Genomic DNA, 70280 nt, shown 5'->3' on the forward strand with positions numbered 1-70280 from the left:
TTTTTTAATGAAATAAATTCAAACGATTACTGTCCATTTGAGATCTAATGGCTAGGATTTACCGTTTTCAAGTTTCCAGTGAATAGATGTTTTCACCTTATACGTTGCCTTGTATGAATAAAACAATACCGACAAACAGGTACAAAGCGGAAAAATAAATGCTTGAAACGGTGGAAGCTATGGTTAGCATAAGGTGAAATTTGAACTAATGGGGACGAAACCTTACGTTCTTTTGTCTAGTGGCTTATTGACCACCATAGCTGTAACAGTGTAACTTAAAACGGCGGACACATGCGTAAACATCACTACATTTTATTCTAATCTCTCACTGAGATATGTTCTCTCTGTTACATATTATAAGACAAATTTGAGCGAGGACAAGGATCGACGAGGTTATAGGGTATGTTTGGTTCTTGCCCATCTATGCCATACCAATTTTTACCAAGCATTGGCTAGCCAAAAAATTGTCAAGGATTTGTTGGCCCATGGTTGGCCAAAACATTAGCAAGATTCCACTGGCAACCAAAATTTTGGCAATCAACCAAGCAAAGACCAAAGTAGTATAGGCTGCCAAAATTTTGGGTAAGGTGAATTCATTAAGAACTAAACATACCATAAAACCAATGAAATAAGGGGCTGTTTGGATCGTGGCCAAATTGTGCCCTACCAAAAAAAATTCATGACCAAACAGTTGGTCTTTGTTTGGATGGTTGCCAATTTTATGCATGCCAATGCTTCTTTTGGCACTCTAGTTCATTTTTTCTTGCCAACGTTGGCCAAATCTTGGGCAAGCAAAACCATATGACTAAAAAATTGGCTAGCCAACTTTTGGTACGGCAAACCTAGGCTAAATTCAACACACCCTTGAACAGAAAATGGCCATCTATCCTTACTTAATACATTGGAACTATGGAAATACATGTAACAAGTGCAGGAGAAAGATGTAATAAATGTGGGCAAATAAGGAAAAACGTCAACACATTTGCACGGAAGCCTTATATTACGAAAATTAATTAGACGGAGAAAATAAATGTGCTAGGTAGCACTTGGTTATGTCATGCTGAGTTCAGCTTGATGAGGATTTGAGCCCAAGTCTAGTCTCGAGCTCGGGTCAATTGGGCTCAAATAGCTCGTTGAGCTCAAGCCTTTTTTAAATCCCTACTTGTATAGGACCCACAGAATCATCTAAATAATCATACTTGGAAAAACGACAAGTGTTCTAACTTGTGAGGTATCCTTTAGCACGAAGTAAAGATGCTCACCAGTGCACCTCCGTAGCTACCATCATAAGAAGTTTGCCCAACAGAATGACGGCTAGATGAAACACCATCATCCTGAGCAAAATTAGGGTTGTACAAAGCACCTCCTGCATATAAAAAATGTCTCATTGTAACCCAAAACGTTGCAACTACAAACAGTAGGCTTCTATTATATATCAATCTAAGCAGTAATAAAATGAAATAAACAGATAATGGCGTACCACTTTTGTCAACATTAGCTGTCTTTGCTAACTCAGAACGAAGCTTCTCTAACTCTGTAACCATGGAGTCGTAATTTTTCTTCATTACCTGCAGTGACTCGGCATGGTCCATCTTGAGTTTCCTTTCATACTCATATGTGGCCCTATGGTTTGGGGCATACAAAGTTGAGGTCAGTCGTATATTTAAGAGAAAGACGTGCTAGAGAACAACTGCAGCGCACATCAACACACCTGAGGTGCTGATATTCCTGCCTAGCAGCATCGCGCTCAGCCACAAGCGCCGGAAGCTGCTGTGCCTCAGCAAAGTTCCTTTGCAGATCCTTGCTCAGCTTCTGTGCATCTGCCACTAGATGCTGCCTCGCCGCCACAAGGTTCTGCGCCTCAGTGTGCGCCTGCTGCAGTTCTGCCTTCAGAGACTCGGAAGACTTCAGATCAGCCTCCATCTTCGCAGCCTTCTCGAGGAGTCCCCTCATCTCCTGCTCCTCCGCGGCCTTCGCCGCCTCCCCCTGTGCCTGCAACCTCTGCAGCTCCTGCTGCGCAGCGGCAAGATCCTTCCTCAGTGGCGCATGGCTCGTGGCGAGCCGTTCGTTCTCCACCGCCAGCTTCTGCATCTCCCCACACTGTGCGGCGAGCTTCTGCTCGAGGATCTCCGGCGGCGGCAGCATGTCGAATGGGAATGACCCCGGCCCTGGCGGCGGATGCATGCCCGGGCCGTACGGGTCACGAAGCATCATCCCGTGTGCCGGGCCCGGGCCGTGGCCCGGGAGCGGCCGGTGGTGGTGGTGGTAAGGAGGCATGCGCCCCTTGCTCTCCATGGCGAATCGCAGCTACAGCAACCGCCAATCTGCGATTAGCGATCAGCACATACGTACGAGACCCTAATTTGGGGCACTAAATCCTAGAAGGGTAAGGATACGGAACGGATTGTTAGGTACAAATCGAAGCAGCGAAAGTCAGGCGTCAGGGCGAGGAAGAGGAGAAGCACACCTCGCGGTGGTCGGCGGCGGCGGAGGCGCGTCGAGAGGAGGCGGGCCTGTTGTTTCACGACTCCTTTTTTCTAGGGTTTGGGAGAATGGGATTGGTTCATCCTCTTCGTTGCCAAGGGCGGCCGGTCAGGGGTCCGGTGACGACGGAGGGCTGAAGCTGGAACAACGGAATAATTTTGCAGGTTGCCCCTCCGGGCTTTCGGTGTTTCTACGCTCAGTTATTTCACTAATAACCTCTCTGGAAACATCTCAGATGCAAGTTAATACGAGGCTGTTTGGTTCATGTTAATTCTTGTCCTATCCTAACAATTCTTGCCAACAACTGGCCAGTCAAAATATTGGTTAGGAATTATTTGGACCAAAGTTGACCAAATATTTGGCAAAAGTTGTGAAAGGATTGTGGGATAGGCGGGCAAGATTTCTTTGGCTACTAATTTAATGGCAACAAACCAAATGAACTAAATGAAACCCCGCGCGTTGCTGCGGAAATATTTAAGATATTTGTGCAAATTGCTAGTTATTGAGTAAAAAGGTCTATGAGTTGTGTTGGGTCCAAATAAAAACCTTGCAAAATTAGAGATATATACAGTGGATTCTATGTTTTATGCTTGAAACCAATTCCATAGCATTGGCACAGGTGCAAGGAAGAATGCCACGATCTAAAATATGAAAAAAGAAATACTGATCTAAAATACGCCGATCTTAGAACAAAGTTTCCTTTCATTACCTAGATGCAGTACTTGATGACCTCTCGGTGTCTAATATATAACTGGCTATCCATATTCACCTTAGCCGGCATGCGTCTATTTTTTTATTTTATTTTGGGAATGGCTGCGTCTAATTAAGATGAGTATTGTAGCTCATCGTATTGACAACATGAAACTAAACACATTATGCCTTGATACATGGCTTAGTAGCATAGTCCAACACATGTAAGGGTAATTACTGCAAGGTCACTGCTAACGGTACATACAATGCAGAATTTATACAACATACATTAAGAATAATGCCGAGAGAACCTTAGGTTGCTGCTAATAGTACATACAATTTCATAACAACAATTATATCAAATTTTCAAATAAACTCAATGTTGTTCTGAGCAAATGTAAAACTCAGATTTTAATCTACACTAGCAGAGTGTTCGTGTGTTGCTACGGAATAATTTTTCTCGTGCGGGAGATCCGTTTCGTGTGGGGGCTGAGGAGGACGGGAGCTTGCACTCGTGTCGTGCGGGAGATCGATAGGAGGGGGCTTGCGCTGAGGATGGACGAAGACGAATGGCTTCAGGACCTGTTAGGTGGCATATTGGACGTAATTTTAGTGACGTGACGGCTTCAGGACCTGTTAGGTAGCATATTGGACGTAATTTCGGTGACGTGACGTACCGCGACGCCCGTACCATCACCACAAACTCCATTAATATATTGGTATAGATTTTAACTTTTCAATTGGTTCAGTTCAGCACACCGTTCTGGGGTTCTCCCTCTCGTATTCTCCCCGTTACCCAATTTCCCATACTCGTGGCTTACTTGAAACTCCATGGCTCCCGCTGACCGTTGGTTCCTCCTCAAGTGGTCACCTCCTCCTCCTTTCCCGCAGACCCGCCACCGCTGCCTCCTGCTGTGGCCCACGGCGCCGCTGCCGTCTGCAGTGATCGCTGCCGCAGACTGCTGCTCTTCCCATGGACGTCGTCGCCACCGTTGACTCCTCTTCTAGTAATGTTTGGTTCTGAGACGCATCGGTATTTTTTGGCAGGCTAGCTAGCAACGGCCTGCTCGTCGTGCTCGGGACGCGAGACGGGAGGAGGCGGACAGGGGCGTAACGGGAGGGGCACTAGAAGGAGGGCCGCAGGAGGGAGCGCCGCCGCAGTGGGAAGGGGTGGGATGGGGATGTCGCGATGTAGAGAAGTCGTTGGCGTTGTGCCGCGGGGACCAGGAAGCTCATCCGCGCCGCCGTGTGAGGAGGGGTCGATGGGCATGTCGCGTTGCAGGAAACTAAGGAAAGTCGTCGGCGCTGTGCCGCAGGGAGCTCGTCCGCGCCGTCGCGTGGGAAGGGATGGGCATGTCGCGTTGCAGGGAGCCAGGGACGTCGCCGGCGCTGTGCCACGGGGAGCTCGTCAGCGCGACTGGGAGAGACGCTGCCGCAGGGGTGCCGCGGACGGTTTGGATGCGGGAGGCTTTCTTTTTGCAGGGATTGACAACAACTAGCGAAACATTTTTTTTCTCGTGCAGGAGTGACATATCCCTCGTAATTTTGATGATAGACCTACCGCGACATCCGTACCATCACCACCAATATATTGGTATAGATATATTGGGTCACAACTCAAAACAGAGCAAAATCTGGAACAGAACTCCAAGCAAAGATGCAAAGCCATCATACATCACTAACTATTCGGTCACACCAATCAAAAACCTGAACAAAATTAAAGGCTTGAACCATTGGTAGAAAATAATAATTAAGATTTGAGTTCCTCTTGCAAGAAACATTCTTACCAAATCATAACTGCATTAACTCCTAGAATTGTACATGAGATCAGTAGCCTACAACATAGGCCTGCCAAAGAACGGCAATCAAGTACGGATAAATAGTGTAAAACTGTCCCTCGATGCATGGAATTGTAAGAGCCAAACTAATGCTATTTCTGTTTTACCGTGAATGGAGAAAAAGAACATGACCTCCCATCGTCCCTTAGGAAAGAAGGGATGGGAAACAGTAAGAGGCATAACCAAGCATCCCCCGTTTGGCCAGTCTGCTGCTGCTTTGAGAGACAGCATCGAGGATGCTCCTTGCAAAGAAAAAATAAATCCACACTGAGGAGATAGATCAGATGGGGCACATGCATATACGTAGAACTGGGAGGGGAAGAGTCTGGGAAAGCTACGAAAAGAGGAATTGGATGCGCCAATGCAACCTCAATCTTCTGGAAGTTCTTCACTATGGAGATGATGCGATCGGCGACCTCGTCCTAGTCGATGAACGGGTATGTTTCCCACCGCCACTGCCATTGCTGACTTGCAGGTGGTGCACCTGCCGCTGGCCGGCGAGACAGCTACGGCGAGAAGAGGTTGGACAGGGTCACAGGACAAATTCGGCGACCTTTGTCCTTGAGGCTTGAGCTCGCCCTTGCTGCCCACGCCATCACCCTTCTCCCACGGCAGTGCTCCAGTCCCGTATGCGGCTTTCTTCTCATATACCTCACTCGATCTGCATGAAAGTGTCGTGGGAAATTGTTGAGTCAGAATTGAGAAAGATAGAGGCAGAGGAAGTGAAACGTCCGGACGTTTATTGCTTGATTAGTTGCACAGTTTCCATTCCTTAATTAGTGGGACGGTTTCCATTCATTAATTAATTGACAATTAATTGGCTGCGTTCAGTATTGCTGCACAGGCCACAACGGTCGATGATGTTTTCTTCCCTGTTTGTGGGCTTCGAAGTCAGCCCAGGCAAAGCCCGTAGCGACGCGTTGAGCGCGATTTGCAGGAATTAGAAGATGAGATGCTAACGTGGATAGGCTGCATGTGCGGCTTGCTAAATTAATTGTACTTAGTGGGTTTCAACTTTATAGAATTTATAGATACCAAGTTTTGCATTGGCTGCCAAAATTTTGGCAAGGCAAGTTTGGACACAAACCAAACATGCCCTATCTCTTTTCTCTAAAGGCGGAGGATTGATGTCCTTTCCATGCCTCAACGTGTCCCTATCTCTACTGTTGGTGGGCCCTCATCTCTAATGTTCGATAGTTCTTTCTTCTTTCTCGATCCGCTGCGCCTGCTCCTGACCGAGCCTTCCCCCAGATATGTACGAGCTGTCCTCTCCCTCTCCTCCCTCCCCACCTCACCCGGCGCTTCTCTCTCCCCACTTCTCTCCGCCGTGGACGACCTCCCATAATGGCGAACTCGCCTGGCCGCACCCAGCCGGAGACATGAACGAGCTCCCCTGGGCTGCACCCGCCAGATCTGGGTTCCCCCGGCCGTTATGCCGCTAGAGCCATGGACGAGCTTCCCGGGCCGCACCCTGCTGGATTCGGGCTCCCCCGGCCGCACCCCGCCGGATCTGGGCTCCCCCCGCCGCGACCCGTAGAGTTAGCCCCCCTAGAGTCCTAACGTGATCTCTCGTCTCTTGTTGAGTTGCTTCTGATGATTGTTGTCAGGTAATAGAGCCAAGCATCCCCCGTTTGGTATGTGTATTGCAGGTAAAAAAGTAATAGGAGTAGCAATGTGCATTCCCTAAACTGACTGGATCAATCTCTTAAGTTTTGTCCTGATTTGAGTTGACGCTCTCTTTTGGTGACCATGGGGCAAGTTGGTTATGTTTCCCTCTTGTTCATACCATTTTCCATTTCTAATGTGACAGATACCAGGCTTGCCTGAGTTGTGTAAGCTCCAAGGTCGACATCTAAAATGTTACCATCGAGTATCTTTAATTTCTCAAGCAGTGTGTGTTGCTGTTGAATGAGGAATTTAAATTCGAGTCAACAAAAACGATTTATTTACATGTTTTTGCACTTTCCTAAAGTTGTCGTAGACAGCTTGTAGAAGAGGATGGAAAGATGCATCCGGCATTCAAATATACCTCTCTGATTAAACAACTAAGATATTAGTTCTTGAGTTGAATCTCCATGTGCAATGCTCCATTTTTTTCCTGGTTCTGGTTGTATACATATGATCATTTTGTTTTTGCTAGGATTGCTTGGTTAATTACTCCCTCCGATCCTAAATTTAACAGTGATTTCGTTCATTGCAAAATAGACAGTTTGGTCTGTACAAGGAGAGGAAAAGAGCGATTCAACTGCCTGGGGGCTGAAAACAAGTCAAAGAATTGCAGCAGGGCAGCGACACGCCGAGGGCCGAAGCGGAGGCATTGGCTTGGCGGGGAAGGAGTTGAGGATGGTGGGTGACGGCGGTGACCGTACCCTACAGCATGACGAAGGAGATGGGAGAGAGAGATGCATACGGTGAAGGTGAGTCGCGATGGTTCGAGATGGATGGCGGTATTTCAACTGTAAAATATGGAGTAAACAAAAAAATCGATTTTTTCAAAGAGGGGAAGGGGTGCGAGAAGTTCGTACTCTTTAGATTGTAGAATTATTAGGTTGTAAAATATGGAGTAAACAAAAACCTGACGACCAAGCCCGAAAACCCGAGCGAGCCTAGGCTTGCCCCTTGGGTCAGGCTTGGGCTTTGATTTTTGACGTGAAAATACTATCTTGTGTAAATTGACGCTTTTCCGTCCCAAATCCCAACCCTCGTTGCCATATGTAGTATATGTTTCATCATCAAATTTGTCCTAGCGAGTTAATTGCACCCTAAAGTCAAATTTGGTATAATTTTCATCCTAATCTTGTCAAAATTAGGTTGATCTTTCCATATGTCATCGCTTGGTATATTTTTATTGGGAGGTACGAGTATTTAGTTCAATTTTCCCTAAAGTTAAACTAAATATCACAACATTCTAAGCAAGCCCTAAGTTAATGGGGATGATGAGATGGCATCACGCATAGGACCCTAATCCAATACTCCCTCCATTTCACAAAGGTTGTCGTATTTGGTTTCGTTAAGACAAGATTTTGACCAAGAATTACTCTATTAATATGTAACTTTTATGATGCAGAATCATGATTATTAGCAAGAACTTTTAAAGACAAATCTATTGATATAAATTTGCATGTATGAAAAACACATATTAATAGAGTTATCGTTGGTCAAGCTCTTGTCTTAACAAAACAAAATACGTCAACCTTTGTGAAAATGAGGGAGTAGTTGTGGCTATACCAAAGTGGATCCTCACGAAGATGCACACTGCCGCTCAAAGCGGGAGTGAGAACCTGCACTAGGTTACTTCCCAGGCGATAGAGTATGGATAATGAGCTAAGTAATACTCTCCGTGTCTCATATTAAGTGATTCAAATTTATCTAACTATGAACTTATCTATATACTAAAATACGTCTAGATAAATGTAATATTTCGGCACGTAATATGGGACGGAAAGAGTAGATTGTTAGGCTGCTCTAATAAGATAAATAAGAGAATAAAGCTGATGAAGAGGAAAAACAAACAGTATTTTGTACCACATAAAAAAAGGTTTGATCAGTTTGTTACGAGACGCAAAGATAGGGAAGCTTATTAGTATTATGTTGCACAAGTAGAGGTTTGTTTTGTGGAAAAAATAAATGAGCAAAGAATATAATGGGAAAAAAGTACCTGTTTGCCGAAAGAGAAAATGAAGAACTGTTTGTGGAGCATTGAGAAACAAATAATAGAGAAATCCTAGAAATTTTAGGTTACTGTCGAGCGTCAACTTAGAAGAAGAGATCCTTTTTAGCCCTGGAAAGCCCTATTAGACAAGTTGGCCTATAAGAACTCACTAGTACAGTGGCCGTGCGCTGCCACAACCTCTAAATTCCTTTCATTTTCACATTGAACATAGGATATGCGAAAATTCATCCGTATTAAAAAGACAACATAATCTTATAATCCAAGTCTCGTTATCATGGAATACATGGATCTGTGCCAAACTACTAATTTTCACAAGAAGATCAAATCGAATATATTGAGAGAAATTGTGCTTGACAAATAAATGAACGATGCCAATGGTTTTCTCCTAGCGGTTTGTTGCATGGTTCGCGAATCGGGCATCGAATTCAGTAGAGAAAAATCTTGATCAATTACCCTACCTTTACCATACAAATGGGTAGGATAATGGGTAAGATTTTTATGCCCAGAAGTAAATGGGAAGGGTAATGGGCTAACTCATCAAAACGAACCAATCAATGGTTAATCCCCAATTTTCCCATCAAATTCTTCTGGAAACCTATAGAGAAATCCCGTCCAGGTCTTGCTGGATGCCTGGACCTTGATGAGGGCGCTACTACATGATGGAAATCTAGAAGCAATTCCCCGTCAAATTGCTCAAGTAGCCCGCCCTCCACCTGCTCCGGCTCCGAGGAGGACAGCATGGCCACCCGTGTCACCTCGTCGGTGGCTCCGCTGCCTGCGTCCAGGAGTCGGTCCTCGGTGGGGGCCTTGCCATCCACGACGAGGTAGCCACAGGATGCGTCGGCGCATCGGTCAGCGGATGGTCTGGACGCTCGCGGTGAGGACCTGGAGACGGTTGCGGAACCACGCGGCGGCGGGCGCGGCGGTCCATGGTGGCCAGACACGCGTGGAGGTGGCGGGCGGAGGTCGAGCGGGCCGAGCGTAGCGAATAGGAGAGACAGTAAAATTGCGGGAAAAACCTAGCGTTTTGCACGAAAACCAGTTTTGTTTGTAATTTGGACTGCACGTTGAGTTTTTGAAAAACAGAAGGGGCAAAATGCAAATATAACCGTCGTCCTACCGTCAAGAAAACATTGCTCTCTTTTTTTATTAGGGATAGAAGTGTAATTATCGCCACTTACGGGGCCGTCGGGGCGGCGCCTGCTCGATCCCCTTCCCCTCTCTCTCGTTTTTTTCCTGGTCGCCCCGAACACCTCTCTTCTCCCAAAGTCTGGATCCCCTTCCTCTCCCTGGGCTCTTCCTCTCCCTCTTCCTCTCCCTCTCCGAGCCGTCAGCACCGCCAGAGGCGGAGGACCGAACCACCTGTAGCTGCGCGGCCACAGCCTGCACCGGACTGAGCCAGGCTTCTCCCTTCATCCCTCTCCCTGCCATCAGCACCGCCGCCTCAGCCAGTAGGGGACTGAGCCGCCAGTGCCTCCGCAGCCTGCAAGGTACCGAGCCAAATCTCTCCTTCCATCCCTCTCCATACATGTTGTAGTCCTGGCCGTACACGACCACGGCCGGCGCGGCCAACGGCGCGAGAAGACGCAGCTCCAGCGGCTGGCCTTCACGGCAAGCGAACCCAGCGGCAGGCCTTCACGGCAAGCGAGTAGGCAACGGAGAGAACGGGAGAAACAGCGGCTGCGCAGTGGGCAGAAATCGTCTCTCCCCCACGGCTGCCTTCTGTGAATGGACTTGCAGAAATTCCCAATCAATTTTCCTTCTATTTGCTATGCGTATCAGGTGTTTGTCATAATTTCTCTAGGAGCTATGTCTCATTTGTTAATTTGTCAAGGTTAGCAAGCATATTTTTTATGTGCTGTGATGATGCATTCGACACAGCTATTTAGCGTATGCTCTTGTGCTTTATAAGTACATATACATGGAAGCCAGCACTTTGAGCTGGATCTTTCGAAGAAAAAAAACCGTACATGTGCTTTATAAGATGCGACAATTACATTTCATCAGAACCGCTAGTTTGCACAATGTTGTCAATCTCAAAGAATGCTTAACATGTTTGAGACAACAAAATGCTTTGTACTATGTCTTGCTAAACCGGCAAATAGGCACAGTGAACCTGGCAGATAGGTACACTAAACCGCTCAATTGTCATGTTGTTTTACCACCACTCAATTGCCATATTATTTAATCCTAGTGACCAGATTATTTTATCAGATTTGCCATGTTTTACCGCTGCCCAATTGCCATGTCCTTTATGCCTAGTTGCCAGATTATTTGATCATAATGGGCATGTTGTTTTATCACCGCTCAATAGCCACATTCTTTAACCATAGTGACCAGATTATTTGATCGTAGTTGCCATGTTTTTTAACACCGCTCATTTGAGCATAATTGCCATGCTGTTTAACCACCGCTCAATTGCCATATTATTTAACCCCAGTGACCAGATTATTTGATCATAGTTGCCATTTTTTTTACACCGCTTAATTGGCATGGTTTTTTACCCCTAGATGCCAGATTATTTGAGCATAATTGCCATGTTATTTTACCACTGTTCAATTGCCATATTATTTTACCTTACTGACCAGATTATTTAATCATAGTTGCCATATTTTTTTAACACCACTTAGTTGCCATGTTTTTTACCCCTAGTTGCCAGATTATTTGAGCATAATTGCCATGTTATTTTACCACTGCTCAATTGCCATATTATTTTACCTTACTGACCAGATTATTTAATCATAGTTGCCATATTTTTTAACACCACTTAGTTGCCATGTTTTTTACCCCTAGTTGCCAGATTATTTGAGCATAATTGCCATGTTATTTTACCACTGCTCAATTGCCATATTATTTAACCTCAGTGACCAGATTATTTAATCATAGTTGCCATATTTTTTTAACACCGCTTAGTTGCCATGTTTTTTACCCCTAGTTGCCAGATTATTTGAGCATAATTGCCATGTTATTTTACCACTGCTCAATTGCCATATTATTTAACCTCAGTGACCAGATTATTTAATCATAGTTGCCATATTTTTTTAACACCGCTTAGTTGCCATGTTTTTTACCCCTAGTTGCCAGATTATTTGAGCATAATTGCCATGTTATTTTACCACTGCTCAATTGCCATATTATTTTACCTTACTGACCAGATTATTTAATCATACTGCCATGTTGTTTTAGCACCGCTCAATGGCCATATTATTTATCCCTAGTGACCAGATTATTTGATCATAGTTTTCATGTTGTCTTACCACTACTCAATTGCCATATTATTTATCCCTAGTGACCAGATTATTTGATCATAGTTGACATGTTGATTTATTGCCGCTCAATTGCCATATTTTCTATTTCTAGTGACCAGATTGTTTGAGCATAGTTGTCATGTTGTTTTTACCATTGCTCAATTGCCATATTTCGTACGCCTATTGACTGGATTATTTGACTAATTACCATGTTATTTTTACCATTGCTCAATTGCCGTACACTTAGCTTTGTGACTGTTTTAAGGATCTGGATTAAATTCTCCTGAGTGCATAAAAAATTAGTGGTGGCGGCATCAAGAGACGCTGAGAGATTGGGTTGTCGGTGGATATAGGAGGGTAGCAGTAGCAACCTCGGATGTGAATGTGTATCGGTATACATCGGTGTGTAATTAATAACTTGTCCTGATTCAATCTTTTAGTTTGTAATTTTTGTACATATTTCATCATATAGTGTATTTCTATATAGTGATTCTTTAGCAGTCCGCATGAGGCAATTTCTATCTAATTGAAAACAAATAAGAAGCTGATGTGCGAATACAAGTACCGTACGCTGCTGTAAGGCGAGCTACAGCATGCTGCACGTAGCTGGCCAGCACATGAGCGTACAAATACACGTGCGGAGGACATGGACGCTCGGGGCCGCAAGACGCGCCGCAAGGTACTGGGACGCCGCTGACTAACACTACGTGGGGCACGCCGCTGTCTACTTTTGTCCAATTATCTAGTCCAATTTCAGCCCACGGAAGGACAAGATTGTAATTCCTTCTTTGCAGAAGGACCTGATATTTTCCCCATCTGCTCATGACGGCACCAGCCCAAACTGAGGACCAGTCTCTGGCTCTCTGCACAAATTCCCAAACCCTAGCCAGACGGCCGGATCTTTGGTGCCCCCCACCGTGGCGCCCCGTCGGGGGTCGCCGGTAGCTCCGCTCCCGTCTTCCCGCTCCCTAGGTTAGCTGTTGTTTGCATAGTGCCGTGCCGGCGACCAGCGTGGTCTCGGAGCGTGCGGGACAGCAGGCTGCGGTGGGGCGCGGGCTGTTGGGGCGAACTGCAGTGCAGCGTCAAGCTCAAGCGAGCGGGCCAGCGGCAGTGGGAGAGGCGCTCAGTTTCAAGATTTGATAGCAGGATCAACTGATAAATCCCATTCTGTTTTTTATTCTTTTATCCTGGGGATGATCTTTACAACAATGTGAGTATTTCTCTAGAGCATAGTACTCCCTTCGTCCCATATTAAGTGCCGAAATATTACGTGTATCTAGACACACACACACACGCGCGTCCATTTTTAGACAAATTTGAGTCACTTAATATGGCAGGAGGGAACCCTCTCCCTGTGACAGCTTAATAGCTGATGGTTGGGGATCACTAGGGCATCCATAGATTTGGCGTAGATGTAGGCTCGATCGCTCGAGTAGGGAACTATAAGTATGGGGAATGTGTTGGAGCCAAATTTCAGGATAGGAAAGCATGTGGGGCACAAGTTGGGGTTGCTCTAAAAAGCTTAGAGCTATAGAAATTTAAATACTACGGAGTATGTTTCTTTGCCAATCATAAGTGTAAATTACAACGAAGTCATATCAGTTGAAACTAGCTAGGAGACTAGGAACGTTATATCTAAAAAGTTAAATTTGTCGGGGGTACTTTGCATTACCAGCACCAAAAATACCGTTATGTAGTTGGTAAATTTCTGCTGCATCGTACATGTGAAGCACTCTATAATTAATTTACACTAAATTAACCAACTGAGAGAAAACGATAGAAGTGATAACTCTTCTGGCCTCTGGATCTTAGATGCACACGGCTAACCAACTGAATTTACGATAATCTGTCTAAAGATTATTTTCCTTATTTGTTTTGATTGTTGAATTTTTTGGAAACTCTGTCAAAGCAATGCTCCATTTTATATGTCGTGTTGTACTTTACACATTGTCTACTTTAGTCCACACTGTTATTTTCTGTTATTTTTAGTTAGCTCTTTTAATGATGTCCTGCTATTTGTGTCACTTAAGTCTTAACAATCTGTGGTTTGAGTCTGAGGAACAAGTAATATTGCAGCATAATTATTTCTCGAACCGGAAGCCTTTTACTGTTCAAATAAGTACTGAGTGAGCAGTTAATATTTTTTACAAGTGATTTTCTGTGTAGGCTAACTTGTTTTGCATAAATCCTATGAATTCTGCAGATCATCTTTGGGATTTTTAGATTGGCTATAACATCTTAGGAAGGAATAAGTCATGGGGAGCAGACAAATTGTCGCTGTTCTTCAACTAGGTGGAGTATTCACAACTGATGATGATGGGGGTATGACCTATTCTGGTGGAGAGGCACACGCAATGCATGTGAAAAGTGGTTGGACATTTAAAGCATTTAAAAATGAGATATCTTCTACCCTCAATAACCTCAAACTTGATTCCTATGCGTTCAAGTACTTCCTTCCGAGAAATAACAAGACTTTGATTTCAATTTCCAATGACAAAGACCTTAAGCGCATGGTGGAATTCCATGCGGAGTCAGAGACCACATACATCTATGTCATTAAGAAGGTTGAAAACAGGTAGCCTTCTGACTGATATAAACATCCCTTTAAGTGGATTCCATAAATGACATGATATATCTTTGCAGGGTAAAGAGCTCCGTAGCAGACTCTGGCGCTCCTGCAGATTTGGCTGTGATAGCGACTACCCCAGATGGATCCAAGCGGCAAAAGATCTGTGCAAGTTGGGAGAATGCCATCACTGGAGCTGGCCAAGTGTTTGAAGGTCCAAAGGAATTTCGTGATGCATTACACAAGTATGCCATTGCACGTAGGTTTCATTACAGATTTATCAAGAATGACTCTACTCGTGTCACTGTGGAATGTACTGATGAAGGATGTCCATGGCGCATACATGCCTCCAAATCTCCTTCAAAGAAGGAGTTCATGATCAAGAAAGTTGTTGGAAGTCATACCTGTGCATCGGAGACAGTAAATAGTCATCGTCTAGCGTCTCAAAAATGGGTTGCTAGTGTTATTAAGGAAAAATTACGTGATAGTCCAAACTACAGGCCAAGAGATATTGCCAATGATCTCCAGCGTGAATACGGACTCTGCCTGAAGTACTCTCAAGCTTGGCGAGGCAAATTAATAGCCCGAAAAGAACTTTACAGCCCACATGAAGAGGCATGCAATCATTTACCTTGGTTTCGTGATAGAATTTTGGCAACAAACCCCGGGAGTCTGGCAACAGTAGTGACATTGGAAGATTCAAAATTTAGGTTCTTTGTTGCATTCCATGCATCCCTTCATGGTTTTGAGCATGGCTGCAGGCCTCTTATCTTTCTTGATGTGATATCTGTGAAACCAAATAAGCATTGGAAACTATTGGCTGCTACTTCCGTTGATGGTGAAGGTGATGTGTTCCCAGTTGCATTTTCTGTAGTGGATGATGAGTGTCAAGAAAATTGGCATTGGTTTCTTGAACAGCTCAAAGCTTCATTGCCTGTGCCCAGAGAAATAACATTCATATCAAATGGCAAAAGTGATTTGTGGGATGATGTTTCTCTAATATTTCCAGATAGTTATCATGGATACAATATCAACTCTTTCATTGAAGAATTCAAAACACAATTGGATGATGGTTGGAGTGAAGAAGTAAAAGATACAATGGTTGAGCATCTTAAGGAAGCAGTATATTCGTGCACAGTTGATGAATTCAATCATTATATTGAACTCATCAAGGCTGAATCTGATAAACTCGCTGAATGGCTTATGGAGACTAAACCTGAGCGCTGGTCAGATGCCTTCTTCAAGGGGTCACGACTTGGTCAGTACACGAGCAATATATCTGAGACAATTGTTGACTGGATGCCCAGCAGATATGAGCTCCCGGTAGTGCAGTTGCTTGATACAATCAGATGCAACCTGATGGAGATGATCTACACACGCAGGGAATCTTCAAATGCATGGTCCGAAGTATTAACACCGTCAGCCAATCAGAAGATCCAGGAAGAGATGAGCAAAGTTCTTTCACTCAGTGTGGTTTGCTCAACTGAAAATCACGGGAACAATAATGTGTTTGAGGTGTGTGATGGCTCGGTCTATATTGTCAACATTGATACATGGGAGTGCACCTGCCGAAAGTGGCATGTGTCTGGGATTCCTTGCTCACATGCACTTGCGGTATTTGAGCGAACTGAACAGAATCCACTAGACTACTGTGCCAAGTACTTCACAACAGAATGCTACCGCATGACTTACGCCATGTCAATCAATCCAATACCTGATGTTATGGTACCATCTGCATCAACTGACCCATCGCAGAGCGGGGGATTGGTACCATGCCCTATTCTAACCCGACGCCAAGTTGGCCGACCAAAGGAAAAGCCAGCTGATCCCCGTATTGCAATTAAAAGGGCAGTGCGCTGCAGCAGGTGTAAGGGCTATGGGCACAACAAAGCAACTTGCAAAGTCCCTATCACAGCATAAGTTGTGCCTGTTATAAGTTCTCAACTGTAAATTATGGTGATAGTTGCTTTTATGGTCCCTTGCGAACTGTAGTCCAACCTTTATTTCCTCGTTTCTTGGATGATCTGTGGGACATAACCTTTTTTGTTGACCATTCGCTGTACTGCTGCTGTCCATGGGCTTGACATTGTTGAATACTTAGAAGGAACATTTCCCCGTAAACAGAATGGTGGGAAATATTTTGGAAATTGGATGTACTGATGCACATTGTTATCCATGTCTTTTTGTGATTTATCTGTAACTCTTTCAGGAATTCGGCTTAACCATTACTGCCCTCTGTTTAGCAATATTTGGGGCAATGATTGAGTTATCCCATGATTCTTCGTTCTTTGGAGTTTGGAGACAGTGCATACTTTCCAGGCAAAAAATTGTGTTCTGTTCTGTTCCGCGCCATCCAGATGCACGCTCCCGTGGCTCGCGATATCCTTGAACCAGGGGATAGAGACTGGAGAGGGCCCACCGGCAGGCGCCATGCCAGCCGCGGCCGTCCACGCTGGCAACGGGATGGAGGCCCCCGCCCACGTCAGCAGATCGGTAGGGCCGATCTAAAGGCGGCTCTGCATGCCATCGAAACAACTACTGGCGAGAGAGACTCCTCCTATTCCCTCGTTCCCGCAGGCCGGCGCACACACGCGGCGGCGGCGGCGGCGGCGGCGGCAACAAGAAACGGGAGCCCGGCGGCCAGGGGGAAGGCACGCACATCGGCGGCAGGAATTGAAGGTACTGCCCTGTCCTCGCATTGCCGTCATATATGAATTGGATCGTCGTTGTTTGCTGCATATACTCCCTTGTATAGATTTTATTTTCTATACAATCCACGGCACTTGTTTCGAGATGGAAGAGTATTAATTGTCGATCATGAGGGCGTGATCAGGCTGGTTAATCAGTTTGATTTTATTGATCATGAACTAGTTCGATCGTTAATTACGACTTGGGTGAGGCCGGTCGAATCGTCGACGGCCAATGTTGACAGATTAATATAGGATTACTTAAAGTTTGGTCGACTGTAATGTAGTACTCGATAGGTACTACGTAGAAGATGCGAGCCGCATGTAACGTTGGACATCCGAGATCAATCCTCTGAGCGTTTGCCTTGCCTATTGATGTTCGAATAAATGGCAATGGGGGACTGGGTGTTCCGTGCAATAGTAGCATCTTCAATTCTTCATTTACAGAGATAAGTAGTACACCAATTCGTAAAGCACATGCTTGTAATGTAACACAGAGCTAATACCTTAGCTATCGTGTCATCAGTAATATTAGCAACCCCAAATCCAATTCTTATTAAATCGGTGCTTCAATATCCCTTTTTAGTTAAAAATCGCTGGAGTTCAAGTATCTGTACATATGCCCCGCTCTTTGCGGTTGTGCGCATCTTTCCAATGCAAAGGCTGGAAGACAAAAAAAAACTTTTTTTCCCAAGGGAAATGGATAGAGAACAGTCTGCTTGGTGAAAGAAACGATCGTCAGAAAATAGACTGGAGGCTGATGGTCAGGAGTTTTTTTTCGGGGAAGTTGATGATCCAAAGCTATTCCACATTTCTGGTGGTTTGGGCCCAGTATTGCAGCAAAGAAACATGGACTGGGGCACTGGGCTTTTCTCTTTTGTCAATGTTTTTTTTTTGCGGGGACTCTTTTGTTGAATTTGATTAGGCAGAAACGTGCAGCTTAAATAGGTTAGTTGGCTGGCTGGCGTCCTTAATTCATTACCGGACAAATTATAGCCGCTGTGTAGTCCTACGCAGCTACGCTGCAACAGCAAGATGTGCTTGTTGTTTTGCCCCGAGTTGGAACCGTACTTGCATCCCGAGATTACGATTAAAATGGTCCGATGCTACGATTCGTACAGCATCATTAGTTGCCCTTCTTGGCCACCATCTATTGCATTTCCACATTTACATTCAAATTGCTACCACGATCTTAGACGTGCTAATATGTTTATGCGGGCTAGACCGTAGACATGGCATGCGTACCTTTGCAATCTTGCTTATGATCATATTTAGTGCGTGTATTGTTCGTATGTTCTTAATTAAGCATGGTCTTGATTTATTTATACTAAAGTGCATCGTGTACTATATAGTCGTATATATGGAAAACCACATGTTTCTTGGATATTGGTATTCCAGCTTGATTTATTCACAAGATTCCACATAACCTTCGAATAATGTCAGAATATTTACCTACGCGAGAGGCTTGCCATAGAAGCAATTGGGTTATCTTTCTCTTTGTGCCCTTTAAATGAAGTAAACTCCTTGTGATGTACTCGATCCTTGCATATCTAAGACTCGCTGTTCTCCATGCGGTCAAAGTTTCAAGAATTTTTCTTGAAAAAAAAGTTTGAAGAATTTGACTGCTACGCGAAAGTATATAGATTAGACATGTAAGAATAATATCATTGTATTTGTCTAACAAAATAATTTTGTAACCACATTAATATGCAAAATACATATTGGTAACAAAATAAGCCAAAACTGAAGATATATGGTACAGTACATTCTTTAGAGATATTACACAAATACCAAACTAATTGTTTTTATCCTTGGTTCCAATTAATTATTTACTCAAAGATATATTCTAGTTAAAGGCAGGAATAAACCTTTACAACAACAATATCTCTTAATGACAGGTTGCTAAACCATTTAATGAGTTACACTATTTTTTATTTTTTATATAATTGACACAATATTTGAACACTGATTATACAAAATCTCCATACCATATATCAAGAAATGATTGTTAGATATACTCTACTGTGATAGTCCAATAACAAGCACTCCCTCCGTCCCTAATTAATTGGCGTCCGTTTTTTTTGCAAAAAAATCCTGTAAATTTCCGAAATAAACCCGCAATCCACGTTCTATTGGAACTTTTGCGAAAAACCTCCTGTAAAATTTTGAAATTAACGCGCAGTCCGCATTTAATTGAAGATGTGGACTGCAGATTTATTTCAAAATTTTACAGGATTTTTTTTGAAAAAAAACCGGTGCCAATTAATTAGGAACGGAGGGAGTAATCACGATTAGTCCGGTCTACAACCAGGTAGAGGAGGTTGAATTCACATGTAACGTCCACCGTGTTGCTTTAATTATGAGTTTCAGTGAATGTACTTAGTATAGGTGTTGTACAACTCGGCATCAACTTGGTGTACTAACTTCTCTAATCAACCCCCCAAAAAGGTACTCCTTTCCTTTGGAGTAGTACAACTTAATTCTGACCAACAAATAAAAACCAAATATAGGCACCATTTACTTGATTTATTTATATAGAACATGGAAATGTCTAACAATAAATTTTAGGATTGTTTCTAACTTACAATCTTTTTAGAAAAATATATTAGCACTAACTAATTAATAAATATAAAAATATAGGAAAAATTGTTTTCTTTTGCCATGGATTTTTTATAAAGAGTTGTTTCTGTATGTTCGGTGAACTTCTTGGATAGAACCGAAAACTTTTATTTATAGCTTGAATTAGAGTATAACTTAGATACAAATAATAGTTAATAAGAACAAAAAGGTTGTGTGCATGCCGTATTTGCTAATTTTATCGGCTAATCTACACGAAGACAAAATAATTTATATTTAATAACTCCTATTCATTACCGGCTCTGCTGAAATATTTGCAAGGCTCGTATTTAACATCAAATTAATTACCGGCTCTACTGAAATGCATCTTAGTTTTTGCTAATAAATGAGAACAACTATTGCAAGCATTCATTTGTATTTAATTTTGTGATATGACCGTTGATTTAGTCCTTTATGCGATATTTCACATTTAGCTCAGCGCAATAAAATCAAATCAATCATTCCTCTCCTCCATGCATTGGCTGGTCAAAAACGTGACAGGGTATGCATTGACTGGATTGAGGCCGGGAGTAGTAGGTTGTTGGGAGGTGGGGAAGATGATGTTGCTGTTGCATACTGAAATCCCAGGATTTTGAATTTTGAAAATAAACCATGTAGTACGCTGAAGCAGCAGCTGGAATAGTCCAGTGGAAACCGAAAACGTTCGTGTGCATTTTTGGCGTGGCTCGGTAGACGCAGCAATTTGAGCGGCGGCCCGGAGGACGGGCTCGCGGGCAAGGGCCGGCGCTCGCGTCACACGCTCCGCGTCCCACCGCGAGCCAGCGGCCAGCGCCCCACGACAACGGGCGCGACTCACTGACAGCCGGGCATGCATGCGTTTCCTCGCCGCACGGGTCACTGACATCCGTTACAGCCCCGGCCTCCGTCCACGTGTCCCTCCCGTCCCTTCCGTTTCTCTTTTGCTCCCGTGGGCGCTCGCTCCCTCCTCTCTTCTGGAATGAAATCCCTCCCTCTCTCTCTCTCTCTCCCCCCTTAACCCCAGCCTCGCTTTGCTCGTGGGAGCTTCTCTGCTTTCCCCTGCTGCTTGCTCTCTCCCTCCCTCCCCCGCTCGCCGCTACTCCTCTCCCTCGCTGCTGCCCCATCGCTATGCCCGGAATTCGAACCCTAGCCTGAACTCGAGCGCGAGCGCGAGCACGATCCCTTTGGTTGCCATGGATCGCCCGCCGCATCTCGACATCGACCTCAACGAGGAGCCCTCGCCGCCGCCCTCGCCGCCGCCGCCGCCGGTTCCCCTGCTGCCTCCCCCGCGCGAGGTTCCTCCCCCCATTTTTGCTCTCCCCCCTACCCCGCCGCCGCCGCCGCCACCCCCGCTCCCGCTATGGCCCGTGCCTGCCGCCATCGCCCAGGAACAGCTGCGGTTCATGCACGAGCGCGAGGCTCGTGAACTGGCGGTGATGTACCACCAGGCGGAATTGGCGAGGGCTGCTGCTGGTAGAGCCATTGCGGTGCCGCCGTTCCCTCACCCGGGGCCGGGGGAGGCCGGCTGGGGGAACCCCCCGGGGCCGTGCGCGGTCTGCGGCAAGCCCGAGACACCATGGGAAACCATTATCTGTGACGCCTGCGACCGTGCGTTCCACCAATCCTGCGTCCGCGTCTGGGGTCCGCCGGTCGGGACCCAGCCTCTGCCGCCGCCGCCGCCTGCAACCCCTGGCGTGCGTCGCCCCGCAGTGACAATGAACGAGGACTGGATGTGCCCACAGTGTGAGAGGAATGGCAAGCGCTCCGAACGCTGGAAGCTTGGACCCGTGCGGCTCGACATCAATGCTGCCCCACCTCCCTGGACGGAGGATGCTGCCCCAACTCACTGGACGGAGGGTCCTGTCCTCACCAGGCACTTATCTCAGATCCCTCTTTATATTCAACTTTGGTTTGCAACTAACTTGATCAGGGATCTTCCTTTGCTCTAAGGAGTAGAATGTTGTTTATGAATTCCTAGTGCTCGGCAAATGGTATTTTTGAGACGCACCGAGAGCGTGACATGATGCTTTGAACCTTGTTATATTGGCTGACACTGTATTTGGTTCGCAACTTGCTATAGTTACTTACATTCATTTGCTTTAGTCATGGCGTGTTAATCTAGTATTGTCTTTGGATTTTTATGCTCTGTTTGACTGTCTAGTATTAGATACTTAGTTCAAATGCTACAAGTAGCAACCAGTAGCGATGGTTCTCTAGAGCATTAGTAAGAGTGTGGCATGGCTTTGCATCTTCTTTTACCTTACTGTAGTGAGACTACTAAATTTAGCTGTCACACCTGGTATTTTGTGGTTGTTGCATGTTTCTCCCTTATTTAGTGTGAACAACATGATATACGAGATAATACAGCTGACTTGAAGTTTTAGCCTTTTTTATCAGGACAGAATTTTACTCTGTCTCTTTCTCAAAGAAGAATTTTACTCTGTTGTAGTTTTAGCACGATTAGTAACCACTCAAGCGTGCCTTGTGTTGTCAGTTAATTGAAGTAGGACACCTGGGTATCTGGTCATGAAGGTACATGCAGTTTGGGCCCTAGGAAATTTCCAATCACCTTGACTTGCAATCTCTAGGAGAGAAGCTTTTTAACTGTTTTTTTTTACTTTGTTTCGTTTACAGTCGCATGATACCTGCTGCCTGACCTTTCTTTTACTCTAGTATGGAATTTCCTTTTTTAAAATGTTTACCTTGTTTCTTCATTGGTGAAATTGAAATGTTTCGTTCATTATGGACTGGCTCATCTATTATCTCTCGTATGTTTATGCTTGTGGAAGGTAAGAAGGGAGACTGTAGGCTATATTTTCATCCAAAACCATATCCATGTCCATACCATGCCACATGCCTTAGGGGAACAATGCCACCTTGTGTGCATACCAATTGCAGCAGGCAGGCCATTCCCCTTGAGCCCCAAGCAGCAGTGCTTGCGTCCATAGGAACCCTACGAGGATGGAGGTGCTTGAGCCACAACCACAACACTGCTGCTTCTCTCTATCACCTTCTTCTGTTGCTTTGTGATCAGCCTCCCGCTGCGACGTGGGGGTGTCAAGGGAGATAGCAGCACCCAAATGGTGTGTCAAGGGAGTGGCACGCCACCTTCCTTGAGATTGAGGAAAGGAACGACGCCCCATAGTTGTCAGTCGCCTCTACATTCGCCAGTTGCAACACGTGAACCATCACCAAGTCAGCACATTCTTGCATGTCGTGGTGCGGCAACATCACCCTCTTGTGTCTTCATTCTAGTCCATGGGGCATCGTCGATTCCATCTTCAAACAAAGCGACACTTCACACCTTTGCAAGGCACACGACCAAGATTGACGTCACCATAGCAAATGGCAGCATGGCGCGATGCACGAGAGAGCAAGCACCAAAGAAGGTGGCCTGCCCTACGTTTATGACGGTGATGGGAATCCCTGAAACATCGGACCACACCGGTCCAAGCCGAGCCCAGCTGCATCCTCAATGCGCTCTGTCAGGCTGACAACACGTGCCGGCCATAACTTGATGGTTAATACCTCTTCACACAAAGTATGGATCACCTCAGCCAGAACTTCTTGGATTTGCTTGCGCAATGATAACAACTGAGTCGCAAGAGCTGCATCCAACATATGGTCTACCATTGCCTTGTTGGCCTTTACTAGATCGCCCAACGCTCGACGAGAACTCGTGCGGACACGGCAAACTAAATAGCTAGGTGGGGCTGGGAGGCGTCTCTGACATCATTGGTGCCATTGGTCTCACCATCGGCCAATGATATGGCAGTCCAAGTCCTACCTCTCATAGATAGTTTGCTCTATCTCACCTTGGAAGGTCAACTCGACATCCCTTACTAAGCTCACCAAAGAAGATAATCCTCATTTGAGTAGGGACAAAATTGTTCTCAGTGGTATTCAGGTCCACCCCTGAGATTCCCGGGGCTTGGGGCGAATTAGAACCCATTCCCTTAATATAAACATCAAAATAATAACTCATCTACTCGTTCCCTTTTTTCCTTTTCTCACCGCCCAATGCATACTTTTTAGATGGCATACTGGTGATGAAATTGTAAGGCAAAATTAGTAATTGCCTAATTGGATACTGACACAGCTACATATACTAGATCGGAATGAATAATTTTTTTACTGATTATTGTGACGACTCAGACACTTCCTCTCGTGTCGATTATTTAAGAGAGGGACATCGGTCAGCGGAGGATCGCTCGGTGAGACGGCAATGGGGCGGTGCAGACGCACCGGCTAGTCACTGACATCAACGTGAGATTGTGGCGAAATTTTACCGATTACCATGACAACTTGGGCACTCGTCTCGTGTCGATTTTGCAAGTGTGGGGTGGCGGTCGGCGGTGGAACAGCCGGTGAGGCAGTGATGGGGCGATGCAGACGACATCGGCTAGTCACTAGCGTCAACGCAAGACCATGCGAAGCGATTTGATCTGGCCTTTCGGCGTCTCAGGCTCTCGCGAGACGACGGCTTGTTTGTCTCATCAACTAGCGCCTGGCATGGTGTTTGTCGAATTGCTGATGTGGGACTGCATAATGCATATATCCGGTATGCCTGTCTACAAGTCCAATCGTTGTAGGTCGTACTCGGTTACCGATCGATTGATTCATAGGTTTATTTGTTGTACTCGGTCTCGCAGTATTGGTATATCGATCGATCCCGGATTTATATCGATTTGGCCAATATTGGGCTAGTCGGCCAAGCTCATGGCCTAGTACATAAAAGAGAAACCACAAGTTACAAAGTACACCGGCCTACTACATATACATACACCAGAGCGTCCCCTTGTCCCCCCCCCCCTCCAGCCTGGCCCAGTGTTGTGTGGCAAAGTGGACGAAAGATTGGTATTTGGGCAAGTTTCAAAGTCATAAGGCCATGTAGAAATGTGTGATGACAAGTGGCTAATCGTCCAACAAATAATTATCACTCATATGCAGAGAGGGAGGAGAGAGAGAGGAAGTAAATCCGACTCACAAGAAGATTCAACCTTTTTGAAGAGTTGAAGCTCTTGAGTCAAAGGCAGGACCTTTTTATACAATGGCGTTACTTCATGTTGACTCTTTTCGCGAAACTAGAAGAAGCTTTGCCTATAGCATCGATCTTTTTGCGCCAACTTGGCTACAACTCAAGCATAGCACCATCGACCATCATAGAGACGCACCTTGTCCCCAACTCACCTTACATGTGACCCCTTGGCACACGACTATGAACATCGTCTAATTGCCTAGCATAACTAAAATAAAAAATCTCAAGGAACCTAGAGACGACGGTCGGCACAACAAGTTCCGCGATGAAGAGTATCGTGGGCATGTCCACGCCGGCATTCATAGGCACCGGCTATAAACAATGACACACCTTGGAGTCATCTTACACTAACCACATGATTATATCCAAGAAATTCTTAAGCTTGCCACCGACATATATATCCTTAGACCCGTTTCCTCTGCGGTTGCGGTCATTGGAGAGGCAAAAGCAACAACAACGTCTGTACTTGGCCAATGCATGTTGGAGTATGCATGACGGTTTATTACAAACCTTCATTTATGTTGTCTCTTCTCACATGAACACGTTAAACACATACATTCAAATTGTTTATCACGTCCAATGTTCATCTAACACTAACAATTCTAACTATTGCATGCCTCCTTGAAAGTCAATTTCCTTCAGAGCGAAGTTGGCTAATGGGTATGTTTCCACCCCAGAACAACGGGAAATAACTAATACTTACCTTGGTGCTGGGTAGGGTGGGGGATCGAGCGGGGTGGCTGTCGTGGGCCCATGAAACCAAGGGGTCCCTAGGTATGTGGGCATGTGTACTTTGTAACTTGTGTTCTATCTCTTGTGGCCTAGGCTTGGCCGGCTGGCACAATGTTGGCCGATTCGGTACTCAAGATGAGAGCTTATCGAATTCAGGATTGATTGATATACTAGTACCGAGATACCAAGTACGACGAGTGGACCTATGAATCAATAGATCGGCAACTGAGTACGACATATGATGAGTGGACCTGTGGACATTGGCACATTGAATGCGCAATCACACATCGGCAATTCAGCAGACAAAACGCTAGACACCAGATGACGATCACCGAGAGCCCGAGATGCCTAGAGGCCAGACTAGATTGCTTCGTCACGGTCTCGCTTTGACGCTAGTGACTAGTCGGTGCGTGTGCGTCGCTCCATCATTGTCTCGCCGGCCGTTCCACCCCTGACCACCATCCCACGTTTGCAAAATCGACACGACACAAGTGTCCGGGACATCATGATAATAGGTAAAAATTTATTGAGTTTGATCTAGTATCTTGTAGCTGTGTGTTAGTTTCCAATTAGGCAGTTACTAATTGTTCCTTCAAATTTCAGCATCATCATGTCATCAAAAAAGTATGCATCCGGTAGTGAAAAAAGGGAAAAGAGGAGTAGATGAGTTGTTATTTTGATGTTTATATTAACGGCCTGGGTTCTAGTTTCTCCTCAGGCCCCTCAAATATTAGGACCGGGCATGAGCAGATACTACCTTCTCCGAATCTGAATTTGTATTTGGATGAAGTATCTGAATCCATCCTGGATTCTGACGGATATCGATTTGGCTTCCCGAATTGGTCACTACTGCATCCAACTCCGTTCTGAACCCTCTTTCCCTGTAATGTCGTAGGGGTGTAGTTGGGATCCGGTAATTGTGGTTCTCTACATGACTGGCTTGCTTTTCTTCTTTTAGTTCTTGTGGCAAGAGTATAACATAGTATCGATCTGAATTGCTACCTAAGATGGATTGGTGCCCACAAAAAACCTAACATGGATTGGTGCCCGTAAAAAAGCCTACAATGGGTTGGCCAACATCAATTGCATGGACCACACCACCTGGATCATGTATGCCTTTGGTTCAGCCTGATTGTTTTTCTCGATCCCATGTCTAACCATCATATTCTTTATAGCTGGCCGAATTTGAGTGGCGGCCTGGGCACCAAAGCACTATAATGTGGCTCCACCAGGGTTCACGATTTCAGAGTTTGTAAAGAACATGCCAGTTGGTTGCATAATACAAATATTAGCTTGGAAAATTCTTCTGTGTTTGTTATTAGCAGCATCTCCATTCTCAGTGGGAACTGTAGGTTTCGTGCCATGCTTGTTTATGCTGGGTTGCTGGGGTCTGGCTGTATGTATTTTGTAATCTTGGAAGGCTATCAGTATGTGCAGTATTTGGAAATAAAAGAGTAACCGATTAGCGAAAATAGACAGGCACGAAGTATATCAAACATTGTAGCACAGGTAGAAGAGGCATCCATTAACCAAGTTATGTATGAAACCGGTATATCATCTACTCTTCTTTAAGATGACAAGTCTCACATGGCAAATGGTGCCTTCCTTTATTAAACCGTTAGAATATCATATACAACATATGAATAATGTATTTTAATGTAAAATGTGCTGCTTTCCTTCTTTGGATGCTGGTTGTTGCCACTGTTATTGAATGATTTTCTGCTGCCAGACTCTAACTTAGATTTTCTGCTGACAAACTCAATATATGTTCTGCTGATGATCTCTTTTTTTTGGAAGATGCTGATAATCTCAATGTAGATCATAACTATCTATACTATGTGATTTTCGTGTGTAATTTTGTTGATATGCTTTGCTGAGCTAGATTCTGATGATCTCAATATAGGTTACAACACTTAAAAGACCCCCACCACCCGTGGGGGAAGGTACCTACATCTATACTATTTTTCAGTGTGACAACAATGAACTATGTTTAGTGGGAATAATTCGAGTCGGTTCCCCTACACTATGCTCAACTAGGTTTCTGTAGGTCACAATTGGTTTTTTTTAAAGCGGTCACAATTATTCAACCAGGTTCGGATATACTTGCTGGCAGTGACGTGGAATTTCATAAAACAAGGAATTTCTTAAAATTATATATTTCTGTTGTAATGATGGCACATTTTTCTTGCATTCCTTTATGAGTTGATTTACTGAGTCATATTCCATGGGCCTTGTCCTTTATAACCATTGGCCCAATAACCAATCTCCTTGATACAAAAAGGAGAATAGGAAGGGGAGACACATACAGAGAGAGAGAGAGAGAGAGAGAGAACCCTAAACTCTGCCCCCACCATTCTTCTACCAATCAGCGCTGAAATCTGAGTTCTGCTGACGGGTGACGGTGTGATGTTCAAATTGGTGCATCTTGAGGTATAGATCTAGGCTCTCTCTTGCCATTCTTCTGCCAATCAGCGCTGAAATCTGAGTTCTGTTGACGGGAGACGGTGTGATGTGCAAATTGGTGCATCTTGAGGTATAGATCCAGGTTCTCTCTCTCTCTCTGGTCGGTAGGGTTGGGACGTTTGGTGTGCGGCTCCGTCGAGCGTCTGTGGTTTCAAAATCTGCAGTTTCCTGGAGTTTTTGTGCTTGCGTCAGATTGTGCTTACTGGTGTTGCAGACACACATTAAACTTTACTGTCCTACTTTCTTTAGAAAGATTTCCTGTCAATGGTTGGGGGCTGTTCCCTCGCCTTTGTGTAAATCAGCACCAAAATGTCTCTTGAGTGGGTGGCAGATCAGATGATCCGCAAATTGGTGCATCTGTATAGATGTAGGTATCCATTCCCCCATGGGTGGTGGGCTAGCTGGAAGTGCTGCGCTGTGTATCTAGAGTTTCAAAATTTGCAATCTTGTGGTGTTTCTTTACTTGCATCAGATCATGCCTACTGATGTTCCAAACAAACATCAACCTTTGCATTATTGCTGTGTTCAGAGAGACTTCTTTGCCAGTGATTGGAGCTTCAAGCAATTTGCTTTGCTTGTTTTAGGGGATAAGTCTTGATTCACCATGAAGCTTAATACTGATCTGAAGATCCCAGGAAACTGGAAAATGAGATTTAGTGAGTCAAACCTAGGAGTTGGTTTCTGAGAACATGAACTATTTCTCAGTGGCCTATGTATGATCACATTATTACAGTGAAATAATGTAAATATTCCAAAAGAAATTGTGATGCCTAGGTTTAAAGGTACAACTAGTGTGGCAAATGGAACCAAACAATTTTTTTGCTCCCAAGTAGCTGGCCCTCTATTGAACTCTTCCTCTTCTTCTTTACCATGTGCTGGTTAGATCCCTTTATTAAACAATATTGTTGTAATATACAATCTGTAGTTCATATCTTAGCAGAATGTGTTCTCTGCCTCTCTGGTGCTATTGAACTTTATTCTTGGTTGTTAGTTTGGTAAATGCATAGAGCCATAGACGTACTAGTCAATAGCTCATCCACTGATGTTTGTGAGATCAGTGCAGCAGAGTATGTGATTGCAGTATAACTTCAAAACCAAACACAATTTCAAGCTAACCTCTCTTCTATTTTCAGCTCACCACTGTTTTGTACAGATTCGGTGATCTTGATAAATGGTGGTCTATCTTTAGTGACTGTTATTTTCTTGAATTCACTTTAGTGATTATTACGGAGTCAAATTTGCATTATAGAGTTTGCCTTTTGCATATCAATGTGTTAAGAAGCTTATAACCTTGACAGTTTAATGGGTGCTGCCCCAATAGTTCTCAGTAGTACTGTAGTACCACAAACTACAACGTTTAAACAATTGAACCACTATGTCCTTTGATTGTCATTGATCGCTTTTGTGTGCTGCCTTGAAGCGTATAAGCTTTGTTCATTATGTAACAGAGCAGTGCTGTCACCACCATGCATGGTGCTCTCGGTTTTATTGTCAAGGGGTCAATATTTTGACTTTCATTTACTTGAAATATCTTTTTGAAGGAAAAACTTCTGATTTTTGAGACTCTGTTTTTTGCAAAGCAAAGTGAAACTACAAGTGACTTGTGGCAGCTATTTAGCAACAGCATTTATAAGCTAGAGTGTTTTGGGGTGCTTTGAAATAATAAATAATAATGTCTGTGAAGTTGTGGAAGTTTCTGATGAAAATATTTTCTTTTGAATCATGCAGAGGAATTGATCCTGATGGAGCTCATTTGACTGAGTTGCCACATTTTGAGGGCCTTCACTTAAAGAATACAACTCTTTATGGTAAGGAAAGGACAGTAGATCAATCATATTTACTGTAGGAGAGACTTATGTGTTCTTTGTTGGAGATTTTCTGCACCTTTTACGTGCTGTAACTTTTTAGACAGCACTTCACTGTGTTAGCCATCAAGGTCAACTTCTGCTAGCCACTGTGTTCAGTGCATGTGTGCCCACTTAGGCATAGTATGTGTTTATCAGTGAAGGAAAATTTATATCTATTTCCAAAAGATTATGTGTCTTGCTAACATTTTGAAGCTAGAAGCCTGTAACTGCATATCTTAGGCATGTTGACCATCAATGGTGCAGCTTATAATAATCCCACTTCTGGCCATCATGTTGCAGACGCGAATCAGTTTATGCCAGCATTTGGTTTTAGCATGAGACAACCATTGGCTTCCACGGACCGAGACTTTGTTGCCGATGGAAATGTAGCACAAAGTTCAAATCATATACGCAGAAGGAGAAGAGATTTTCCACAAGCATCAACTTTTCCCATGTTTGCTGAGAAGCACGAGTTTGGAAGTGCTAACATTTTTATGGATCCATCGGTTTTTACTAAAGCAACCGAGCCGAGTCCTAGTGAAGACAGAAATGCACCAATGGCTCCAAAATTTCTATTGGAAAGTAATAACCGCCGATTAAATCATTGCACTGTGAGTGTCATTACCTGTTTCAGATTCTGACGTTATGTTCATTCAATGTCCATTTTATATGTTGTTTCTGCTGGTACAGATATTTCTTTATTGATAATGCAGGCTCCAAAATGTTCACTGTGACACTGATTTTGACAGCATTGATGTGTTGTAACTGTAGGTTGGCCTACCAGTTCAATATCAAGATTTCTTTATTACTAGCTTGGGGGAAATTGATAAACGGGCAAGCTACCACAATCAACACCAGATATGGCCAGTGGGTTTTACATCTTACTGGCATGATAGAGTTACTGGCTCACTGTTTGAGTGTGAGGTGCAAGATGGAGGGAGTTTTGGACCTTTGTTTAAGGTGAGAAGATTACCATGTTCGGTGTTCCCACTACCAGAAGCATCAACCATTCTATCTCAAAATGGTGCAAGAAAGGCCGATACATCTGAAACGAAGGAAAGTAGTAGTTTCATTGGAGATGCTGCTTACTATATGGATGATAATATATCAAGTCTCCTATCAGATCCCTCTGAGACCAATCAATATTACTTATCATTTCTAGCAAATGATATGGTGGGTAAAAGGACCTCTTTGAATTGCAATGATGGACATAGTTCAAATATGACGGCACCAATACTACCTTCACATTCTGATAATGTTAGTTTGGCACCAAGTAAAGAAGCCAATATTCATGACAGAATTGGTGACTTTACATTTGAGGGAACATCATCTTCCTCAGTATGGAGGATGATTTCTTGTGCTATGATGGAAGCTTGTGAAAAAATGTACAAGGAACATGGCCATTTGATGTTCTTGTGCTCACATAGCAGTGAAAATCATTCATTAAACAAAGGGAGTGGATGTCAGAACTTTGATGGTCCTTGCGCTCCCTTAACTAGATTTTGTTCATCCAATGGGCCCACTATACCACGACTTATAGAGAAGAAGAATGATGTGGAATCTTCTTGTACATTACTGAAAGAATGGTTATACCAAGACAGAATTGGGCTTGATCTGGATTTTGTGCAAGAAATTTTGGAATCTCTTCCTGGATCCTTGGCTTGTTTAAACTATCAGTTCTTATGTGATAGGGCTAAATCTGTCTCTTGTGTTACGGTTGCAAGTGGTTCACTTGTGGCTGTGCACAAGGATGGTCAAAGTAATGGAGATACCATGTCATATGGTAGACATGGATCTGCGGTGACTGGGCTACAGGATCATGTTCAGCCTAGTGGTTCTAGCATCCGTGAGCTACCTCCAGGACATCTTATTAGCTGTAAGCTTTCACCAGAGTTGGCGGGAGATGTTTTCCAGGTAGCTCTATACATATCTGTCGCTGCTTCTACTTTTAAAGAAATACATCTTTACATAGTTCTCCATTTCCTTATTGCAATCTTCTTTTAGATATGGGAATTCCTGGGGCGCTTCGCTGAAATAATTGGCCTCAAAGAAGTTCCTTCATATGAGCAATTAGAAGACGAACTTATTGACCCATGGCCAATTTGTGCAAATCAGAATGAATTATTGTCAAATGCTGAAACGGGTCTGACCAATAATGAAGAGATTGTGTCTGTATTTATTCCTGTTGAAACATCCTCTATGAAGGAAGCTGATCAAGATAAATTGGCAGCCCAAACACTTGGGAGATACAGTGGTGTAGTATTGCCTGGGGTCCACCTTACACTCTTTAAGGTTCTTTTTGGGGAGCTATTATCAAAGGTTGCGATTTTTGTAGACCCAAACATCGATCCCAAAGAATCAAAGCCCAGACGCGGAAGAAAGAGGGACACTGAGAGTCTCAATTCAGCAAAAGAATTAAACTTTGATATGCTGACTGCTAACAAGCTGACATGGCCAGAGTTGGCCAGAAGGTATCTATTAGCTGTTTCTTCCATAAGTGGATGCATGGATTTGTCTGATATTTCCAGCAGAGAAGGAGTGAAGTTGTTTCGCTGCCTACAAGGTGATGGTGGTATCCTGTGCGGAGCACTACCTGGGGTTGCTGGCATGGAGAAGGATGCCTCGGTAAGGATTTGCTTCTACAATCAGCCATGAGTCGTAGTCTTGAGCTTGCTTTATTTATATATGATGTTATCGTTATTTGCTTTCCTTTTTAAAATTTCTTCAACTTTTTGTTTCCTATTTAATTATATTTAGTTTGATTTCAGCGCCTGTACAATTACTTTATTCACAAACTATTTTTAAGAGGGACTCCACTTCCATACTCCTGGGTGTATGTACTCCTATATGGCTTAATGGGTTGCTGGTTATTGGGTTCCATCGTTAGTTTACCAGAAGGCTAGAAAATTGATTTTTTGTTGCATGCGCGAACAACCTCCGAATTAATCTTCAGTAATCCGTTGCATGCATGCAGAAAACTAAAATGATTTGCCTTCTTAAGGATGGTAGTACACCTTATTTTTAATGTGCACATGGTCATGTATTACTTAGAGTATATACCTTTTTTTTTAGTGAGTATATATTTTTTATTGCTAAAAGGGTATATACTACTTTTTTGAGTGAGTACATAATTTCTTGTAACTATATACTACATCTTGCTAAGAGGTATGTACTACTTTTTGTGACTATATACTCCCTCCGTCCTGAAATAAGTGACGTGGATTTGCATAAATTCTTACACAAATCCACGTCAGTTATTTCAGAACGGAGGGAGTACTTCTTTTTTGAGTGAGTATATAATTTTTTGTAACTATATACTACATCTTGCTAAGAGGGTATATACTAATTGTTGTGAGTATATACTTGTTTTTTGAGTGAGTATATAATTTTTTGTAACTATATACTACATCTTGCTAAGAGGGTATATACTACTTTTCGTGAGTATATACTTGTTTCTTGAGGGAGTATATAATTTTTTAAACTATATACTACATCTTGCTAAAAGGGTATATACTATTTTTCGTGAGTATATACTTCTTTCTTGAGTGAGTACACTCAACTTTTTATGAGTGAGTATATACTACTTTTAAATTGGGGTATATACAACTTTTCAAATTGGCATATATAAACTTCATTTTAATTGGGGTATATACTACTAAAAAAGGATATATATGACGAGAATCACGTAGTCAAGAATATCTTTTTTTTATGTCTTGCTTGTGCATCTCCAGAGAAGTGTATATACCACAAGAAACATAGAGGGATACAATACAAGCTGTCGTTTACATCCTTATGAGGTGCAGTATATATTAGTACAAAAGAAAGTATCTACCAACAGTGCTTGGTATTGCTAAGCTAATCACTTAATTGCAAGTATGCTTTGACTGGAGCAGCAGTTCATCCGTTGGTTCAGTTGTCACCTTGAATCAAGCCCTTAAAACATAAGAATATAATTAGTTTGAAGTATACAACAGAAAAGAGTATATGAAAATTTTGATGGGAATTGTTTGCCTTGTAGACTCAGTGGACGGCAATAAATGAGTGGACAAATGGATGGATTGTTCTACTATGACAAATATCACTTGGGCCGAAGAACTGAAGTCATTAAGAACCAGAAATTGTCAAGTACAAATGCATCATAGTTATACATACAAAGGAGTTCAAGAAGGTTTACTCGGCTGATTAATGAATCGATTAGATCTAGATATGAGTGTGCAGCTATAGTCTGTAACAACAGAGAGAAAGAGACTTCTGCATGCATGAAAATAATAGTAGTACCTAGTATGATACCTCGTCAGCGGGGAAAGAAGATCGATCATCGTCTCGGCCGGCGTCGCTATTGCGTATATGTGTATCCTGACGTAGAAACGTCCAGCAGATCGACGGGTGCGTCGCAGGCTTCTTGGCCTCGGGCTCATCGTCGTTGCCGGCGGTGGCCATGTCTAGCTAGCTCCGCCTGGTTGTTGTTGCCGGTGGCTACCAAGGAGCCGGTGCCGCACTGAGCCGCGGGTGATGCGATCGGGTGTCCAGCAAAAAAATATGAAAATGAACTCCACAGCTTCGGTGTATATATTTGGTCCAACTCCACGAATTAAGCTACAGAAAAATCGGATCAGCAACAACCGCATTTTCCCACGTATTTTTAGATTAATTAATTAGAAGCCTAACGGGTTGCACGATGCAACCCAATAGCGTGGCCGACGAACAGGTGACCGACACGTGGCTGGGACTACGTACTCCTAGGTGTACCATACCATTTTCCTTTTAAGAGTATGTTTATATGTTGTTTCCTAGAGGGAAAAGAAAACTGAGCACACTGCATTTTCTTTTTTTGGGAAGAAATCTTTTTCTATTTAGGTTACGTGTCACCATTGGCACTGATTTCCCTTTTAAAGGAAAAACAATACGGAATGCCCTTACTGTTGATAATATGGAAAGAGGTGTGTACAATCCTAACAAGGCAGGGTAATCAGTTAAGATAATACCCAGTTGTTTTCCTAAGGTTTATAAGGAGACTTTCCACCTGATTGTAGATTTTTTTTTGTTTGTTTGTTATATCTTGCTATGGACACATTTTGTTTTTGCCAATTTAGCTGGAGACCTTTTTAATGTTCTAAGCCACAGCTGAATTTGGGGTCCTCGTAGCTACATTAATTCCCAGAAACCAGAATATCAAATATAATTCACAAGGATGCTGTATTATGTTTTGTCCTATTACTTATCTATCTATTTATTTAGTTTTTTGCCTGCTAAGGAGAGATTATAAAATTGATCAGGTTGTAATTTTAGAATGGCAACTGTTTATGTGTAATTGTGGCTGCTGTGCAATAATTGTCTTGTATTTTTCAGCTGCTTGTGGAGGCGGAGAGTTTGATATGCAATTCTTCATCAAATGAAGGAAACAAGGTTTTTATGATGGATTACAAGGATACTGATATGATAGATTCTGCTGAGGTCCCTGTTGCTGATAATAAAAAATTGCCAGATTGGGCAGAACCGCTGGAGCCTGTGAGAAAATTACCAACAAATGTGGGAACAAGAATTAGAAAGTGTGTTTATGAAGCTTTGGAGAGAAAACCTCCGGAATGGGCAAGGAAAATTTTGGAGCAATCAATAAGTAAAGAGGTCTACAAGGGTAATGCTTCCGGACCTACCAAGGTTAGTAATGCTCCTGCAGTTATGGTTCTGTTTTCCATAAGAATGAAATTATATAAGAATTTTTTCATAAGATAAGTAGAATATGTTATGATCCTATAGTTCCATAGCATTATGGATGTTTCAGAGTATTTTTCCTCTTTGTTTTTGACTGGCTTGCTCTCAAGTTGTACAAAACAAATCTGTTCCATCAATACAGCAAGACACGATGGTATTGCATTTTCTCATAAATAATAATGAGTTGTAAGAGTTATAGAGTACAAGTTTATATCAGTTTATGATTCATACCCTGTCATGTGGGTTACCGTCTAGATTAGAAGTCCACATGCACTCTATAACTTTGGCCCTTAGCCCACAACATAAACGCATGAATGAAGTTCCCTAGTTCCATGTTTTTTGGTACTTTTACTCTGTTATGATGTGAAGTATTATATCCCTCAAAAGGATGACATTGGCGGTGGTAGAATTTTGTTTGAGAATTTGAAAATCATTCAGATGATGTTTTACAAGATTTTGCTTTCTTTAGCATAACCAGGATTTTTCTTCTTAACATGAACATGCTGTAAACATTGCAGTTTTAAATAAATTTTAGTATACAGCTGCTAAAAGAGGAGTGACTGCATTGCAGGGCCATGCCTAAATTGTATTTTAAGAAATCTATTCACTCGGTACCAAATTAGACTTGTTCTTCACCGTGATGTTTGCTGTTTGTCTTTTATTGCGAGGAAGCTACCTGTGACTAAGTGATAATTTGCCAAATATACTAAAAGATGTTTTTTTTTTGTTTGTTACAGAAAGCTGTTTTATCCGTGTTGGCACAGGCATGTCGTGTGATTGTGCCACAAAATCCCGAAAACTCACGGAAAGAAAAAAAATCTATATCCATCTCAGATGCTATCTTGAGAAAGTGTCGTATTGCCCTGCGACGTGCTATTTCCTCAGATGAATCTAAGTTTTTTGGAAATTTGCTTGGAACTACTCTAATGAATTCTAATGAGAACGAGGATGAGGGGATCCTTGGATTTCCTGGCATGGTGTCTCGCCCTTTGGACTTCCGCACAATTGATATAAGGCTGGCTGTGGGTGCTTACTGTGGATCTTGGGAGACTTTTCATGAGGATGTGCAAGAAGTACGCTTTTCTTTACCATCTTCTTATATTATTCAATGATGATGCACATTTGGATATTTCTCAGACTTTTCATGGATGACTTCATGTGCCTGCAAGGATTTCTCTTTCTATTGCATTAGCTTCTGCTAGATAGTAATGTAATGGTGCAGAGGGGGTGGGGCCAGGGCAGTACTTGTACTGATTATCAGCTTGATTTTCTAGGTTTCAGGTAACGCCAGATAATGGTGTTGCTCAGCATTGTTGTTTCCCTAAATGGGCTTTTGGTTACAATGTTACACCAGTTTACTTCTATTGTAGTATGGCTTCTACTACAGGTCTAGAGCTGGCACGAACATGCACTAACTTGTAATTATGCCAGTCAAGCCCATGGACTGCTTGTATTATGAATTTATAGTAGACAGAAGCCTAAATTTGAGCCTTACTTTAGTTTCAACTCCTATATGGATATTCAAAACCTTGCTATACATTTTGACAATGCAGCAAGACATGTTATGCACAAGTAGTTTTTATTCTGTTTTCCTGTTGACGTTGCCTTATTGATATCAAGGGCACACATGTAAAAAAGGTAACAATTTTTCGATATTTGTTTTAGTTCTGCGGAATTGAATATCCCTAGATTCTAAGTTCATTGTGCATGCTGTATCTTCTGGCGCAAAAAACTGCAGAATTTCTCTTGATTCATGAGCACATGTCACGGCTCGTGACACTATCAAATTTGATGGCATATTTGGTGCGCCTACTACTAGAGCAGCACTTGCTAATTTTGTTTCTAATTGAGCGGTGGAAAAAGCATTTAGATACTGAGATGGATGGAATTTAGTGTATATGCTGTTTTCAGCATCCTTAAGACCTTAACCCAGTACTCTCTTCGAATAAGCCTCTGGCAATTAGTTCCCTGGTCAAAGTATGACGCCGTTATTATTTACCTGTAGGTAATCCGCAATCTGCACACCGCATTTGGTGATCGACCTGATGTACTGGACATGGTTGTTTCATTGTCTCAGGGTTTTGAATCATTATATAAGACAGAGGTTCGTTATCCCTTTGTCTTTAGCATCTTTGCTATTCTGTCCAGCTTCCAGGGAAGGCATAAATTTAGCTGCTACTGTATCTGTTGGTAACATTCTAGTACAGTGTCGCCAAATTACTTTTCTAGGGTTTTGTTACTCTTACAAACTGGATTAGATTAGCTGCCACAAAGATAATCTAATGGCTGTCTCTCACTGCTCCCTTTGATTTACTACTGATCATTACTTGTTTACTTCTTGGAGCACCTACTTTTCAGCTTGTTAAGGTCATTCTGGAACAACTCATGCTTCCTAGTTCCTTTTTGTTTGAACAATGCTTAATTATTAGCTGTCCATTGCGAAAATCCAGAAGTACCCTTATGCTGACTGCTTCAGTTTTTGTGTGATTCTGTGAAATATTTAGAGTAGTTCTGTCCTCGAACCCTGTGTTACTCAGTTGCCTGTGTTGAAATAATTTACGTGTTCTAATGCACGATGCTGCATATCTGCCTCCCACAAAGTTATTATGGGGATAGGAAAAGAAAATGGCGATGTGGGGCCCAATAATCCGCTATTGTATCACAGTAGAAGTTCTGCATCAGTATATGGACTATGGAGTACAAGGATAAATGAACGATACTATACTTTGACTAGATGTAAACTGCACCGGTTAGGGCCATACTGTAAGTGATCATCGATGACCATATACTATACTTGACGATGTTGCAAACATAGTTGGTTAGAGCCATGCTGTAACTGATCATCAATTTAGTCAAACATATCTCTTGTGAGTTGGTATTTTCATTTCAGATGAGTCTGATAGATTCTATTATGACTAGAAAATAAACGGGCATCAAATTAGGTTTATTCTCACCTATGCTGATTTAATTATATGTCAGTTTAACTGTTAACCTCCTGTTTGCCAAATTTTCTTACCAGGATTTTTTTAGTAAACATTTTGGATTTCGTTTTTTTTTACATGCTGGCGCAGGTGCTCGACATTGTACAGAAATTTGATTTTTACCTGTCTAATGGAAATGCTGGTTCAGAAATCCACGATGAGCTACATGATATTCTGAGTGCGGCAACCAATTTACCCAAAGCTCCATGGGAGGATGGTGTTTGCAAAGTATGTGGCATTGATAGGGACGATGATAGTGTTCTGCTTTGTGATAAATGTGACTCAGAATACCATACTTACTGCTTGAATCCACCACTAGCTCGTATACCACAAGGAAATTGGTACTGTCCTTCATGTATGTCAGGTCAAAAGAAATCACATCTTGATCAGGGTGTTAAGGATTTGAAACGACAACAAAAGAAGCATGTTGGAGAGGAATTTCATGCCTTTCATGAGGTACTCAGTAAGTTAGCTGCAGCAATGGAAGAGAAGGAGTACTGGGAGCTTAGCATATATGAGGTAAATCTTTTATGTTTCATCTTTGAAGTAGCTATTCTCTGTCGTTTGGTTTTTGGAATTTGGAGATCTATTTTATGTATTGTTTATTTCTTTGTATTTCATCTTAAAAGAATGAAACTGTGAAATTTGATAGTTCAAATTGGCATACTTCCCATACAAGATTTAAGCTGGTCAGACCTCACTCCATAGCTAGACCAAATTTTTCTCATAGACATGTCCAGATGTTTTCGATTTTTTTTCACAAGTTCTCTACCGAAAATTGGTCCCTTCATTCTTGGATATTGAACTTATTTGTTCATTCACGGGTGGTTCTAGCAGTGGTGCCAAGGGCCCAGTTGCACAAAAAACTACTGATCTTATGTCTCTACCACCCCAATGACTGCCTGCGCCTTTGCATATATTCATACCCGCCCCCTAATTTCATTGTGAAACTGCCACTGGGTTCTGTAGATAGTTGTATGTGGTGCAAGAGATCATGTTTCCATATCCACATGCCCTTTAACAATGAAGATGTGCAGCTTATCCACACTCTAAAAAACAGGAAGAAGTGAGAAACCGAATAATTTTGTCCAACGTATTTGTATTGTCGAAAGAAAAGAAAAAAACTAGATTGCCGAGGAGGAACTAGACAACTTTTCATTGGTGAAGAAATATGCACCAAATTCGAGTTGATGAGAACTCCTAGCTCAGTTCCTTGTATTGTCCTACTCTAGAGAAACTATATTGAGAAGCCTTATTTTGCAAGTTGAGCTCTCAGCTGATTTCTTGGATGATTTTCCTTTGAAGTCTTTATGGAAGGGTTCTGGCTACTTCTTTGGCCTGATATGATTGTACTTAGCCTGTTAGCCAGAACATATGTTCTCTATTATTTTTCTGCACTATTATCTAATCATTTCTTGGTCTGCTGATTTACATAGTAGACAAAGCGACGACCTACATATTCTGACCTTTCACTCTGGTTTCAAAATGCAGAGAATAGATTTGCTCAAATTTCTTTGTGATGAAATGCTCAACACAGCTCTAATTAGAGAACATCTAGATCAATGTCCAGATAAGTTGAGTGATCTCCAGCAGAAGTTCCGTGCTTTGAATTTTGAATTGAAAGATTTGAAACATAAAGAAGAAATAAGGACTTCATATGCTAGACAAAGCAGAATTAGCAAAATTGAACAGCACCTAAGCAATAGTTCCGGACTTGTGCAAAATAAACAGAATGATGTGCCCACTGTATCAGGCCATCTTGAAGAGGCTGAAGTGAACCTGAACCGCCCAGCTGAAGGTGCTCCTCCTGGGCAATTGAATGTAGACAAACCTTGCAGCAGTGGCAATGACATGTCTACGATTGAAGAATATAAATCTTTGGGACATTCTGGGCAACCATCAGAGACAGTTAGTGACTGGATTGAAGGGGGCACCATTGATGAACGGTCCCAAAGTTGCGAGAAGAGGTTACTAGATGGTACAATCAGTACGTGTGAAAACTTAAATTTGAGAGGAACTCCTATTGCAGAAAGAGCACCAGTAGCTCCACCTCTGATTCCTGGAGGGGAGTTACCTGACGAAAATGCTAGCACATCATTCCAAGATAATCTGAAAACATCATCAGCTAGATCACTTGAGCGCGATGCTGATAATGATGAAATGGATAGTTTATCTGATGATGTTTCAAAATTGCAGGATTCAGTTAGCATAGTGGAGTCACAGCTTAATATGGCATCTCTCAGAAGAGATTGTCTCGGAAAAGATTCTTTGGGTCGACTGTACTGGGTTTTAGGAAGACCTGGTAAACGTCCTTTGCTGATTGCTGATGGAAGCATGCTTATACGCAAGGAGAGAAACATTAGCATGGTTAACAACTACGATGCGTCTCTTTTTCATAAAGGTTGGAATTCAGCATCTATCTTTATTTATGAATCTGATGAAGAAATTCGGTATCTTGTTGACTGGTTAAAGGACTATGATCCTAGGGACAAGGAACTGAAAGATGCTATCCTTCAGTGGCAAAGACATCATAATCACCAAGGTGGTTATCTCCGTGATCCTCCAGTGTCCATATTGTCAAAGAATGAGCAGCTTATGGACCTTCCAAGTACCAAGGCTGCAGTAGTTTTGGAGCAGAAGTATGGTTTGCAATTGGACCAGGACACAAGTAATCTCTCGAGAAGGCGAGGAAGGAAGACAAACATAGGTTCTGAAGAAAGAACATACCGCTGCGACTGTTTAGAACCTGTATGGCCTTCTCGACACCACTGTTTAACATGTCATGAGACCTATTTCACATCATCGGAGTATGAAGGGCATAATTCTGGAAAATGCAATAGAAACAGTCATTCTCCTAGTGAAAGCAAAGAAAATGATGAGCTAAAAGTGAAGAGTGCCAAGTCTGATATCAAGGAAAAAGATTCCCTTGACCGTAGCTCTGCCATTGAGTCATCTAGTAGCAGAAAGTTGAACTCATGCCCATATGACTTTGAAGAGATTTGCAGAAAGTTTGTCACAAATGATTCAAACAAGGAGATAGTGAAGGATATCGGACTTATTGGATCAAATGGAGTTCCTTCTTTTGTCCCTTCACCTGCATTTTTTCTTGAACCTGCAATTATTCTGAATAAAGACAAAAAAGATGTCCCAGATGATTGGACTTCCTCCCTAGAGGAATGCCAGTCAATGTCCGCACAACAGTTAGGGCAGGAAGAGTCCAAGTCTGGTCAAAATTGTCCTGATAATACTTGCGATGAAAATGTGCCAAAATCTAGGAAGCCCACCCCTGATAGTACTTGTGAGGCATCATCTTCCGTAACACACAAGCCAACAAGTTTGTTGGCTGTTAATGGAGGCTTGGTTCCAGAGTCATCATTGAGGCCTGTTGTAGGAAAAAACTCTCATATCCTAAAGCAGCAAAAGATAAATTTGCTTGATATAGATGCAGCATTGCCTGAGGAAGCTTTAAGAGCCTCAAAGTCTCAACAAATAAAAAGACGGTCATGGCGCACTTTTGTCAAGGATGCAGAATCAATATGCGAGGTGACTTAATTTATTTATTTACCTTTCTGTTGATGAGAAAATATGTCTTGTTAGTATTGTTTAATTATTTTGTGAGTTTATAACCATTTTGTATAATCCTGGATACGGCATGTTTTGATAGGAATGCTGACTTCCTAGTTGTGCCTGCACCCCATAAATATGCATCTCAAAGTTTAATTAGAAAATCATAGATATATTACCTGTTAGAACATGAACACTTGCCATAATTTGTGCAAAATGTGTCATATTATGTGCTGTGCAAAACGTACAAGAGATGAGGTATTAGTATAGCAGCAACACATATACAAAACTTTATTTTTCTATGGTTGACAAATGATCATGTCTTGTAAATGCACATCCTATAACATATTGTACATTTATGAAAAGTTCACATTGTTTAAAAACAAAAAAAAAATTTATGCTGGCTTGCGCCCCCTAGTTGCATATATTCGTTCCTCGTGTCTAGAGTATAATACATGAAGTTTTCTGTCAATAGTGCTCTTCACAGTTACCAAGGCATGTTTTGTTCAGTTAATGACCGAACTAAATGCGGCATGCTATCTCTTCACGATTCGGCTTTATCTGTGGCTGCGTTTCGTATGACCCAAAACCACATTTACATTCTCTTGTGTGATAAAACTGGTATTAGAGGTGCTATATCAACTTCTAAACCTGTAGGGACTTGAATGTTCCATTTAGACGTTTACTGACAAATGAACAAGCAGCGGTGCAAGTTATGCTTGTGTCTAACACTATTCGTTGTACTGATTACTTGTGTTTATGCCTATTTCAGATGGTATTGGCCACCAGCTTGTTGGAGAGTATGATACGAACTGAGTTCCTGAAGAACGACTGGTGGTACTGGTCCTCCTTCACAGTTGCTATGAAGACTTCAACTGTATCTTCGCTCGCACTCAGGATCTACACCCTTGATGACTGCATCATCTACGCCAAGGATCCAAACGTTGAGCCAGCCGACAATACAAAAGTCATAAACAGGGGGAAGAGGAGGAAAGAGCCAGAACCATCGGCGTCGTAATCTCTGACGCTCTGTTGTATACTCCAGATTTAGAAGTTCTGCTAGCGCAGCAACATTGTTGCACTGCCGTCCAATATTTAGATGATAGAGTCTTTGGTTATGTGGTACCTTCAGATAGTGGGTAGCTTTGATTCTGGTGTCCCTGTAAGGGTGCAACCGTGACCGTTCATTTTAATAAGTCATTATACAGACTATCGTAGTTTGCCTTAGATCTTTCATTTACTAAAGGGCTAGCCGGCCTACGATGATTGGTAATGCATCGCCATTTTCTCTGGAAATGGACGCTGCCATGTAAGCTGTTTGATGGATGGCAGCGGCAAGAGCTGGCGTTTAATCTTTTACGCCAGGCGCTACTGCGGGCGTAGTTTGACTTTTGGGCTAATCTGTTTTGGCTTTCGAGGCCACAGATGAGGTTTAGCCGTGTGCCCGTGTAGTAGGTCTGAGAGCATATACAGCAGTCTGTAAGTGCCGCCTAGGATTTGATCAGAGAAAAACAAGAGAAGGAACGAAGAGGGAGTGTGTGTCCAAGTTTTTCTTTTGTAGACAGCTTATTTTTTCATAGCTGACTACTCCTAGATTATTAGAGTTGTCTGTAAGTGACATGGAGAAGTCGAGCTCCAAAGAGCGTGCTGAAACCGTTGTACTCCTACATGGCAAGGTATCGTACCATTTCTATGTACCGGGTATGGGGTGGGTGTTACGCTGTATGCAAAAGTACATATCGTTTGGTTTTGACATCGCAGCTTTGACTGTTATACTCTCGCTTTTTCGTAACACAAGGCATATTAGATTTTGTCAAGGTAACCTGATAAAAAAAGATTTTGTTAAGGTAAGCTTTTGCTAAAAATATATATTTTTATTAATATATGGTTTACATGACATGAAATTATTATCATTAGATTTGTTTCTAAATGTTCCTCCCACCACTCCGCACCCCAACTGTTTCGCATCTATGTTGTTCCACACTTAAACACCCATTGCAGTACACAATACACTAGTCAAATCTTTTTTGCCAGGCTCTGGCGACAGTGGGCGGTTCCTACCCTCCTTTGGACACTGGCGAGACGGTGATCTCCACCCCCCCCCTTGGTCCGCTGCTCCGGCGGTTGGAGGAGGGGGGAGGTGGGCTCTAGTTCTCGTGCAGTGATTCTATAGGTTTAGGGTCTCGTCTTCGTCTAGTAGTGCCAGATTGGTGAGGCTGGTGCTGTGTCGAATAAGGTTGCCTCGGTCTCTTCCTCACCGCGGCGACGCTCTCCCGGGCGGCAACGTTGAACCGATGGCCTCGTCTGCTCATCGTTTGTTCGGAGCTGTGAAAGCTTTGTTTCGTGCATCTGCCGGTTGCTGCCTCTCTTGGTGGTGCCACCAAGTTGGACAAATTGGTGCTGGTACAAGGTTGGTGGCCCGACGGCGGCAGATTTGGCGTTCTTCCCTGGCAATGGCGGCGGGATATGTCAGATCTGGGTCCAGGTCGGCGTGGGGAATGTCCTCGGCCGACACGCGACATCGTCAAGTGCCTGTTTTGCAGGTCTGGTCTTCGGTTCACAACGTCTTCATGGCTATGGCGCTCACTTGGATTTTTTGATTGCTGATATTTTGTCTCTTTCTCCGGTGTGTGTCTAGGCGGCGCCGGTGATGGAGAGTGGTTTCAAGTCTGGCTGTTTGCAAGGACCTCGAGGGACTTTCTAGTGATATTCTTTTGTTTGGGGTTCTCTATGCAAAGTTTTCTGTACCCCTGTTTCGTCCTAATCTATCTGGTTGTTTTCGCTTGTATGTGTACTTGTGTACTCTGTTTTATTGGTTAATATAATGTGTGTGCTTAAAAAAAACACCCATTGCAGAAGTGGATTTAGTTCATTGGATCCCACGTGAAATATTCAGTTCATTGGATCCCATTTTTACGGCTGAGATTTAGCTTCCTGACATACTGGTGCTTCTTCTTAATGCTAATTATAGATTAGCCAGCCCAATTAGTGGCCCAGGGAGAAACCGAGGCATCGGTCCAAAGCTCCAGGGCCCAAGGCTCAGGGAAGGAGCAGCGCGTCCCACAAGCCACGAGGAAACGATCGGTGTCTCCCACACAAAAACGAAATGCTCTAAAAACAACACACAAAAACGAAACGCTCAGCCGCATGCCAAGGAAAAACACGCCGCGTCCTCGTCCGCAGGGGAAAAGATAGGGGTGGCGCCGCTGGCCGGGGGCCCCGGGTATCCCTCGCGGCTCCTTCGAGGACAGCATGCTGTTTTCCGAAAATTGCTTGATTTACTATTGCAAAATAGTTCAGTCTACACATTTATATTTTCTCAATCATACAACACATTATTGAGACAACCAAATATAATTTCTTACATTGTAAAAAAATACCCATCATATTGTGACTCCGCGCTCGTACTATTCTTTCTTATGCAAAATCAGTATGTTTACAATGTAATATAGTGTCGTATAATGTTTTATTTGCTTCGTAACATTCCATTTTCCGCACATCGTCAAATGCATTGCCCATCTTTTACACCCGCACCACCGTGCGGGAAATCCATTAAACTCCATTACATCACTTTGCCAACACATTCCGTCTCCGTTAAAAAAATACATGACTAGTCAAAAGCCTCGCGCACACGAAAACAGTTCGGCTTAGGCTAGGCACCCACGTGATCTGATCCCCAGGCGGCGGCTGTGCGGCTTCTCCCTCCGCCGGCGCGCCGGTGGTTTGTCCGGCCTTCGATGGCTTCCTTCGCCGTGGAGGTGTGGTGGATCCCGGCCGCCCACCGGCAAAAGGACCTCTTGTTTTTTGTTTTAGGATTTTCAATGTCTTTTTCAAGACGGCGAGGCGGCAGCGACATCTTGCAGCAAGAATAAGGTTCTTCACGTCATGTCTTCGCTCTGGCGGTGCGCCTAGCGCCGGCGGAGGGCGCGTGGAGCTGTGTGTCCAGCAAAACCCTAGGGATCCGGCCGGCTTTTCGTGTTTTCGGCAAATCCCTTGGGACCCGGCTTGCTTTTCGGGTTTCCAACAAATACCTTGGGTTTCGGTCGGCTTTGTGTTGTTCGTGTGGCTTCAGGTCTGGCTCTTCCGATCTGTGGTTCTCATCTTTGGTGATAGTTGCCGCTCTGCCCTGCTCCGGTGATGGAAGGGCAAAGACGGTGGACCGTCTTCGGCTCGTTCTAGCGCTTGTTTGCTGCCATCGATAGGTGGTCTAAGGACCTATTCGTCGCAAGAAAATAAACTGTTGTATCTTTTGGAACGTGAATCAAAAAATTACAACGATTTTCGGAACACCAAGATTGTTTAGACTATGGCATTTATTCGATCCAATCACCTCAAACTATTTTTAGAAACCATGATTGTTTAGACTCTCAATTCGCAATTGCATCCATGTTTTAATTAAAATCTTACATTGCCAGCTTATATATATTCACTTGAATTGCAACCATTTTTCTACTTAATTGCACAAACTTAATAGTGCAATCGCAGCATGGACGGTGTGCAATTGCAATCATTTTCTTTTTCTACTACTGTTAGGTTACTAATATGCCTTTTTGTTCACACTTCTATGGTTGCAGTGGTCACGTGGTATCAGATGCGCGCTTGATTATGTTGAGAAAATCTGCTCTCTAGCATCCTCTATCCTATAAATCTTGGTATCTGTTTTTGCACCTGTAGCTGTGCAATTGACATTTTTAAATTAATTGCATGAAGTTTTATAATTGCAATCTCAGTTCTTTATGCGGTGGATTTATTTTGAAATTGCATCACGATGGTTTCTGTTTTTGCACCTGTGCTAGCTGTATAATTGCAATTTTCTAGAATCTCAGGTGCAATTGCATTGGCTTTTATCATGTGTTTTATAGATCGTACATGTGGTCTTCTTCTTTTCTATAGTATTAGAGGGTCCTATCGTACATGTGTTTTACCGTGGGTTTAATTAACGTCTTTACTGCTTGTGGTTTTTTTTTTGCGAGTTGTCATGGTCCTAGCCCGCAGGTCAAAAGGTCATTTGTTGCATGCCTTTTGTGTTTGTTTTGCTCAAAATTCTTACAGGGTTGTGTTGATTCTTTTTGGAAAATATCCCAGATATGTAAAAAGAAGCAGGCACTGCAGTATAGTATGGCGTGATGGGTCTCTTTAAATTTTATCGGAAACTATACTATGATTCTTTTAGGTGTGCTTGCAGATGTTTCCCAATTTTTTTTCTGGTCTGTACTGGCCTGTCAAGTTTGATCCTTATGTTTCTTTCTTTAGATCTTAGTTTAGATACTAAGAGACATCAAAGACGAAACTATAGTTTTTCAAAGGGAGGAAGCGTGTACAAACTATAATAGCGGCCGGCATCAGTTTTTTATGCCAATATCTTTGTCACGATGTTCTGTGTCTGCTCATGTGCTCTTTTTTCTGTCAAGTTTAGACTTTTCTTCATCAGCAGTTTCCTCGACTGAGATACGGAATATACACCCCCTTTTGAGATTGAACAGAGTGTTACGAATTTTTGACCAACAATGCAATTATGCATTTCCATCGGCTGTATAGTTGGTCATCTGAGTGCTCTGATTCTTCTAATAGAACTGGACGGTTCTTTTATTTCTACTCCATGCCTGGATCCAATCCAAGCTAGACTGTCCTCGTTGTTTCTTGGGACAAAATTAGATTTTGAACAGTGGGTGAGATTGCACTAACATTGCATCATTCTTTTTTTTTGTTCTGTTCCTATTCCTATTGTGGCTTTTGTAGCCAATGATCCAAGTTTTACCTATAAACTGTTAATGTACTTGTACTTGTTAGGATAAGCACACCAAGTATATCACATTTGACTATATGAACTATTCTTAGTATTTTAGAGTTATTCTATGGTTCTATGGTTCCTCATGACCAACTAGTAGGGTAGGAGTTACTAATTTTGTTCTATTAAAACTTCTTAATTTCTCTGTACTGTGATAACCTTTTGGGCTTATTTAGGAGAGAAATAATATTACAAGAAGGAATTTGCCACCTGAGATCCTTTGAGGAGGTCGACTCACTAGAAGAATCCAATGTGATAAGTGAAGAAGATGAGCTCCTGGAGCAAAAATGGAGTAAATTTGCCATGGAGATATCAAATCATGCAAACATTATTCTCTCGGCATTGAATGTTGGCTTTTCCTCTTTGTTTTCAGTCTGCTTGCTAGAACTCCTTTAGGTTGATTATAGAATTTATACTTTCTAGTTTTCTTCAGATGTACCCTAAAGTTAATAGTGGCTCAATTGCCATGGCTGCATGGACAGTTGATTTGTTGCTTGATCTCATGGTTGTTGGTATCCTTTGGTTCACACATCTATTGATGAAGAGCATCAATGCGCCTTGTTGTTTGTGTTAAGCTCTAGGTTTGTTGTCTTTGGATGGTCTAATCATGTGTTCATATATATGGTTACCCTATCATATACTCCCTATGTGTGACGAACTAAACACTTGTCCTTAAAGGATATATGCTATATTGCTGCTAGAATGTGATCCTTTTTTTGCTGTTACATAGTCACTCAGGTATTCCTGGTTTTTGCTCAAAAAACCATATCCATGTTTTTCTACGGCTCATATTAATCTGACTGGTTTTTGATGAATTAGCAGGCGCCTGTTTTGTAGCAAGATTTCAGGCGCCTGTTTTGTAACAAAATTGTAGGTGCCTGGGCATTAGACAGACCCATGATTATCATTAGATTTGTTTCTAAGTGTTCCTCCCACCACTCCGCACCCCAACCCCAACTGTTTCGCATCTATGCTGTTCCACACTTAAACACCCATTGCAGAAGTGGATTCAGTTCATTGGATCCCACGTGAAATATTCAGTTCATTGGATCCCATTTTTACGGCTGAGATTTAGATTCCTGACATACTGGTGCTTCTTCTTAGGCATCGGTCCAAAGCTCCAGGGCGGCTCAGGGAAGGAGCAGCGCGTCCTGCAAGCCACAAAGAAACGATCAGTGTCTCCCACACAAAAACGAAATGATCTAGAGAAACACACAAAAACGAAACGCTCAGCCGCATGCCAAGGAAAAACACGGCGCATCCTCGTCCGCAGCGGAAAAGATAGGGATGGCGCCGCTGGCCGGGGGGCCGGGTATCCCTCGGCGGCTCCTTCGAGGACAACATGCTGTTTTCCTAAAGTTGCTCGACTTACTATTGCAAAATAGTTCAGTCTACACATTTATATTTTCTCAATCATACAACACATTATTGGGACAAACAAATATAATTCTTACAGTGTGAACACCCATCATATTGTGACTCCGTGCTCCTACTCTTCTTTCTTATGCAAAATCAGTATGTTTACATTGTAATATAGTGTCGTATAATGTTTTATTTGCTTCATAACATTCCATTTTCCGCACATAGTCAAATGCATTGCCCATCTTTTACACCCGCACCATCGTGCGGGAAATCCACTAAACTCCATTACATCACTTTCCCAACACATTCTGTCTCCGTTAAAAAAATACATGACAAGTCAAAAGCCTCGCGCACGCGAAAACAGTTCGGCTTAGGCCAAGCTCCCATGTGATCTGATCCCCAAGCGGCGGCTGTGCGGCTTCTCCCTCCGCCGGCGCGCCGGTGGTCTGTCCGGCCTTCGATGGCTTCCTTTGCCGTGGAGGTGTGGTGGATCCCGGCCGCTCACCGGCGGAAGGACTTCTTGTTTTTTGTTTTAGGATTTTCAATGTCTTTTTCAAGACGACGAGGCGGCAACGACATCTTGCAGCCAGAATAAGGTCCTTCACGTCATGTCTTCGCTCTGGCGGTGCGCCTAGCGCCGGCGGAAGGCGCGTGGAGTTGTGTTTCCAGCAAAACCCTAGGGATTTTTCGATCTATGGTTCTCATGTTTGGTGATAGTTGCCGCTCTTGCTCTGGTGATGGAAGGGCAAAGACGGTGGACCGTCTTCGGCTTGTTCTAGCGCTTGCTGCCATCGATAGGTGGTCTAAGGACCTATTTGTCGCAAGAAAAAAAAACTGTTGTATCTTTTGGAACGTGAATAAAAAAATTACAACGATTTTCGGAACACCAAGATTGTTTAGACCATGGCATTTATTCGATCCAATCACCTCAAACTATTTTTAGAAACCATGGTTATTAGATAAATACTAGACTTTGCAGAGAAAGGCTGCCTTGATCTGTAATTAGAACTCTTTTCCTGGTATTTTCTCAGGGGGGGAAAGGAGTTGTAAATCGTGACCACTTGCCGAGCACGTACTGGGGAGTGGGGAGTGAGGATCGAAGGATCACCAAACCGTACCCCTCCCTGGTTCTTCCCAATCCCCACCACGTCTCGATCGGAGCTGCCAGCGGATGGCCCAGCTGGAGTTAAGCCGTGCGTGCGCCTGGGAAGATGAACCGTCGACCCCGAACCTGGCCAGTTACCTTCCTCCAGGCTCCGCCGGCCGTTCATCTCCCAACCCGTCTATATATTCCCCGTACGCGCACAGAGGTTTGCATACACGCTCTCCTTCTGCAGTCGTCAGTCAATCACAAACAAAACCATGGCACCAACGACAGCCGCCGCGCTCGCCGTCGCGGTGCCGCCGTCCAACATCGGCGAACATCTCCTCCGCCTCCTGGAGAACGAGGAAGGCGCCGACGTCACCTTCCAGGTCGGCCGCCGCGAGTTCGCCGCGCGCGCACGCGCTCGTGCTCTCCGCCCGCTCGCCCGTCCTCCGCGCGACGCTCTCTGACGAGCAGAAGAAGAAGAACCCCGTCCTGCGCAGGATGGTTGTACTCGTCGAAGGCATTGGGGAGGCCGCCTTCGAGGCGCTCCTTCACTTCGCCTACGCCGACGCACTGCCCGCGAAGACGACCGCCGAGCTTCTCGGCTCCGGATCCGAGACGACGGTCCGCGCGAGGATGGAGGCCGCGGGGGAACTGATCGCGGCGGCGGAGAGGTACGGCATGGAGAGGATGCAACTGCTGTGCGAGCGCGCGCTGTGCGAGGCCGTCGCCGACGCGGAGACCGCCGCGGCCACGCTGGTGCTCGCCGACCGGATCGAGTGCCAGCAGCTCAAAGCCTTCTGCGTCGAGTTCATCGCGGCGGAGCCTGGAGTGCTGCGGGGCATGATGGGGACGGACGCGTACATGTTGCTCAAGGAGTCCTGCCCGGTGGTTCTCGTCGATATCATGGAGAAAGTCGTCGCCGCGCTCGATGCGCAGGCGCAGGGTAATTGCAAGGGCTCGTCGCCTGCTCCTAGCAAACGGCGCAAGTCCATGTACGATCTCCCTTTGATTGCACGGTGAGAGAATGGAATGGAACGGTTTCATTTCAGGAGAATGGAATATAAAGGAACGGCGTAAAGTCGTTTCTCGCGGTGAAGGGTTTTGCTAACGCTCAGTCGCCTGAGACATCTTTTCTCAGTCGATTCTGTTTACCTGAGATTTGGGCATGAGTTCTGTTTGAGATCTAACACGTGATTTGCTTGCGTACATTTTTTCTTGAGCAAATTCCTTGCGTACATTTGCTGCCGGTCTGTTTGGCCGAACAGGCCAATTGAGATGGATGGGCCTGCGGCTGGTTTCAGCCCTGTTTGCACTATGTATGATCGTGGTTTTTTTATTTGTGTAGTGTGGAAACCAATGAGTTGTGAAACCGTGTACGAGTATACATTTTTGTCTCTGCGTGGCTACATTTGACCTCTTTTCTTTTTGTTTCTAGGTAGATTTTTTTGGTTTATATATACATTATGTGCAAGTCTAGGATTTCTATTGGGACCGCCTAATTCAGTTCTCAGTGGATACATAGGGGTCTACAGTAGCAATCCAATTAGCGTCGGACTCTAATGTGTATTTTTGTTTTGCATTACTTTGTTTTTGTGTTGGAGTTTGGTGTTGTATTTTGCAACCCAATGAAACGGAGAAAATTATAATTGCAACCGAAAAATTATAGGGACAATGTATACCGTGCAATGCGGAAAATTAGGGTGCAACAAGAAAATTTATAGCCGCAATAGGAAAAGTCACGGGTGTGCAACTAGAAAAATTATAGCCGCAACCCTATGCAATGCGAAAAATTATGGGTGCACGGAAAAATTACATCTGCAACCCTATGCAATGAGGAAAATTACGGTTGCAATAGTTGCAACCCTATGCAACGGGAAAAAACTAAGGGTACAATTGAAAAAATTATAGTCGCAACCCCAAGAGAAAATATATGGGTGCGACCGAAAACATTATAGTCGCAGCTTCATGCTACCGAGAAAAATTTCAGTTGCAACTTTTTTTAGATTAATTTTGGATGCAACTTTTTTTAGAGTAATTTCAGTTGCAATTGTGATAAAAAAAATCGTTGGCAGACATCTGGAAGCATACAAACAAAAGGCCCATTGCTTGTTAAAAAAAAAGCCGGCCCATAGTAGCTAAGCATTCGTCAGGCTAGCCCAAAGGTGTTAATCTAACTTGTTGTTTTCGACAACAATTAGAGTAAGGGTGTCAATGCTCGATGGCACAAATAAGGGATGTTAGGAAAGGCTTCGAGGGGGTTGTTAGCCAAGGGCTTGGGCCGAGCAGATCTTTCCAAGACAACTTTTGGCGAGAAGTTCGTCGGGGCCGTCTCGTACTTGGACCGAACGCGTCTTTCCAAGTATCGAGGTTAGGATACCCTCAGAACTCTAACCCAACCCCTTCTCCTTTGAGCCCGCGCCAACCAAGGTTAGCTCGAAGCCTCGAAACTAGAGTCCACTAGAAGGTTTCCTCAAGGCCGATTGACTTTCAGTCGAGAGCGGCGCGCGAGAGCGAACCTTAGAGGGAGCACTCTACCCCTCTCCCCTTGAGTTTATTCAAGGAGAGTGAATGATACATGCCCCCATGGGGTATTTATAGCCTAGGGGTTCATGACAAAAAGACCATGGCTACCCTTTAGGGAGAGAGAAAAATGAATGCAAAGTGGTAAAAGTAGCTGCTTGGTCCATACCTTTTGTGTGCACCATGTGAGAAAAGTGGGACTTGGTCCATGGTCCACCATGGACTAAGAGCCCCCTCCTCACACCTTTCTTGCCCCTACTCTAGCTTATTTGACCTTTTGACCATGGCATGAGAGGCTTGATTTGTTGACTTCTCTTCCTTTGTCAGGTAGGATTGATCGTGCCACATGGGCGTCTTAACTAATGCTTGGGAAATGTTGACTTAGTCGTCGCCACGTAGGATTTACGGCCCGGCCCATATAAGGATTTTATTTTACTACAACAGTAGCCCCCTTGATCTGGAGGCATTGAGAATGCCTTCGCGTCAACATCTGATGCGAGACTCTTGAGTCCTGTTCTTGTATTCGCAGTGGCGTCTTTCATGAATTCCCTGGCTGGCTCCCTTATGAGAAACAGAGGGCTTGGTGATTTTCCTGCAAAGAAATGGAGCCTTGGGGGCGTTGCGGGGAAATTTCATGCCCATGGCGATGTTCTCTGCGAGAAATCGAGTTTCGGGGGGTATTTTAGCAAAAATTGGGACCCTAGGGGCCTCTTTGCAAGAAATCCGGTGTCCAGGAGGACTTTTTTTGCAAAAATCAGGGGCCCTGCGGGCCTCCTCAAAATTTGCAGGGTCTTGTTGGCAATTTTCCCTAAATCCTGGGTTTTTCGGCAAAACTCCCGAAACCGGCCGGCCGCGCGGCCCGCCGGGCCCACGTGCGCGCGCGAGGTGGGCCGGAGTCTGGACGGGAGCAAGGACGACGATTGTCGCCGGAGGATTGGCTTGGGCCCGGACGCCTAGGAGCTTGCTGGCCTATAAAATGGAGCCGTTGGACACTGTGAAGCTTCACACCATACTCGTTTGGTTTGCCCGGTGCCGAAGACGCGCTCGGCGGCATTCGGCACTCCTTCGAGGGCTTGGTGTAGTAGGGAGCTCCACAGGGGCGCTAGCTATTCCACAGCGACGACGGAGGTTGTGTTGGTTGTTGGGGGACCGCCGCGGACGCTCTCCATCGTCGAGCCTTCGTGGGAGCGCGGAGCACGTTCAAGGCTGCTCGGGGCGAGGTGTCGATTTTGGCTCCAAATGCTTCTGGGTGACCCTCGTTGTCGGCCGCGCCCCTCCTGCTCGTGCGAGGGTGAGTGGAGCTCCGTGGCATAGGCTTTCATGCCCTTTGGTCGCCGCCGAGCGCGGCGCGGGCACGTCGAGTGCGTCGTGGCGAGTGCGGGAGCATGTTGGTGAAGGCACGGGGGCGCGGCGTGGCGTGGGCACGGCCTGGCGAGGGCGCGCGCACGGGCACGGCACGGCACGGCGCTGGCGCGGCCTGGCAAGGGCGCATGCACGGGCACGACACGGTGTGGGCGCGGGCGCGCGCAGGACGGTAGGGCGAGGGCGCGGCGCGCGCACGAGCCCGGCACGGCGAGAGCGCGGCGCGCGCACGGGCGGGGCACGGCGCGGGCATGGCCTGGATGCGCGGCTTGGCGAAGGCGCAGTGTATGCGCGGCTGGGACGCAGCCGGGCGGGCGTGTAGGCACGGGCGCGGGAGCGGCTCGGCAGGAGGGCGGCGCGTGCACGGGCACGGCACAATAACAGCGAGGGCGTGGCTAGGCGTGCGCGTAGGCACTGGAGCGGGAGCGGCATTGCGCCGAATACCATGCGTGCAGAGGAGGCGGCCTCCTCCCCTCCCTTCCTGCGTTGGGCTGGCCGGATGCTTGCGGGGCCTGCGGCCCGCGGGATGGCCCAACTGGCCCGGGCCTCCCTTCTGTCTCTTTTTTTTTGACGATGTGGACTGGAGTCTCTGGCCCGAGGAGCTTGGCTTCTTTCCTTTTTTTTTGTCTTTTTCGGAATTTTTCCACACTTTGCTAATTTTTTGCGGGTCTTTTTGCAGGTGAGATGGCGGGACCCAATGTCGAGCGTCTGGTGCGCGAGCCGTCGAGGGGGTTTTCTGCGGCGCAGCTCGCAGCGAACCGACCGTCGCGGAAGCAGAAAGTCTCCTTTCGCCCTCATGGTGTCCCTCCCTTGGTTCCGACACCGCCAGTGGACGGCGGAGGTTGGGCACACGACCACCTTCTCCCTTCGTCAATGAGCCCCAAAGATCTTGCCCAGCTGGAGGAGGCCGAATACTTCCCCAAGGGGGATGGTATCCTGCCCGATGGCGAGGAGGTGAGGCTCGACCAGCGGCGGCATCAGGGATGCATCGTGGCATTCTGGGCTTGGTTCCATGCTGGCCTGTGTGTGCCTGTTCACCCCTTCTCGTTGGAGTTCCTGGAAACGTACGACATCGAGTTGGCCCAGCTTCACCCGTCGACGATCGTGAGGTTGAACGTTTTTAGGTGGCTATGTGAGACGGCGCTTCACGAGGAGCCTTCGATGAAACTTCTGCTCTTCTACTTTACCGTGGAGGTGAGGGAGCTGCTCACTCCGGACGGCTTCGCTCTGAGCGTCTTTGGTTCGGTGAACCTGAGGTTTCGTTCCAGCTTTGGGGACGACTTCCTACTCATGCCGGGGAAGAGTGCGGAGAAGTTGTTCGTCAAGTGGAAGTCCCAGTGGTTTCTTCTTCGGGCTTCGAAGACCCGTCTTCGGCACACGGGTGATCTCCCCCGGCACTCTGGGCCGGAGGTCTCAGGGAGGTGTCTCACCCCGGCGATCCTTGGTCGGCCGACCTCTGGAAGGCGGCCAAGATCAAGGAGGTATCCGCCGAGAGGAGCTTTCGTGACCTCATGGAGGAGATGGTGATGGCGGGACGCTTCATGACGAGGAGCCGTCCGAGGTTCGAGATTGGGATCCCTCGATCTTTCTGTCCTCCACAGCTCGTCACCGCACGTGAGTGGCGCCCCTCTCCCCTTCATCCTTTAATTGTTTTCCCTTGTGAAGATACTTAACAATTTTGGCTTGTCTTTTTCAGCGACGTTTTCCGAGGAGAGGGCGGCGTTGTGGGCCGCGCAGCTGATAGGTCCGTACGGCGGACCGGAGCATCGCGACTACGAGACCAAGATCAGCGAGGGGGGATGCCACAACATCATCGTGAGGTGCTTCGGGAAGATGGTGCCAGTGCGATAGGACCCGAAGCTTGGTCGCCTTCTCCGAGTGGGCGATCGCTACTCCCGCTTGGCCACACTGTCGATGTTGGCGGTGGGGTCCAAGCTGCGGGACTCCTGCGGGAAGGCGACGGCGGGAACGGCCATGCTGAGCTTGGCGGTGCCTGTCGCGCCGGTCCCCAAGATACCTCGTCCGTCGAGCGGATGCAAGAAGAAGGCTCCCCCGATGTAACGGCCCATGAGCAACCCTTTTCCTCTTAAGCCCTTGTGGACTGTTTTGTAATTGAATTATTGTCGTCATGTTGTCATGCTCATGTCATCATAATTATTTTGCCATGTCATTAGCGTCATGTCGCATGAAATAATTATTCGTTTGCACGAAATGTCGCTTCTTTTGTATTGTCGTGTGCTTGTCTTTTTGTTGTGTTTCTAAAAGCCTAAATTATTTTATAGAAAATCTAATTTGGGTTTGACAAATTATTCCGGATTTAATTAGACCTAGTCTATCGTCTCTTAATTTGTTTCGAAAATCTAAATTGCAAAACCTGTATTTTGTTTGAGGTTTTTGTTGGCCCAAAAACCCACCTAGCAAACCCTAACCCTAACTATTTAATCCCCTCCTCTCCTTTTCTTTTTCTTTCTTTTTCTTTCTTTCCTGGCCGCCGCCGCTCATCTTCTCCCCTTCTTCTTCTTCCTCCCGCTCGCCCCCTCCTCTGCTCTCTGTCGCGTGCGCCGCCAGCGCCCGGCTCCGTCTCGCCAGCGCCGCCTGCCCTCTGCGCAGGCGCGCCTCCCCCTGCTCCGCCGCTTCTCTGCGCCCCGCGCCGCCTGGCCGCGTCCGCCCCACGCGCGCCTCCGCGTCGCCCCCTCACCTGCTTCCTCGCCGGCCACTCCGCCCTCTGCGTCCCCGAGCGCCTCCCCTGCTTCAGCGCCGCCGAGCCGACCACGCGCGCCGCCCGCCTGCTGCTCCAGCGCCACCACCTCGCGCGCCTCTTCCCCCTGCTCCCGTTGGCCGCATCGCCCGCCTGCCCGCGCCTCCACCTTGCCCGAGCCGCCCCCTCTCCTCCTCTCTCCCTCTCCCCGCGCGTCGCCCGGCTCCCGTGGCCGCCCTCTGTCTCTTCCCGCGCCACCACCCCGCGGGCGCCGCCTACCCTCGCTCCCCGCGCCGTCGAGCTCCTCTGCCCTCACCGCCGAGCGCCCTTGCCTGCTGCTCCCCACCGGTGTGCCTCCTGTGTCCCGCAAGCTCCGTCGCTGCGGCTCCTCCACCACGCCGCCAAGCTCCTCCGGTCGCCAGCTCCTCTGCCGCGCGAGCTCACCGCCGGCAGCGCATCTTCTCTGCCTCTGCCCTTCTTTTTCCCCACAAAACACCGGCGCCGCCTACCTTGCTCCCCCCCAGCTTCGTCGCCGGTCACCTCTTCTGCCTCCAGCCCGCAGGCCCAGCAAGCCCAAGCCAGGTCCAAGCCCAGGCCCGTGGCCTTCTTCCCCTTTTTCTTTTCTTTTTTGTTTTCTAAAATTAATCAAATCTTGATGTGTGGGCCCTGCCTGTCAGCCGCTTGCTGTTGCCGCTGCCCTGAGTGTGTTTCGCCGTGCTGCTGCCCAAAACCTTGCTGTGTGCCGCGAAGACCGACGAACCACGAAGATGGAGCAGTGAACGACTACCTTTTTGTGAACGACTGTGCCGCGAAGACCGACGAACCACGAAGATGGAGCAGTGAACGACTACCTTTTTGTGAACGACTACGTCGCCTACGTGAACAACTACTTGGAATACGTCGACCACGTGTACGACTACCTCGCCCGTACGACTACTTCCTCTACGTCGACTACTTCGTCTACCACGCGACGCTGCAACGAGTCCAAGGTATAACGAGCGACCGTTCCGTGGCGTAGATTCATAGGTTGCAAATATATGAAATGCGTGTATTGTATGAGATGCTCGTGTTTATATCGATAGCACTGGCTGCAGGTACGTCGTTGCCACCGGCATGTGCAACCCCGACCGAGTCATTTGTTTGGTGTGTCGTTCTTGTTTTAAAGCATGCATCGCACCTATTCATGTCATTGTCATGCATGCTAATACAACTATCACATTGTTGTGTGTAGTTAATCAATTAAACTATATTCCTTGCATATGAAGTTGTATAAATGCTAGGTGTAGTGTTTTCGGACTCCAATTAACTTGGTAAATTATATATCTCGGATTTACTTTCGGAATCCTTAATATGACATGCATCATCCCTATGGCATGCATCATTCCTTGATTGTGCATATTAACTACCACGTGTATCTTGTATGCTTATACTTTCCTTTTATGTGGTGGATTTGCTTCTTCTTCGCTAGTCTTCGATTCATACGACGACGACTACACTTGTGTTCTTCTTTCAGGATTCTTGCTCAATTCCGGGCAATTGAGTACTCCAGGCTAGCAGCCCTTCCTTGACCATGTTGATTGTATCTATTGCCTCTCCCTCAATCTTGCATTAAGTTACGATCTCAGTCTTGTCACGATGCCTCTAGGTTGCATAGCTTGTTAGTCAGCTCTACTTATTGCCCCATGTCTTGTTACTTGTCCTATTACCATGTCACATGTTTGTTGTTGTTCTAGTTCTTGGTCATTAGATGTCATGCTTAGTTGCGAGTCTGGTGTCCTTATATGTAGGGTTCCACAATTGCTACATCCACCTGCTACTTCCTGTATTTTAATTGCAATTATTAAACTATGATCTGACATTAAACTGTAACAGGGCAACGATGGGAGGCCGTGCTCTAACGCAATGGTGTTTTGTTCCATTGGCGCCGACCTAAGGACTGAGCTCTCGTTTTCGCCGACCCAAGAAACTTCGCGCTAACCACTCGTGGGAGAATATATGGGTTCCCCCTCGGCTTAGTACTCGTTTCATAGCTCTTCCAGGGGCCACATAGTTCGGGCGTTCCATTTGGCATTTGCATTGCATGCACACAGAGATTCGTGAAGACTTATTGGTGACTTTGCATTCATATAGGATTGCGGCACTAGTGTGGAGTGGTCATTCTGTAGACACTGAACCACTACCAGCTGTCCACGCAACTCTTGAGTCCGTACGACGCTTCGGCCAGGCTCTCGTTTCGAATTAGACTCAGTTGGGTGGTTCCCTGGATTAGTTGTGAGGCTTGGAAACGTCGTGTCGCCCAATCCTGCCGACACACCTTTTGTGTGTTCCTACTCGAGTGGCAATAAGGGTTGGAGGAACGTGTACGGGTAAATTTGCACACCTTGCAGGGATAAATCTTTCGGAAAGCCGTGTTTGCGGTTATGGACGACATTGTTGGTCATTACTTGATCATAGAGAACTCAATCAATTTGATTAACTTAATCTCTTAAACTTGAGTAGTAATTAGCCTTTAATCATGGATATGTTTAAAACTGCTTAAGTGTGAGTGTTCTTTGGATTGCTTCCTCACAGGGTGTTGAGGGGGTGATATGAGGATTGTGTTGTTTGGTGTTTAGTAAATAGGTAATCACCTTACACCTGGTAGCCGCTTCTCATCTTCTCATTAGACGTTGTTATTAGAGTGTCTCTCCAGATATATCTGCTACTGCATAACCTCACTTTACCCTCTGAGACATGTTGCATACTAGCATAGATCTCCACGTAAGTCTTGCGAGTACTTTGTACTCAGTTGCTTTGCAACGTTGTTTTCTTCAGAGGTTCCAGCAAAGCAGGTGAGCCGCTAGCTTCTTCGTGGAGCACGACGTTGGGTTCGATGTTTAGCCAGGAGATCCAGATCAGGGTTCTGAGACTTGTGGCGGGTTTCCTTCCAGCTTCCAACCTCTTCAGGCCATGCTGTATTCTTGTTCGTACTCGGGCATAATTCGACTTCCGCTGATCTAATGATGTAATGTTGGGACATGTGTCCTCTCTTTGTAATATTTGTTATTCTGCTCCTTGTATGAGCTTTGCAATTACTCTCTTCTGTATTGTTTTGGTAATGATATTCATGTTGAAAAATCCTGCGATGAGCACATTGATGCATGTATGTATTGAAGTGTTTGTCGTAGGTTAAGAACCTGAGGCTTGAATTATGCAAGGGTTAGCAATTTGGGGCTACATTGCATAATTCCGGTCCCGAGGTCTTACACCCGACTCCTTCTCCTTCTCTTGCCTACGCCCCGGCGGATTCGGTGGATCCTATCGTGTGCGAGTCGAGGTCCCCCCTGAGGGTGACCTTGGATCTGCACATGAAGGGGAAGATTGGACTTGAGCAAGTTCTTCCTCCTTCGAGTCACGAGGTTGAGGCTTTCACTCGCGAGACGGGGCTTCCGCTTCAGAACGACTCAGTGGTGGAGTTGTCGATCGGAGCCAGCGGTGCGGGCGTCCAGGTGTTCTCCATTGGTCGCGAGCGCCCTGAGGAGGATGCTCCTACCTCGGGTGAGTGCCTTTCTCTTTTGGTCACGTCATTCTTTTTCCGAATGATTTTGACATGATCTCCTTGGCTTGTTTTTAGGTGCAAGGGCCACGGAGCTTGGGGTTTTTGAGGGCGTGCCCTCGACTCAAGCGAGGGATGGAGCACTTCCGACGGCCGAGGATGGAGCGAGAGACCCTTTCGTGACACTGGAGCTGGTGAGTATCCGCGACGTATCTCCCTTTGTCCTTTGGGTTAGCTTTGTGCTAACTCCCTCTTCTTTGCAGGTGAGGGGTTTGGTCGAGGTCGTGGCTGCCCTTCCTGCCCTCAAGACTCAGGTGGGGGCGCTTTCTACTGCTTTGGACGTGGAGATGTCCAAGTCTACCCTTGCCTTGAGTGAGTTAGCTTCGGAGAGGGTGCGGCGCGAGGTCGTGGAGGCTGAGCTTTCTCGCGTTTCGACGGAGCTTGCGGCCGTGGAGACTAGGGCTCGACTTGCTGAGGGGCGCCAGAAGGACGAGATTGCGAGGACCCGTCTAGTTGAGGAGGACTTGGTGGTGACCAACCTTGATAGGGAGCATGCCTGCGCGGAGGCTGCTTCCCTCAAGGTGGAGTTGGCGGCAGCGGGTGACGGCCTGATGCTTGCTCCTCGTGCTTGTCCTCCTCTGGATCGTCGTCCCGAGGTGGTTTCGCTTTTGCTTGCCCAGGCCACCGAGATTCGGGAGACGATGACTTGCTTGAGGAGTGTTCCCAACCGGATCTTCCTCCGTGTCGCACGGTGGATGAGGCGAGCAGGGTGCTTACTTCCCAGATGGAGCTCATTGAGCCTACCGTGAGGAAGTGCCTCCTGAGTACGGGTGCTCGACTTGTTTCGTCGGTGGTTGCGGCAGTCCTGGACGGCAGTGCCGGGATGAGCGGGCTTGAGGGTGAGACGTCTCACGGGGCGAAGAAGTTTCTTGCGGACCAGGGTGCTCCTCTTCGTGCTCGAGCTCGACGCTTCGTGCGTTGCCTTGAGCCCGCTCTTCAGGAGGGTGATGGTGAGGTGTGAGCCTCGTCGCCCTCGGAGGTGGTGATGTACCTCAGCTGCTTCCTTATGCGATGTTGCATATCTCGACTTGACTTAGCCTCATGGCTAGCACGTTTAGTCTTTTAGTCGTAGAGGTTGTAAGGCAGCTTTTTTGTTGTCTTTCATGCTTCACTATGTAGTCAACATTATCGGAAATGTTAACTTAGCTCAGCATGTATTTCTCATGTTTCACCATGCAGTCGACATTATCGGAAATATTAACTTGACTCAACATGTGTTTCTCGAAGTAGTACATTTCCTTCTTGTGAAGTACTATATTTTCTCAGTTTATACAACTCGCGATCGTTCGCTATGATTACACTTTTGTGTCATCAATTGCTGTCGCCATTGGGATACGACTTGGCTTCGGTGCCTTAGGCCATGGTTACGAGCCATGGGTCCTAATACCCTTGTGAGGGTCGCTATCGATATGCCGGTAGTGATCCGGACATTTCGACCTGCCGTTCGGGAAATTTCATGCGGAATTTTCGTTCTTCGGACTTCAGGAAGCTATGCTTTCCTGTGATTATTATGGAGCCTTAACCCGGTTACTATCAAGCAGGCCCGCACACGACGTCTCGCATACGGGTAGCATGGTTCTCCGAGGTAAGTAAGGTCATGCATAACTCACTTATTTACGGTTTCCCTTAAATGCGTTTTAAGGAGCTTCCAGCCCTCGGGCGACTTGGTTCTACTTGGTGGATGGCCTCGAGGCACGCTAGGATCCACCAAGGAACAAGTCGCTAGTAGCGACCTATGTCCGTGGACATTTTTAGAGGATGCTCAGGCCAACGAAGGCCTTTCCGCGTTCCTCGGTGAGCGGCACAGGGGCAGCGGCTCTTTTACGACGATGAATCGTGTGAGTGTCGCGTGTCACTCTTAATTTTTCCTCAAGGACTTGCTTTATTTATCCTTGCTTCCTTGTCTTAATGTATGGCCAGATGAGCACTTACAAGCCTTATGTACACGTGGCCTCGTTGGCGCTTATGATCCCTCGAAGTTTCGTAGGAAAGAGGCCGGTTGCGTACTGATGATCTCCTTTCGGGAGCGGCAAGGATTGCCCTTGAAGGTCCTCCTTAGGCGTAGAAACGCCGGAGCTTGTCGCCGTTCCAGGCATGGACAAGATTTTGCCCTTTCATATTCTCGAGGTGGTACGCACCATTTCCCAATACTGCGGCGATGCGATATGGTCCTTCCCATTTAGGGTCGAGTTTGCGCTGGAGTTTTGGGTCGACATTCTTTTTCAGTACGAGATCTCCTTGGGAGAAGACTCGTTCCCGCACCCTTCTGTTGTAGAAGCGTGCGACGCTTTGCTCGTAGACGGTGTGCCTCATGAGGGCTTTGTCACGAGCTTCTTCCACAAGATCGACGGCCGTCTTGTGATGCTCTTCATTTTTTATGAAGGCAATTGGGGTGGCTTCTTGGAGCCTTTCGACCCGAGGTGAGCGGAACTCGACCTCGGCAGGAAGAACTGCTTCGGCTCCATACATGAAAGAGAATGGTGTTCGGCCCGTGGAACGGCTTACGGAAGTGCGTATGCCCCAAACCACGCTAGCAAGTTCATCTCCCCATGCTCCCCTTGCTTTGCTAGCCGTGTGCTCTACCCTTCGGCGGAGTCCTTGAAGGATTAGTCCATTTGCCCTTTCGCGTGCACCGTTGCTCTTGGGGTAAGCTACGGATGCGAAGTGCAGCTTGATCTCAAGGCATTCGCAGAATTTGATGAATTCTACACAGTCGAACTGTTTGTCGTTGTCCACGGTTAGCTCTCGCGAGACACCATATCGGCATATGACGTTTTCCCAAAAAAAAATTTGAACGGCCTGTGACGTGATCTTGCCAAGCGGGGCTGCTTCTATCCATTTGGAGAAGTAATCAATCGTCACCGCGAGATACTTGCAGCCCCCGTTGCATGCGGGGAAAAGCCCAAGGAGGTCCATTTCCTAGCGTGCAAATGGCCATGTTATCGGGATATTCATCAGGAAGGTCACGGGCGCATGGATTGACTTAGCCATTTTCTGGCAAGCTTCGCATTTCCGCAATATGGTGATTGCGTCTTGCACCATGGTGGGCCAATAGAATCCCTGACGTAAGGCTTTTGTCGCGGTGGCCCTTGGCGCAAGATGGTGGCCACATATCCCTAAATGGATTTCCAGGAGGAGCTCGGCTCCTCGGTCAGTAGTTATGCACTTAAGCAACGCGGTCGCTCCTTTCTTGTATAGGATGCCGTCGAGGGGGACGTACATCTTGGTTTTTGCGAGCAGAGTTTTGGCACTTGGGCCTTCCGCTTCTTCGTCCACCTCGCCTTTCAAGGTGCGGATAATCGGTGTCATCCAAGAGGGTGGAGCGTCCATGACCATGCTGGTCTTTGAAGCTTCGTCAAGGGCGTCGGCGTCTTCCTTTATGGATGGGGCGCGAATTACTTCGAAGAATGCACCGGGTGGCAACAGTTCTTTGGAACCGGCCGTTCGGGCTAACCTGTCAGCCAGGTGATTTTCTCCTCGTGGAATACGTCGCACCTCCATGCCCAGGAAATACCGTTCCATTTTGCGAACTTCTTCGATGTATTTTTTCATTCTTTCATCAAGGCATTGTTATGACTTGTCCATTTGGTTTATCACCAGTTGGGAGTCTCCCTGGATGAGAAGGTGTCGGACTCCCATGGCCTTGGCTAGTCGAAGTCCGAGAAGTAGCGTCTCGTATTCTGCCATATTGTTGGTGGCATTGATGTCAAGATGGGTGACGTACTCCAAAATCTTTCCTTCGGGGCTGATGAATATAACTTCAGTCCCCGCACCGTCGAGGCGCTTAGAGCCGTCGAACCTCATTATCCAATGTGGTTCGGGGGGCTCGGTCTTGGACGTGATTTCTTCGGGCGAGGCTGGTGGAGCATGCCACTCGGCCACGAAGTCAGCCAGGACTTGAGATTTTATGGTCGTTCTTGCCATGAGTTCCAACGAGAAATGCGCCAATTCCGTTGCCCATTTGGTGATTCTTCCGGTGGCCTCCTTGTTGCCGAAGACTTCATTCAGTGGGAAGGTAGATGGCACCATGATGGTGTGGCCATGAAGTAATGACGGAGCTTTCGAGAGGCCATGAGAAGGGCGTATGCGATCTTCTCGATCTGGGTGTACTGACCCTTTGCTCCTCCCAAAGCTTCGCTCACGTAGTACACCGGGCGTTGTGACCCATCTTCTTCCTTCACGAGTGCTGCGCTTACGGCACCGGGGTCACGGCGAGGTATAGGAGCAAAGGCTCCCCCTATTTTGGGCTCGTGAGAAGTGGAGGGGTCGACAAATAGGTCTTGAGCTCTTCGAAGGCCCTTTGGGCTTCGTCAGTCCTCTCAAAGTTGTTGAGGCTCCTCAGGGCTTTGAGGAAAGGGAGACCTTTTTCGGCTGACCGGGCGACGAATCGTCCTAGGGCCGCAATTCATCCCGCTAAGCGTTGCACATCTTTGACGGAGCGAGGAGGTTCCATCTCCAGGATGGCCAGAATTATTTTCGGATTGGCCTCGATCCCCCGTTGGGAGACAAAGAAGCCTAAGAGTTTCCCTCCTCGAACTCCAAATGTGCACTTTTCCGGATTGAGCTTCACGCCGTACTTGCGGAGATTGTCAAAGGTTTCACGCAGGTCCTTGGGATGAGTTCCTGCAATTTGACTTTTGATGACGGCGTCATCAACGTATACTTTGGCGTTCCTCCCCAATTGTTCCTTGAGGATGAGGCTGACGAGGCGTTGGAAAGTTGCGCCGGCGTTTCTCAAACCAAAAGGCATCCAGCGATAGCAGAAGGTGCCGATGGTAATGATGAAGCTGGTTTTCTCCTCGTCTTCCTTGGCCATGTGGACTTGGTGATATCCTAAATAGGCATCCAAGAAACTCAACCTCTCGCATCCCGCCGTGGAGTCGACCAGTTGGTCGATCCGAGGGAGCGGGTAGTCGTCCTTAGGGCACGCTTTATTCAGGTCGGTAAAGTCGACACACATTCGCCACTTGTCGTTGGCCTTCTTCACCAAGACAGGATTGGCTAACCATTCGGGGTGCCAAACTTCTCGGATTAGCCCGACATCGGAAAGTTTGGCGATTTCTCGCTTGATGACCTCGCATCGCTCGATGGAGAGTTTCCAAAGTTTTTTGCTTTACGGGAGCTTTGTCGGGCCTTACGGCGAGGCGATGCTCCATGATGTCGCGCGGGACTCCTCCCATGTCGGAAGGCGACCAAGCGAAGAGATCGAAATTCTTGCGAAGTAGGTCGACGAGTTCTTCCTTGAGTTTACTCAGGAGGTCGGCCCCAATCTTCACCGTCCGCGTGGCGTCTTCTTGGGAGACGCGTACTTCCTTGAGTTCTCCTTCGGGGAGGGGCTTAGGGATGTAGTGCTCCGGGTGATCGGTTCCGGATGCTCCTGCACTCGAAAGCATGTTAATACTCTTGGATGATTCTCCCTTTTTGGCGCACTTGGTCTCATGGCGGTAGATGGTCTTCCTGTCGGAAGAGTGCTCGCCGCGGACCGTTATCACGCTTTTTGGGCCCGGGATCTTCATACACAAGAAGTTGTGGTGGACGGCGGTGCAGAGACGGTTTAGCGTAGTCCTCCCGAGGATGGCGTTAAAGGAGGCCTCCATGTCCACTGTGTCGAAGCGCACGAGCTCGGTTCGATGATTTGTGGCGTCCCCGAAGGCGTGAGGAGCTCAATTTGTCCGAGTGGCTGAATGGACTGCCCCGGTACGAAGCCGGTGAGAGTATAAAGGGATGGCTGCAACGGGCCGTTCTTGTATCCCCCTTGTGGTTCCATCAGCTTCTTCAAAGTGCTCAGATATAGGATGTCGGCGGAGCTTCCGCCATCCACCAGAATCTTTTTGAGCTCACAATTGGCGACGATTGCCGTCACGAAGAGGGCGTCGTCGTGCGGGAAGCGTATCCCCTTGGTGTCTTCCTCGGTGAAGGTGATTGGCACGCTTGCCCATTTCGGTGGTGGTGTCGGGGTGAAGGTTCCCACGATATTGACTTCGCGAGCATACTCCTTGAGCTGTCGCTTCGATCCCCAGCTTGTGGCGGAGCCCCCGAGTATCACTCCGACGTGATGCGCGGGTTCTTGAAACGGGAGGTTGTCTTCCTTAGGTGCCGGGTCAGTCACGAGGACGTTGGCGGGGCGCGGAGCCTCGGCAGTTTTTTCATCCTTGCGCCGGGCCTGCGTTCGTGCCTAGAATTGTTCGCGAGTCGCGATGACAGTGTTGCACTCCTCGGTGCTATGGCTTGCCGAGTTGTGGATGAGGCATCTCCCAGTTCCTCCCTCGGTTGGACGAGGTGGCTTCTTGGGTTGCCAAGTCTTTTGGGATGATGCTTGTCCTTCGACGGCAAAGATTTTTCGGGCTTGGTCGTCGGTGCCCTTTTTCCCTCACCTCCTCTTCTTCTTGGAAGATGAAGCAGGCACAGGGGGTTTGTCGGACGAAGGAGTTCCTTCGGGAGCAGCGCGTGGCGCGTCCTTAGCAATGTCCCCGTCTTCGCCTCGCGCGTATTCCTGCAAGATCCGATAAAGCTCATTGGTCGTCCTTGGAGGATCGCAACTTAGTACCCGATTTACTTCTCCTTGGAGAAGGCCTTGCATGCATGCGTCGATCACGGTGGTCGACGGCGGGTTGGCGATTTGGCTTCGTACCTTCGCGAAGCGATGGAAGAAGCTTCGGAGGGATTCCCCCGGCCTTAGTTTCACGGCGCATAGCTCGTGAGCCTATACGTGTTCTTTGAAGTTTCCTTGAAAGTTGGCGATGAAGACCTCTTGGAGGCGTTCCCACGAGTGCACGGAGTTCTTCCGCGGGTTATAAACCAAGTTTGCGCCATTCCAGTGAGCGCGAGCGGAAAGAGATTGCACATCTCGATGGGACCTCCCCCGACGGCCCGTATGGCGGTGCAGTAGGCATCCAAAAAATGAAGAGGATTCGACTCCCTGTTGTACAGCCGTATTGTGGGTGGGTTGAACCTTGGCGGAAAAGGAGCATCTTGGATCTCCCGTGTGAGCGGGTTGCAGGTCGGCCGATTCTTTTGGTTCCTTCGGTGGCGAGGTCCTCCCTCGTCGCTTTTGTCGCTAGAGGGGTCGCTTGGAGAATGATCTCGGCATTTTCTTGGAGGGTCAGAGCGTCGACGGGAATTCCTTTCACCGCCGGCACGGGCTCCGTATTCCGCCACTTGCTTGTTTCCATGCATGCTGGGGTCTCGTTCCCCGCGAGGCGCAGCTTGAGGTGATACCTGGTGGCCGCCTTGTTCAACCCCGACGGGGGGAGCAAGGGGCGCTTGCGGGGCACTCGCAAAGCGAGTTTGATGTTGAGTGTGTGCGACTTGGACAGCGCCTTGCGACGGAAGCCCTCAATAAGGATGATACCAAGGAGTTCCTTGGGCGATCGCGGCGAGCGCCAGTGGAGGTAATCCCTGGTTGGAGGGGTCGTAGGCTGGGACTCCTTGGTTTTCTGGCGCGGATCCTCCCGACGCCACATTGTTTTCTCTTGTATGTTCCGAGGGCAGGGTCACCACCGGTTGTAGGGAAGGTGGCGCGAAGCCCATCGAGCAAGGCATGCCGAGTTCCGGATCACCTGCGGGGGCGGCAACCATAGGCAGCTCGCCGATCCTTACCACTACGTTGATGAGTGTCGAGGGACCGCCTATGACGGTTTCGAGCACCTCGGTTCCTTCCGGGACGGCCGGTAGCAGAGGGGCGATCCTGACTTCTATCGTGGCGACCATGCTTGCGGCGACGTCCAGATTGGTGAGGGTTCCTTCTTCCTCGGGAGCCCCCGAGGCACTTGCTTTCTTCGTTTGCAACCGTGTAGACTTCGCGGCAAGTTGGGGACCCGATGAAGTAGGATTCGTCGGGGCCATTAAATCTTCAATTGAGGCGAGGGTTCCCCACGGTCGGCGCCACTATTGTTGTTCTCGACAACAATGAGAGTAAGGGGTGCCAATGCTCGATGGCACAAGTGCGGGTATAAAAGTAGGGCATCTACGCCGGCCTTATAGCGAAGGTCGCCGTACACTTGGACAAATTGACACGTCGATATTTTTTGAATAGGTTCGGCCGACCCTGCGGGTGCGACTTAATCCTACGTTAGGAAAGGCTTCGAGGGGGTTGTTAGCCAAGGGCTTGGGCCGAGCAGATCTTTCCAAGACACCTTTTGGCGAGAGGTTCGTCGGGGTCGCCTCGTACTTGGACCGAACGCGTTTTTCCAAGTATCGAGGTTAGGATACCCTCGGAACTCTAACCCAACCTCTTCTCCTTCGAGCCCGTGCCAACCAAGGTTAGCTCGGAGGCTCGAAACTAGAGTCCACTAGAAGGCTTCCTCGAGGCCGATTGACTTTCAGTCGAGAGCGGCGCGCGAGAGCGAACCTTAGAGGGAGCACTATAGCCCTCTCCCCTTGAGTTTATTCAAGGAGAGTGAATGATACATGCCCCCATGTGGGAGTATTTATAGCTTAGGGATTCATGACAAAAGACCATGGCTACCCTTTAGGGAGAGAAAAGTGAGGGCAAAGTGATAAAAGTAGCTCCTTGGTCCATACCTTTTGTGTGCACCATGTGAGAAAAATGAGACTTGGTCCATGGTCCACCATGGACTAAGGGCCCCCTCCTCACACGTTTCTTACCCACTACTCTAGCTCATTTGACCCTTTGACCATGGCATGAGAGGCTTGACTTGTTGACTTGTCTTCCTTTGCCACGTAGGATTGACCGTGCCACGTGGGCGTCTTGACTCATGCTTGGGAAATATTGACTTAGTCGTCGCCACGTAGGATTTACGGCCCGACCCATATAAGGTTTTTATTTTACTACAACATAACTATTCCTAACCCACTAACCCATGCACCGGCTTAGGAGTGATCGATGGGGCCCTCAAGTCCTGAACGTACGCACTGGCTGATGAGGAGGATCGATTGTGTCAGGCCTAGAGAGGCTCGTCGATTGAGAAAGAGCGATTTATCAATCGACTGAGCTCTAGACAGACCCATTATTTAATGGCAAAATAAACTCATAATTTTATGAAAATTTATGGGTAGTTTTAAGATGACAATTCAAAGTCGCTCTGAATTTTTAGAAACTTTTGCTAAAGGTGGAATTTTCCATCTTAAGACTATTCTCAAATTTTCATAAATTTCTGAATTCATTTGGATCATTAAATAATTTGTACAAGCAACAAAATGTGTTAATATAATAATAGTAAAGGAGAGTATTTTATCCTCCCATCTCAGCACCGAGCCGGCCCCACGCGCCATCAAGCCGCCCTGCTGTTGTGCGCTGATTGGTTCCACCGGTGTCGGTACATACCGTCCTGCTACAAGGCAGTCCACACCCGCCGGTGCCAACCCCGCCCCTCCAGGGCCAACCATGCACCCCTACTCCCACCGCCGTGCCAATTTTCCTCCGGTCATGCCGGCCAAGGCCTCCGGTCGACGGCGACGTGCTGGGCTTAGACGAGCGCAAGGATGCGAAGGCATAGGCTGGTCTCGCTCCCCCTCCGTCGACCTCCTCTCAAGATCCCAGGGCGACGCCCCCTGCACGCGGCCGACTCCGGCGGCGAGGACCGAATCCTTCTGCGCGCGGTCGATTGCGGTGGCCAGGGTCGACACCCCCTTCGCGTGCGTCAATTCCGGCAGCTATGGCTTCGGGGAAGGAGGTTCACGGTGGGAGAGAGACGGGGTAACAGGAGAAGGGGGTGATGGGAGAGAGAAGGGGAGAAGTGGAACAAGGCGGTTCCTACTTTTCTGAGAAATCATGTGGTTCCGGAT

At 46.1% G+C, this 70280-nt stretch overlaps 5 protein-coding genes across 9 annotated transcripts in view; 4 read left to right on the forward strand and 1 right to left on the reverse strand.

Moving 5' to 3' along the window:
- The window catches only part of LOC100833897 (protein FLX-like 2), a 4686-nt gene extending 2008 nt beyond the window's left edge, over positions 1-2678 (reverse strand). Inside the window, exons 1-4 of one of the 3 annotated variants that reach the window (XM_010235653.3) lie at positions 2468-2678; positions 1712-2307; positions 1481-1623; positions 1263-1366 (exon numbers count right to left, since the gene is read on the reverse strand). In XM_010235653.3, the coding sequence (XP_010233955.1) occupies positions 1263-1366; positions 1481-1623; positions 1712-2295 (831 nt within the window). In that variant the 5' untranslated portion in view covers positions 2296-2307; positions 2468-2678. Of the gene's footprint in view, positions 1-1262; positions 1367-1480; positions 1624-1711; positions 2379-2467 lie in introns of all 3 variants that reach the window. The other 2 variants (XM_014901211.2, XM_010235651.3) reach the window with 2 other exon arrangements.
- Positions 2679-6231: 3553 nt separating this feature from the next.
- On the forward strand, positions 6232-16711 carry LOC100835418. 3 transcript variants are annotated; one of them, XM_024462590.1, is made up of 4 exons: positions 6232-6619; positions 7218-7429; positions 14137-14508; positions 14577-16711. In XM_024462590.1, the coding sequence occupies exons 3-4, from the start codon at positions 14189-14191 to the stop codon at positions 16417-16419; spliced, it is 2163 nt and encodes a 720-aa protein (XP_024318358.1). In that variant the 5' UTR covers positions 6232-6619; positions 7218-7429; positions 14137-14188; the 3' UTR covers positions 16420-16711. The 3 variants fall into 3 exon arrangements, with proteins under 3 accessions (XP_024318358.1, XP_010233958.1, XP_003571102.1); XM_010235656.2 differs by lacking the exons at positions 6232-6619; positions 7218-7429 and adding exons at positions 9864-10175; positions 12199-12335; XM_003571054.3 differs by lacking the exons at positions 6232-6619; positions 7218-7429 and adding an exon at positions 9864-10175.
- Positions 16712-20747: 4036 nt separating this feature from the next.
- Positions 20748-43878, forward strand: LOC100841541 (methyl-CpG-binding domain-containing protein 9). Its single transcript, XM_003571066.4, has 11 exons — positions 20748-21654; positions 29743-29822; positions 30162-30472; positions 30633-31775; positions 31866-32486; positions 35211-35519; positions 36311-36646; positions 37579-37677; positions 38645-39073; positions 40046-42097; positions 42891-43878. The coding sequence occupies exons 1-11, from the start codon at positions 20975-20977 to the stop codon at positions 43134-43136; spliced, it is 6306 nt and encodes a 2101-aa protein (XP_003571114.3). The 5' UTR covers positions 20748-20974; the 3' UTR covers positions 43137-43878.
- Positions 43879-50439: 6561 nt separating this feature from the next.
- Positions 50440-51378, forward strand: LOC104583961 (BTB/POZ and MATH domain-containing protein 1). Its single transcript, XM_010238006.1, has one exon. The coding sequence runs from the start codon at positions 50440-50442 to the stop codon at positions 51376-51378; it is 939 nt and encodes a 312-aa protein (XP_010236308.1).
- An 8654-nt stretch (positions 51379-60032) lies between these two features.
- On the forward strand, positions 60033-61316 carry LOC112271395. The gene is made up of 3 exons (XM_024460378.1): positions 60033-60475; positions 60552-60667; positions 60737-61316. The coding sequence occupies exons 1-3, from the start codon at positions 60286-60288 to the stop codon at positions 61280-61282; spliced, it is 852 nt and encodes a 283-aa protein (XP_024316146.1). The 5' UTR covers positions 60033-60285; the 3' UTR covers positions 61283-61316.
- The last annotated feature ends 8964 nt before the right edge of the window (positions 61317-70280 follow it).

Source organism: Brachypodium distachyon, chromosome 3 (genome assembly GCF_000005505.3).
Source record: "Brachypodium distachyon strain Bd21 chromosome 3, Brachypodium_distachyon_v3.0, whole genome shotgun sequence".
In the NCBI taxonomy this organism is placed as follows: Eukaryota; Viridiplantae; Streptophyta; class Magnoliopsida; order Poales; family Poaceae; genus Brachypodium; species Brachypodium distachyon.

Coding starts and splice junctions, on each gene's coding strand:
- LOC112271395 (XM_024460378.1), top strand. CDS start 60,286: ATGAAGGGGAAGATTGGACTTGAGCAAGTTCTTCCTCCTTCGAGTCAC. Junction 60,476..60,551: donor GGAGGATGCTCCTACCTCGG/GTGAGTGCCTTT, acceptor GCTTGTTTTTAG/GTGCAAGGGCCACGGAGCTT. Junction 60,668..60,736: donor CTTTCGTGACACTGGAGCTG/GTGAGTATCCGC, acceptor TCTTCTTTGCAG/GTGAGGGGTTTGGTCGAGGT.
- LOC100835418 (XM_024462590.1), top strand. CDS start 14,189: ATGGGGAGCAGACAAATTGTCGCTGTTCTTCAACTAGGTGGAGTATTC. Junction 14,509..14,576: donor ATTAAGAAGGTTGAAAACAG/GTAGCCTTCTGA, acceptor ATATCTTTGCAG/GGTAAAGAGCTCCGTAGCAG.
- LOC100841541 (XM_003571066.4), top strand. CDS start 20,975: ATGGATCGCCCGCCGCATCTCGACATCGACCTCAACGAGGAGCCCTCG. Junction 21,655..29,742: donor GAGGGTCCTGTCCTCACCAG/GCACTTATCTCA, acceptor TGAATCATGCAG/AGGAATTGATCCTGATGGAG. Junction 42,098..42,890: donor ATGCAGAATCAATATGCGAG/GTGACTTAATTT, acceptor TGCCTATTTCAG/ATGGTATTGGCCACCAGCTT.
- LOC104583961 (XM_010238006.1), top strand. CDS start 50,440: ATGGCCCAGCTGGAGTTAAGCCGTGCGTGCGCCTGGGAAGATGAACCG.